We start from the raw sequence: 72,089 nt of genomic DNA, 5'->3' as shown, positions 1-72,089 counted from the left end.
ATCCCCTCCGATTCGGTATATCCTTGAGTTGGGGTCAAGTCATCATATGAAGGAGGGAGCATGAGCTTCAGTATTTGTTGGACAAAGGCTAATTGAGAGGGACCAACTACACGAGCCGCCCACATCATCGATTGAGTCGTAGTAGATGACCCAACTAGATCATGTTGTCTCGTTCTTCCCATCATAGGATCAATGGGACCCTCGCTAATGGTATGAAGAAGTAGGGACAAGGCTGTCCATGTGGGGGCACTAGGGTCTACGTGTCAAGGTAGGGACCCTATCTCTATTGGTTTGGATTGTCGATTTGTGTCGTTCCTAACCCACTCAAGGTGAGTAAACTAGACTCGATTGGGGTCAGTCATGTCACCCTGATCAGGGTCACTTAGACCAAACCGATCAAGATCGAGTCAATTGGTAGGATGATCCCCTTGGGTTCAGATAAGCTGACCAGGTTAGGGCTGGTCTGGTCAACCCGATCTAGGTTGGGCGGTTGGTCCGATCGAGATCGATCAGGTAGTTCCAACCACGGTTAGTCGTGCCATCCCCTTTTTTTGGCAAAAAACACGGTGCCCGTAGACCGATCCAACCGTGCCCTGGACGCCACCTAGGGGGATTTCATTTATAAAGTGAAGTGTTTATCAGTGTTTATGGGCGTGGAGCGAGTATAAATATCCCAATTACACTCGGATCCCACTCGTCTACGCCCATGTGCAGGAAAGGAAACGATACATAACTGATACCTTGTAGGTGCTCGGAGAAGTGCTCCCGTCGACGCCTCGCACGAGCCCCACGTATGATGATGGTGGAGAGATAGTGGAGCTGTTCCCGCCTTTAGCAAGTGCATTAATGAAGTGAGTGGCGAGGACCTCATCCGAGGTGGGCGCAGTCTACCTCGTTGTCGTGATCGTCGAATCAGGCGTGAGAGCTCCCACCTCGAGTGCTCCACGCGATCCGCCACTCTTGCGGGGCCTCCTTCAAAAATGTGCGGTGCGTGCGGAAGTTCAGCAAGCCGAGATGTTCGACGCGATAGCATCCCCTAGCGGTCGGAAGGAGTGCCTGCCAAGAAAGGAAAAGGGAGGAAGGGAGTCGTGTGTGTACTGCGTGGTTGGCAAGGGCATCTGTTGTCTGGTTGCTGTCTCGCAGCTGATGACAAACGCTAGTTATGCAAGGGCAGCATCGCATGATGTCCTACCATACATTGTGTACTCACCATTGGGAGCATGTACCTGCATGAAGCATGTCGACTAACACCTGTGAGTCAGATTATACGACGATATTATGAAGGTTTCATTCCTCGCAAAGGAGTAAACCATCACGTATCACCATAGCTTCGACTACAGTGTTAGTTTGTACGCCATAGAAAGAGGATAAAGCAAAGACAATACTCCTTGTATGATCTCGAAGGATACCACCTCCCCCTGCTGGCCCCGGGTTCCCTTTGGACGCACCATCCGCATTCAGTTTGAGGCTACCAATTGGCGGTGGGTGCCAATGGATGACCTGTAGCTGAATGTGGATAGGGGCATGGGTCATCAGAATGCCCCAGGCACTAAGGAGATTGCCTCCGAGTGCTGAGCTTTAGTCGCGAGTGGGGATGAGATGGTGGATGCGTCGCATTCATAACTTGACGTGACGCATGATATCCACGGCACGCATGGGAGTCCCTGCAAAATGAGAAGAATTTTGCCCCTTCCATATCTCCCATAGTAAATAAGCTATGGTGATGTGTAGTATGGGGCTCCATTTAGAGCATATTAGCAAGAGAAATATCTTGCCAAAACACTCCAACGGGGTCAGTGGAATATGAAGGAGTGGGCGCCAAAGGCGCGTGATTTGGGGCCAACATTCTATGGCTATCGCACTATGGAAAAAAAGATGTTCCATAGTCTCAATATGTGAAAATGCGGGATAGTAGTTGCAACGTGAGGTGAGAGAGTGGCCTAGATGGATAACCCGATCATCAGTTGGGAGGCCACGGTGTAGGAGTCTCCAGAGGAAAAAGGAGACACGGGTAAGGATCGTCGGGTGACAGATGCGGCGACCCTAGTGCTAGATGAGGAATTTCCTACGGAAATCCCAAGAAGAACTGCATGAGTATGCGCCGTCGAGTGTGAGCGTCCAAATAGCACGGTCGGGAGTGGACCCGATTGAAGTATTCTAAACATGGGGTAACATGGCGGAGGTGAGGCCACATTGCTCCCATAGGTGTGATGTGTTGCCCATAAGCAGTTAAGCCATTGTGAGTTGCACTCGATGTGGTACAAAGCGGGGATGGTGGGCGAAAGGCTCGTCAGCGTGCCAAGTATCAAACCAGGCGTTAATTGTACCTCAGCCTATACGCCAAGATGTGACCTTGGCGATCTCAAGCCACTGTCGCTGCCACGTCTGCCATCTCCGATGGCCCCTGATATCCATCTCTCAACGTACTTGTCGTACTTGGCGGAAATAAAACTTCCCAATAGGGAGTGTGTGGTGTGCATGCGCCATACGAGTTTCTTTTGAAGCATGTCCTGAACGTTTGAGAGGCGTCTGATCTCTAAACCCCCCTCGGCGGTCGGCTGACATGCTTTCTCCCAAGAAACCCAATGATGGCGACGCTCGCCCTCGAGGTGACCATACCATAAGGAACGTGTGCATTGTCGTTCCACTAAGCAGAGGACTGTGAGAGATAGTGAGTGGATTGTAAGGGTATGCAGCGGGATACTCATGAGGACATGTCGAATAAGTTGGATGCGTCCTCTAGGAAAGAGAAAATGGAGTTTCCATCCCTCATGTTTCTTTCTCAATTTGGCCAGAAGGGCATCAAAGTAATGATGCCTAACGCGTCCGAGAAAGATAGGACATCCAAGATAGTCAAAAGGGAGGCATCCTCGTGATTAACGAGTAGAGTGTTGGATTATCTGAAAGTGCTTTGTAGTGGTGGAAGGACTAACTATAAATCTACTCTTTGAGGCATTGGCGAGCTGTCCCGAGGCTTGCTCATACGTAGTGAGGACGCTCATAAATTCCTTAATGGATTTTTTAGATCCATTAAGGAAAAGGATGGCATCATCTACAAAGAGTGAGTGCGAGAGGATCGGGCATCCCCTTTTCGTAAAATATGGTTGGATTAGGCCACAATCGATTGCACGTGCAAGCGATCGACTGAAGACCTCCTCCATCAATATAAAAAGGGTAGGTGAGATAAGATCACCTTGCCGTAGACCTCTCATGGCCATGAAGAAGCCATAGAAATTTCCATCCATCAAGAGAGAGAGATGATTCTCTCGAATGCAGGCATCGACTAGATCGATGAACGCATCGGTGAACCCAAAATGACATAACACTTGGGTAAGAAAATTCCACTCGACTCGATCAAAGGCCTTCTCCTTATCTAGTTTGATGATGACATTTGAGCCCCGAATATGAGTGTCTAGTGAGTGGACTAGCTCGTGAACTAGAATGATATTGTCATGGATTTGTCGACCCTTAACAAAACCACACTGTTCATGCGAGATAAGTCTATCGAGAAAGTGCCCTAGTCGATTTGTAATGATATTGGATGCAACTTTGTACCATACATTACAAAGACTAATGGGGCGAAAGTCTCGAAAGGAAATTGGAGCATCCACTTTTGGAATGAGCGCCAAAAAAGTCAATTTCTAACTTCACGGAAAGACTTTGCGCGTGAACATCTCCTTGATAGAAAGCACCAAGTCAGTGCCTACGATATCCCAACATGTAGTGTAGAATTATGTGGAAAATCCATCCGGTCTTAGGGCCTTGTTCCTACCCAAGGAAAAAATGACCTCCTTAAATGATTGGGTAGGAAAGGCTGCAAGAAGTGCACTATCTTGGTCGGTCACCAAGTGAGGGATAGAGGCAAGGATGTCCTCACTCACAACAATTAGTTGTGAGGAGAGGAGCGAGTGATAATACTCCACTCTTGCAGCTGCTAGTTGGGCGGGGTCCTGACTATACATCTCTAATAATGTCGTATAATTAGGACGCGCTCTATGACGAATCGAAGTGTGAAAGAAACGTGTGTTTCTATCACCTTCTCATAGCCATTGGACACACGACTTCTAGAGATATAAAATCTCTTGGCGCCGCATAGCGTCCTCAAGCTGCTCTCTAAGGTAAAGCTGGCGCTCTCCCACGTTGTCCGTCCAACCATCTTGCAACTGTCATTCGATAGCAGCTAGTTCCCGCTTGAGTGTTTCGACCGGTGCGTGTATGTCTCCAAAGACATGTCAATTCCACCATCTAAGGTGGAACTTGAGATTCCTGAGTTTGAAACTGAAGTTCTCCATAGGTGATGTAGAGATCGTTCCATGCCAATGGCTTTGTACATAACGATGGAAGTCAGTGTGCTCTAACCACATGGCTTGGAATCGTAATGGAGGGCGGCGGACTCGGTTGTTGGAGTCTGGGAGAAGGAGGATCGACAAGTGGTCCGAGTAATATCGTGGTAGGATCTCAATCGTGATGGTGGATTGCATTAGTGTGGTACTATTGGTAAAACAAAGGTCGAGCCGTTCGTACATACGCGCATGTGCTTGACGTTCATTACACCAGGTCCACTGCTCACCTATGATAGGCGGCTCCACTAGTGATGCCTGATGGATAAAGTCATTAAACGTTTGCATAGATCGTGACCGAGGTGGGCAGCCCCCCTGGTGCTCTCTAACTGCCCGTATGCAGTTGAAATCCCCAGCTATAAACCAAGGGAGATCAACAAGCCATGAGTGGGAATGGGCATGTAAGGCGAGTTCCTCCCAGACGGCCTCCTGCTCTAGTTGGCTATTCGGGGCATAATTGATAGTAAGCGAGTAAGGCTTCGGGGAGTACGGTACGTCAAAAGTGGTGTACCGAGTCACTTCAGCCAGTAGCACCAGCAAATAATCTCACTTCCAAAGAAGCCAGAGCTTATTCGAGGAATGACAATAAACATGATCCATTCCGAGTTTACTCGCTATGGAGTGGGAATGATCTGATGTTGTCATCAGTTCGATAAGCCCAACTATCCCTAAGTTTTGCTTTTTTATTAGTGAGAGGAGATGTGACTGTGTTAGAGGGTTACCAATCCCTCGACAATCCCAAACAAGACTTGGAATCATGAAACTACCAGCTCATGTGACGCACCCTTGATCGGGTGTTGTATATGCGGCATGTAATGGGAGGCATCCGAGGGCCATCCCTATTTTGGTTAGTCATTATGTCCTGATCGAGGTCAGGTAGGCCGACCCAACCAGGGTTGGTCTCGCTGACCCAATTTGGAGTTATGCGGGCCGACCCGATGGGGGTTGTGCGGACCAACCTGATGGGGGTTGTGCGAGCTGACCCGATCGAGGTCGGTTGGAGCTGACCCGTTCGAGGTCATTCTTGCTGATCCTATCGGGGTCATCCTATCCCAATAATGTAGCACTTTTCAATGGACATGATTAGATCTAAGTTTTCATATGGATCAATCATGGCCGACAAATCGGGCGAGTCCTATGCATAAGAGCCGAGGGTAAAAGACATAGTTATTGCGCTATTTTTCATCATTTTTGAATTATGGGAGCCGTCCATCTCAGCTAACATGGACGTATCAACAGTTCGAATTTATCCACGTTGTCGGTTGACTAGTTAGCGTTCAAGACTGGCAGCTGGACGAGTGCAAATATCGAGATGGGTTCCACTAGCCCCATATATGGACCATTGAGATGCCGACACATGGCGTCAGCAACGGTCGGGATATGGGTTTGTATTTTTTCCTTTTTTATTTTTTGTGGATTTTTTAGTGCCATCGGATGCATCTTTTTGGCTGACATGGAGGATACATGCCTTTTGACATGTCTGCCATGTTGAAAGGTGGTTCCTTGGCATATCTTGAGCAGCGGGCCTCTTTGAGTGTCATGGTGACATTTTGACACATTAGGAGGGCGGTCTCGGGCTCTGACTGACTCAATAACCCACATTGGATTGCAGGATGCTTGTTACTTTCGGTGAAGATGAGTATAGATCATCAAGAATATGATAAAATATCAAAAATTATGGGATAAAAATTATACGTGGAGATCCGCCACACCAAGACAATCAATTTAAGCCCAACTTTGAGGGGTATATACCTTTAGATGTGGGACATATGAAGAGATTAAAAATCGTGAAAAAAGTTAGCTCATAACTTGAATCCCTTCGAATAAGAGTTATAGTGCTCCATTTGAGACAATTTTTGAGTCGTGTCCAATGGATTTTGGCGTTCCAAATCCAACGAAACCAATTGAGCATGTTCTGAGGTTGGATGGAGAAGTTATGAGAAAATTGCCCCTTGTAGAGGAGAGAGAGGCACTAGGATTGATTGCACTGCCTTGAATATCACATCACTATTATTAATTATTACCTATGAATAGATATAATCCTAAATTCTCTATTACCTTAACTAAACTATAGACCTATATCTAAAGTCCAGTAGAGATGACCTCACTCCCATTATACATGTTTGAGTGATTTTTTATAAGTATACATTTTATTTTATTTGGAAAAATCAAATCACAATGACATAAAAAATACACGGGTAGTTTGCCACCATCACCAACCAAAGGGACGACTGGTTTCACATGATCCTTCTTCATCATATCTCTTGGGTTTTCCCGCAACTTTTGATAGAAGTTGTTGCTTTTCTCCCCAAGCTTGCCAATCTCAGAGCTTTTCTTGATAGATTTTTAGATAACCAGTCACCTACTCAAGGGTCATTGAATCCATGTTTCCAAATTGTTCAATGGCTGAGGTGGTGGTATCACATGTTTCAGGGGTGCTCGGAGAAGTTTGGCAACAAAACGCCATTGTCAACTTTCTCTTCGAGGCTTCTTAACTGAGTATTGAATAGATAGTTATCCTACAAAGTCAACCATCGCTTCTTCTTCTTCATGACAATAGTCTCAAATTAGCATAGAAGGGCTTGGACTCTAGCCTTGACGACACGAGCATCTCTCACATACCTTGTCTTCAAAACTCCAAGTTTCCTTGGCTGTCTTTTGAGATATTCACATGTGACATGATGTCTTTTGACAATGCCCCAAGTATTGTTCTCAACGCTTCTTCCTCATTACTGTGTCAGACTTGATCGCCTCCCACAAACCATATGCCTCAAGATGCACTTGCATCTGCATAACCCAGACCAGGTAGCTGGTCTTGGACAATACTTGAAAAGAACTCACAGAAATTGGATCACCCAACCCCCTACTTGAACGGTACAGGTAGAAGCCAACTCATTATCAAAGGAAGCTCCACCAAACTCGGAAGATGTCTCTCCTTTTTTTTGCATGATGCTTATCTTGGATCAGACTCATTCTGATATAAATGTAGAATGAAGGAGGCTCTAGCAAGTCAATGACTGAAACACATCTTGATCAAGGCAAGTAGCACAATGAAACTAAGGAGAAGATCTTGATTCCAAAAGTTAAGTTTGAATGAGTGTCAAGGTGTGCTTATAAAGGCATTATATGACATCTGTAGATTAAGCTAGAGAGTTCAAAGAATGCCTTTTGAGTTTTCTATTGGGTTATCTAGAAATTTCTGGAGTAGTCGCATCATGTCTTGATGCTCTCACCTTCATTGTATCTATTTGTTCCCCTCGCACACACAAATCATCAAGTGAAGCTTCATCATCAATGATACACTTAGCTGAAGAGCTATGAGTTGTGCACCTATGTTCACATTTTATTTTTGTCTAAATTGAGGCCTCCTTAGTAGAGGTGGTGCAAGAGCTCTGTTAATGGTCGACTAAAGAAGGTTGTGAAAATATTATAATTATTGAAATACCCTTGTTGTTATTTAAAATTTTTTTATCATTAGTTGAAGAACATTAAAGTGATTTTCAAAAAAAATAATCTTAATCAGATTCCCCGAATGATAGTCAAGAAAATAATAAATTATTTGTTAGAGAATCATAATATTATCCAAACTTAGGGCTATTATCATTAATAATTTAAGAACATTAGGTTTAATGTGGGCGTACAAAATTTATAAAAAAATTATAAGTCAGTAATTAAATTCAGAATATTGGATTCCGCCATTACCTAGATAATAATTAAATCTCAGTCAAACATACGGGCATTAAAATAAATATTCTAGGAGCATTAGGTCAAACATGGGCATGAAGTATTAAATATTTATGTGTAAAAGTTAAATACACAATTGAAATGAATGTCAAAATATATCATTACAAAAATAATGATGAATTATCTTTCAACATCACCCATATACATAAAACATTCTTTAAAATCTTCAATATGCTGAAGCAAAAAAAAGAATCACCCTAATCAACACTTAGGTCTTCGTTGCTATCTTCCTCATCTTTCTTAGTATCATTTTTGATAATGTTAGTCAATGTCATGAGTAGCTCGATGATCTTCACTCTCAACCTGGATCTCTTGTAGTTGATGCCAACACAACCGGTAGAGAAAAAGCACATTGAGGGTGCATTTGTCGCCTAGAGTAACAAGAACTCCTTTGCAACCACTGCTAACCTTAGATACAAGTCTTCCACATAGACCTTCCACTAAGCAATGGTTCCTTCTCCTTGATAGGAGGTGTGCTAATATAGACATCTAGCTTGTGCACATGATCAGTGTGGGTGTATGCACATTAACTGGAAACAACTTTTTAAGTCGTGTGGTTCACTTAAAAACGTTGTTGTCCTTCCCAAACAAAAACATACAAAAGAAAGTGAATGAATATGCTCTGATCAATATTGGCTCCATGTATAGTTAATAAATTCTACACATAAGATATGAGTTCGTTCTTGTAGTCACTAATTGTAGTTTCATGGATGGCTAAATGAGTGCATCAATGTTGAAGGCATGAATGCAAGTGAGGATAGTTTTATCTTCATCGCTCGATAAATGTTGTAGATAGATGTTTGTGGTCATGTCGATTTGATAATGTTTACTTGAAACATGGTCGCATATTTGATACCGCACATGACACTATTGAGATATCTCATTATAGCTCTGATGATCACAACTGCTTCATTTGTTGGTGGCAACCTTGATTGGAAAATGAGGGTGTTTGCCATCATAAGAACTGCAATATACATGAAAAATCTTCGATCGTCTGCCACTTATTATCAACCAACACAGGTTTCTTCAACAAATTCATTACCATGATGTCAAGAGTGTCCCTCTTCTCGACACTAGCAACCAACATCACATACATTACATTCCACCTGGTTGGGCAGTATAAGGGAACCTTTCTTTGGTGATATAGGCCAAAATGGTTGTAAAAAGATGTATAGAGTTTTGGGTTATGTGCCTTGGTTAAATCATGGAAAACATGTTTTTCCATGAATGCGGAAGCGATTTAAATTTTAAATCGATCCTTAATTGAATACATCTTTTTATACCTTTTGAGGAAATTGTTCCACCCTTGACTTGCTCACTCTATGATCGTTCTGAAGCCGTTCCTGTGCTCGGCAACTGGAAGTATTCACACTAGGGATTGCCCAACCGATATCCGTCCGTCATCTGGTATCAGACAACCGATATCCGATATCCGGGAAAAAATGGGACGGTGTCGGATATCGGATATCGGTCGATATCCATCTAGAAGGGGTTAGACAGATATCGGTATCGGACATCAGGGGGGTGAGGACGAATAGGGTATCGGATACCGGATATGGATTTTCCGATATCCAGATTTCGGAGACGGATACCGGATGCCGGATATCGGTTTTCGATATCCGGATATCGGAACCGGTATCCGGATATCGGAACCGATATCGGCCGATAAAAATAAACTATATTTCACATTCTACCTGTTAGTTTTAAACGCATTGTATGGTTTTTGATTTATGATCAATGCCCATTAATATATAATGTGCATTTTTTTTTCTTCCATATGGGATAACAGGATTCAAAGTTAATGTAAACTCTGAATCCCGTTATCCCACATGGAAGATATTAGAAAATTTTCTCTGTATAAATTAAATGAGGCTGATAAATTATTTAATATTAAAATAATATTTATATCTATTATCGCTATATTTTAAGAGCGTTATATATATAAATTATTTAATTAATGAGTACACCGTCCAATAAATAGAAACAAAAATTTCTATATCTTTCCATATGGGATAAAGGGATTCCGAGTTTAACACAAAACCCGAATCCTTCTATCCCATATGGAAAAAATTAAAAATCCGCTACTATATGTAATAGTTGCAATGTATGACCAAATAGAAAGCTCTTCCGGTTCACGCGTGCCCACGTTATCTATGTGAAATGGGGGATATCTAATAAATAAAATTATTTTTATTATAATTCGATGCGGATATCGGTTATCGATATCCGCATCCGATATCCGATATCGTCATCTGCGCCATTGAGACGGAGACGGATGCCGACATCGAGACGGATATCGGTATCGGATATCGGCACTGTAGCAACTGATATCCGATACCGATATCTGGTATCCGGATATCAAAAAAAATGGATATCGGAAAATGCCTTTCCTATATCCGATACAGCATCCATCCCGATACCGACATCCGGTAACAGTATCGGGACGAGCGAACCCTAATTCACACGATCATGTTGCTCTTGGATCTCCACTTTTTCTTCTTCAACTCTCCTAAAATCTTGAAAATTCTCTCACCATAAAGTCACTTTCCTTGGTTGAGTGGAGAAGAGATTAGAGTAGAGAAAGGGGGGCTCCCAATTTTGGCTGGACTAGGTGGCTGGACTGGGTGCTTGAAATGAGTGCCCCTTCTCATATTAATATTTTACTTCAAGTTTTTCTCAAAAACCCATTTAGTAGAAAATATTCACCAATGCCCCAATAATCTTATGTGTATGACCCTCTAGGCCCATGTATCATTTTAATTAATAACTTTAGTGGCTCAATAATAATTATTGGCCAACCTTATTAATTAACTACATCAACATAAATATAATAACTAAGGATTTATTTAACCCAATCGATAGGATAGATTTCCAGCTCATGGGGTGGCAAGCTACATCTCATGCTCTAGAAGATACCAAGTAGTGTTTGAAGTCTCTTATGGAACCTTTACTGTCATTGATTATCGTATATGTACAATCCATCATCTGCGTGAGACTCTCCAACGACTTAGGGTGTGGTTGATCATCAAACCCTAATCTATCATTCGATTACTACTGATGTACACTGGAATATATAATGAACATAATATTTTATTCAATAAAATTAAATAAAATATGGTGGTGTGATTTGGCTTGATGGCCACATAATATCCATTATAGAGATCTCATGTTGTGCATGTATTATAATGACTATGTCCTTGAGTAGAAGTACAACATCACCCATTGTAGATGAACAAAAGTCATCATATGTGGTGAGTTTTTTAGTGGCATTCGCCCAAGGATATCGTTAGCGTCTATTATGTCCTGCTCTCATGGCGCCTCTATCAAACATTGGGAGCTCAGCATGGCCTAGACTACAAGTTTTATGATGTGCGTCATACATAATATATGTCTACTTGCACTAAAAAAGAGGGCTTAACAAATTTAATTCATGCTCAAGAATGCCAACTAATTTCGTGTTATTTGATGCATTTTTGGTAGTCACAACACGCCTGCACAGAATTACTTCATAATGATAAAATGATTCGAGAATAAATATATTAATCATAATAATGTGATGTATACCTTCACTTTCAACTCATACTCTGCCAAAATTTGGAGCATGCTGGCGCTCATGTTTTACCAACGTGGGGGCCTTTCATTTGACGTGTGCCAAGCACACACGCACACAATTTAAACTCCATACATACCCTATGCACAATCACCCCTAAGAATGCCATGTTATTCTCTAAAGTTCACACGTCAAATGTTAGTGATACACGGTGGAATTCAACGTGCATGCACTTTTTCTTTGATATTCTTGTTTTCATATCCTTGTAAGATTTTTTCATATTCTTGTAAAGTGCATGTGCTTTTTTATTTGATGGCCTGAAATGATGGGTGATATATATATCTTTGTCTGGAATAGAGGAGAGAAGTCTTATGAAGTTCATCTTTGTAACAATTCCCATGGTGAATTTGAAAGACATATCAAGCACACCAGTTATCGTTTCTATTTGCTATATACAGCCATTATAATATTGTTTCGTACTACTTGTTGTGTCAAAGTAGTCAGCTAAGGACCTCTGTCGGGAAATCTTCTCCTCTTGTCCTTCAAGGTAGCATACACTTTATGATTAAACATATTTATTGTTGAGTGTATACCTACTGCAGTCTACAATGACTTAGGGTATGGTTTATCATCAAACCCTAATCCATCATTCGATTAGTACTGATGCATAACAGGGATTATTTGAGAACTCCTTCTCCAGTTTCCTCACTACCCTGGCCAGGTATTTTTTGCATTGTCTTCCTTGAGTCAGTCTCCTCTTATACCGAGGGCAGATGACCCTATCTTGACCACTCAATCATCTCTGCGAGCTTCTTCTTACTACATCCGAACTATGACTTGTTTGAATCCCATGATTTGAGGCTCGTAAGTCATATTCAAAATGCAGTTGTCCATTCACGAGGTGTCCTTGGTGTCTCAGGTCAGTGCATACAAGCGTGACATGAATCAACCTGATTGACGTTTAGGTATAATACCATTCAGGGATTTGTACAGATCAATTCAGGTAACTCTTTCTCCAAAGGGCACCCACTATCTGTCCTTAGTGTCGCCACACTAATAGCCACAAGATCAACTATACATATCGTATAAGTATGATCAGCTAGTGTTATTCTCTCCGAATACTTCGATGTTCACCTTGACTATCCATCGAATAGGAATATTTAGAATACATGTTTATTGACTAGTGATTATTATATTATGATCTCATCATAATTCACTATTTCATTGTATGTATTCATGGACTCCACTATAAACATCACATTAGAATAATAATGAACATGGTAGTGCGATTGACTTGACGACCACATAATATCCATCAAGTACAAAATAGGGCATCATGATGTGATGAATCCAAAGTGTTAAAATGGTGATAGTTATTATACTAAAATGATGATATGAATAATAATATGAGTAGGTAGGGGGGCATGGATAGATCAAATAGAAATGAGAGAGTGGCGTAGATGAAGATGTGAATTGATGACGGATGTGGAAGATAAATAAGAAGATAGGATGATGAAATGAGTGAATGGATGTGAACAGATGTGAATGGATGATGGTGGAATAGAATGATGATAATTATCTAACCAATGGATATGATGGAAGAATGGATAGGTGGTTATGAGATGGAGAACATGATGATGGACTAGATGATTTAGGTTTTTTTATGGTTGTGATAGGGTTAAACCACTGTAAGACAAGAGACTAACTGTGGATCCCTGTGTTCCACGGGAATCACTTCTCTATTGATCTTCTCCAATCACTAAAAATACCAAAAACACCTTGATGAACCTTCAAAACCCTCCTCTCTTTCAGTCAGCCTCTCTAAGAGGAAGTGAGTTTAAAGATAGTTTTTTTTTTAATCCATGGCTCCATTTACAGATCCAACCATGTGTATGAAAAGAGAGGGGGAAAAAGAAAGTTCACTTAAAATTTCAGCAAGGAAATCCTTCAGGATCGTTAGATATTACAATTTGAAATTGGATCATCCACAGCCCTCTGATTTTCTCTCTATTTCAATTTTCTTTCTCTGATTTCAGAAAATTCAAACAGCAATAGAAACGGTCCAATTTGAATTATTTGGCCGGACATAAAAACACCTCACAAGTAATTCACACTTCACATTGCACAATGCCTTGTGCAGTAAAAATTTGCTAATTAGTCTGAATACTAAAATTTGATAAAAGAAAGTAACAAGTTGGGTGTTCAAACACCAAAATCTGGCATGTCTTCTTCAGTTATTCACTCCGAATCAGTTCTTCAATGTCTGAAATTTCAATTCTTTAAAAGTGTTGGGTGTTCATAAAGGGTTTTCGACGACGGACGCCCAAAATTGGGAAGTGTGGTTCATCAATTAGTACAAGAATGGTAATCTTGTTTGAATTTTGGCACTTTATTCCCCTATTACTAGGCATGTTGGATTCACTCATTTGACTTTTGGCATTTGATTCCCCTCTTAATGTCATGCTTCTCTAACCATAAGTATGTAGTGACTATAAAAATTTAAGACACAATGGGTTACAAGTTATTTAAAAAACCAAAGGAGCTGATCAAAATCAATGGCTCAGAAGTTGTATGATCTGATTTCTGATTGTACTTTATCATTGATCTGAAGCAAGGAGGTCAATCATCTTATGATCATTCTAGTTTCAACCATTATTAAATTGTGTTTAGGATGCAATAAGATTGTAATCAGAATCAGACATATGAGTATGACCTACATTTTTTCTGAAATGTGATCAGATTCTGATGAGTAATTAAATTATTAAGATCAGGTCAACCAATCCAAATCTGATTTGATTCTGATCTGATTGTATTTATGGTCAATGATATTTTTAGTTTTGTCTTTTTATAATGATATTTTCAAAGAGAGAGATAGGGAGAGAGAGAGAGAGATAGGGAGAGAGAGAGAGAGAGAGGGAGAGAGAGAGAGAGAGAGAGAGAGAGAGAGAGGAGAGAGAGAGAGAGAGGAAGAGCAAGAGAGATGTGCCCCAACATAAGCATGTCTTGTAGTGCAGCTCGAAGAGCTTTGTGCCTAAACACAAGGATGTTAAAGAATACAAGGACATGTCAGTGTTGCTTATTGCATAAGGATATCATAACAAAAGTTGTCGATAATTTTTCTATTTTACCTTTCTTATACTTATATTTTTAAGCACGATAGATAGCATGCATTGTATAAGCTTACAAGAGTTATATGCTTGAACATGATATTTTTAAGCAACAATGAGGATTCTGTAGAAAACATGGATATCTCATTGTAGATTATTATATAGGGATATCACAACTAAAGTGTTGATAATATTTTTACTTTTTCTTTTTATACTGATTACAATAGTTTTCTTATCAGGGAGGTCATATTACACATGGTAGAAGTCTGAATATTTGGCAATAATATTGGTTGATTGAAATGAGTGTTTTTGAAGATAGAAAGATGATATATTATGACGACAAAAAGATAAGAATTGAGAAAGAGGGATGTATTGGAATCTAACCTTTGGGAAATCCTTAAGCCTGAGAAATATTGAATTGAGTAAACATGTAATAGAGTGGTTCCTATTAATTTTTCCTAATTATCTAACTTTCGCCAAATTAATTAAGTTGAGAAAACCCAAATTTTCATGTACATAACTAGCATTAATAGATGGAAACCTTCATTTGTGTTATTGCCAGGCTTCTTGCAGGTTCACTCCATTAGAGACCTTCATTGAAATTGGCTCACAAAGTTATTCAGTTAATGCTCCCGCATTAAAAAATTCAAACACATGAGACAATCAATGCAATCACTCCAGACAGAAAGCAAGGATATAGAAATTATGTTTCACTTGGTTGAGATTATACTTGAGTAATCTTCATGAATGAAGAGAGAGTATGCATGATGACATAAGAAACTGAGATAAAAAATGATTCTGATAAGATTAGAATCTGATCGGATACTGATCAGGTTGTATTTAGTACCCATTTTTCTTCCTACAAATCACACTAAGGAATCCATGATACTACTGTGCTTTTTAAAATGTTTTCTTTCATTGAGAAAATTTTGCTCTATAACTATTTTGAAGGCTAACCAGGACTACATTTAGTGATGTACTAGTGTTCAAAATAGCTGATGCTTGTCAGTCTGACTTGACAGCTTCAAAAATAGGCTGATGTTGTCCTTGTCTTGGGAAAGCATAATAAAGTTGGAGCGTTTGTGTGCCAAATTTTTTTTTATATTTGTGCCCAACTTCATTTCTTTATGTAGAAGAGGCATCCTAATTTTCAAAAAATAATTTTTTGTTTTCATTTCTCTTGGGCGGAACAGCTATAGCATGTAAAATATTGGATTCAATAAAATATAAATTGGAGATGTGCTTTCTTCTCAAGTGAGCCCACTTTTTATATGAATCATATGTGCCAATTTTTGCAGAGTAAAATCAAAATACGGGAGGTGCACCCTCAATTGAGGCCATTCTTCTATGAATTATGTGTCATTTTTATTTCTCCTAAATCATAATTTATGTTCCATCATGCATCTACATTAATTTCATAAACTAAAATTGGATAAGATAGAACATGATATGTCTCCACATGGGTTGGATTTATTAGTCATGTATGTAAAATATGAATCTAATGATAGCAGTGCAAACATCAAATAAAAAAGAACTTTCGTTAGCACTTATGATGCATAAATCTACAAAAAGAAGTTCAAGTGAAACTTATGTGGTGTCATTGTAGACTGTAGTAGGTATCAACTCAACACTAAATATGTTTAATCATAAAGTGTATGCTACCTTGAAGGACAAGAGGAGAAGATTTCCCGACAGAGGTCCTTAGCTGACTACTTTGACACAGCAAGTAGTACGAAACAATATTATAATGGCTGTATATAGCAAATAGAAACGATAACTGGTGTGCTTGATATGTCTTTCAAATTCACCGTGGGAATTGTTACAAAGATGAACTTCATAAGACTTCTCTCCTCTATTCCAGACAAAGATATATATATCACCCATCATTTCAGGCCATCAAATAAAAAAGCACATGCATTTTACAAGAATATGAAAAAAATATTACAAGGATATGAAAACAAGAATATCAAAGAAAAAGTGCATGCACGTTGAATTTCACCGTGTATCACTAACATTTGACGTGTGAACTTTAGAGAATAACATGGCATTCTTAGGGGTGATTGTACATAGGGTAATTATGGAGTTTAAATTGTGTGCGTGTGTGCTTGGCACACGTCAAATGAAAGGCCCCCACGTTGGGAAAACATGAGCGCCAGCATGCTCCAAATTTTGGCAGAGTTTGAGTTGAAAGTGAAGGTATACATCACATTATTATGATTAATATATTTATTCTCGAATCATTTTATCATTATGAAGTAATTCTGTGCAGGCGTGTTGTGACTACCAAAAATGCATCAAATAACACGAAATTAGTTGGCATTCTTGAGCATGAATTAAATTTGTTAAACCCTCTTTTTTAGTGCAAGTAGACATATATTATGTATGACACACATCATAAAACTTGTAGTCTAGGCCATGCTGAGCTCCCAATGTGTGATAGAGGCGCCATGAGAGCAGGACATAATAGATGCTAACGATATCCTTGGGCGAATGCCACTAAAAAACTCACCACATATGATGACTTTTGTTCATCTACAATGGGTGATGTTGTACTTCTACTCAAGGACATAGTCATTATAATACATGCACAACATGAGATCTCTATAATGGATATTATGTGGCCATCAAGCCAAATCACACCACCATATTTTATTTAATTTTATTGAATAAAATATTATGTTCATTATATATTCCAGTGTGATATTTATAATGAAGTCCATGAATACGTACAATGATCTAGTGAATTATGATGAGATCATAATACAATAATCACTAGTCTTTGAACATGTATTCCAAATATTTATATTCAATGGATAGTCGAGATGGACATCAAGTTATCCGGATAGAGTAGCACCAATTGTTCCTAATTGTGTGATAAGTATAGTTGATCATGTGGCTATTAGTGTGGCGACACTAAGGACAGATAGTGGGTTATCTTTGGAGAAAAAGTTCACTGAATTGATCCAAAGAATCTATGAATGATATTATACCTTACGTCAATCAGGTTGATTCATGTCACGCTTGTATAAGTGATCCATTGATATGAGACACCAAGGATACCGCATGGATGGATGACTAGATTTTGACTATGACTTACGAGGCTCTAATCATGAGATTCAAACATGGATTTTGACTATAATTTAGCATGGGTCTAAATAACTAAGGACCCCTCCCAAAATAAAGACAAAAACACACAAAGCAATGGACAAAATGATGGATGCGTCGCGACTCGATGAAAGCAACTCGACAAGTCCAAAAAACACAAAACGCGACTAACAAAGAGGATGAAAGAAATCAAAACACAAAAAGATACAAGCGATATTTCCACCTAGGATGTTCGAAGCCGGGTGTCTCCATTGGCACCTTGGCGTGCTGGTCGGGTGGAATGCTAACCGGCGGGCCGTCGATGACAAGAAGGGCGGCGCTGAAGTCATCTCTTAGGGAGCGAGCCGGCATGCTCCATCAATAACACGTTAAATCTTGGGGTAAACTCATTTATGGCACTCAAGTCCCTTCTTTTTCTTAAACTCATTTTTGCTTTGATCAATGCTCCAAAATTAACTTCATAGAGAAATATAAAATCAAAAGTGGATCTTAAAACAGAAAACACTAATGATCATGTCGCTTATCATGGAATAACTTCCTCAATCACTTGGTTTCCCTTCTGAGTTTCTTCAAGCCATTCAAATGTCGAACATGTAGATGCACACAATCTTCAGAGTTTTGGGTCTCCTCTTTGTTCCTAAAAATTGAGGTGCCAAAACTAAAAGAAATCTCGAGAAGAAAATGGGGCTCACTCAATAATTATTTGCATGCATATCAAAGTACAGAGCACCTACTCCATAAAATCTCTAGGGATTTTTCAAAAAAGACCATATCCTTGGAATATTTCGTAAACATTACCCAACACTGGAGTACTTGCACCAAAGTCTAGGCCCATGTATTAGTCTAATACTTTAAAGGGTCCCAAAATTTTTTATTGGCCAACCTTATTATCTATATCAACATAAAGATAAATGATTCAATAATCGATTTACTCCAATCAATTGGTTAGGTTACCGATCTTAGGGGTGCCAAACTACACCTGTGTCATGGAACCTTGCCATCATCAATTATAGTGTATCTCATGGAACCTTGACACTCCTTGGAAGATTTTTATCAAACCCTAATCAATCTTCATAGTTAGTATTTGCAAAACTGGGAAATCATTAAATAACTACTTTTACAATATTCCATTGCCTTGGAAAATGACTTCATTGTATCATATTCCCTGAGCTGTCTCCTCTTATACCAAGGGCATATGATTCCATCTTAACCATTCAATTATCTTCACAAGCTTCTTCCTACATATGAGATTAGACAGTTGAGGGACTTGTAGATCATAGTCAAAATATAACTCTAATCCACAATTGTCTTTGATATTTTGGTCTACAAACCACTTACACAATTGAGACCTGAATTAGCAAGGTTTATGCATAATAACATCCAAGGACCAGGGATTCATATGGATTAACTTAGTGAACTCTTTTTCCTAAAGAGAACTCACTTCTTATCCTTAGTGACTCAACACTAATGGCTATGGGATTAGTCATATTCATCATACAAGTATGGCTTACCAGTGCTATTCTATTCAGATATTTTGATACTCCTCTTGAGTGTTTAAATGCATGATCTTTCTTTTATGATGTCATCATAAATGTTTAAAGAAGATTATTGCATGTTGTCAAGGACTTTAGTATAAACATCATAGATGCATTATATGTATATAAACAATATATGTCTATCAAAGAATATTGAACAAGATATGGAATGTGTGATTGGGTTGTCCACAACATATATTTCCATTTCTTTGGCACCCCATGGGTGAGCAACACAACCTATAATTTGGGTTAAATTGATCCTTTTTAGTAAGACCTATATGTAGATATAGTAAATTAATAACTTTGGATAATAAAGATTATTCTCCAATTAGAATGATTAACTTGATTGACATATGGGATTAGAGGATCACGCATGTAGGTCCTGGAGAAAAATTCATAAAACTCCTTGAATTTAGAGTATATCCATTGAAGTTCAAATTGCATGTTATCTTTGTGTAAATGTGGTGTTTTGGTTTTATCTATACTTTTAAAATGTTGAGATAAGTATTTGATCCGGTATTATGCTAAGCAATAGAATTGAGATCAAGTCAATCAAGGCCATGGATTCCCAACATGAACAAACTCTACATTGTTCTATATGTTCCAGGTGTATAAGGGATTATAACTACACTACAACATATGGCAAAAATATTTCCATTTACTAGTTTATGATCCTCTTTTACCTTCTAGAGCATGATGTAATGCTTAGAACCTCACGTGTTAAAACTGAACCTATTGATTGGATTAAATATGACGTAGGATGACAAAGGAAAAGGGCGACTAAGGAGATGGATGGGTTGACGATGGGAAATGGGTCTGTAGGGAGGGATAAAACAATCCACAGAAATTCACACGGTCGGATTCAGACTTTAAAACCGATGAAGATCTGGTGGTGCAGCTCCGACCCTTATCGAGGGCGAGAGTACTGTCTTCCCCCACCGTGATGATGCCTAAGCACCGAAATCAATACCCGAATTCATGTCACGAAGAAACACTCGGGAAAGAGAGAGAGAAGAGGTGGAAATCCAAACCAAAACTAATTCTGACGGCGGTGGAAACTTCTCGAGAAAACACTGGACGGAGAACACTTTCAACACCAAAGAGTTCAGGCATACCTCGGCACCGTAGTGCGTGAAGAGGATGCAGGAAATTCTGATCGTGACGAGGCTGCACGAATCTGGGCGTTGAGCGGCCCACTGGACGAGGACGATGCTGGGCGTTCCGGGCGTTGAACGGACCTGGTTGAGTGCAGATGTTGTGGTCGTAGAGTCAAGCGTAGGCGAACACCCGCGCGCGCGAAGCGCGCGTAGGGTGCGCGGAGCGCACGGAGCGTGCAGAGCAGCGCGCGTGGGCACTGAGCGCGCGGAGTGCGGTGGAGTGCACCCGGAGCGCGCGTAGCGCACGCGGCTTGGAGCGTCGAACGGCATCGACGATGACCGATGGCCTGGGACGCTCTGGGTGGCGGTCTAGGATGTGGCTTGGGCGGCCTTGGCGAGGACAGCCTAGGTGTCCTGGCGAGGCTGCCTGGGCGGCCTTGGCTGGGGCGACCTGGGCGTCCCTGGCGGGAGGTCTGGGCGGCCTTGGCTGGGGCGGCCTGGGCGTCCCTGGCGGGAGGTCTAGGCAGCCCTGGCTGGGGTGGCCTGGGCGTCCTGGGTGGCCTCGGTTGGGGTGTTCTGGGCGGTCTAGGCGGGGCTATCTGGGCGGCCTTGGCTGGGGCGGCCTGGGCATCCTGGCGGGGCAGCCTGGGCGGCCTGGGCGGGGCCGGCCGGGGCGTCCCTGGCGGGAGGTCTGGGCGGCCTTGGCTGGGGCGGCCTGGGCGTCCTATCGGGGCAGCCTGGGTGGCCTCGACTGGGGCATTATGGGCGGCCTGGCTGGGGCAGCCTGGGCGTCCTAGCGGAACGGCCTGGGCGTCCTAGCGGGACGGCCTGGGCGGCCTCGGCTGGGGCGGCCTAGGCGGCTTGGCTGGGCGGCCTGGGCGAGAGAGAGAGAGGGTGGGAGAGAGAGGGGAAAGAAAGAGAATACGAGAGGGAGAGAGGATGGTGAAAGAGGAAGGAGAGGGGACGGGAGGCCGACGTCGCGAGGCGGCGGCGGCGGTGGCGGCGGCGGTGGCGGCGGCGGTGGCGGCGGCGGTGGCGGCAGCGTGGCGGCGATGGCGGCGGTGGCGGCGGCGTGGCGGCGGCGGCGGCGGCGGCGGTGACGGCTAGGGTTCAGAGGGGTAGGGAGGTTGGGCAGTCTTCCAAGAAGAGTTAAACAAAACTCAATTCTTGAAATTATAATTTCCTAAGAGTTTCTTGAAAACAATGGCCTTTATATAGGCCTTAGAGGAAAGAGAAATTGACGAGAAAGTAAAGACGTGCGCCGTGTCATGCCAAAGGGCAGTTGTGGATCTGCCTTTGGCGTCGTGTCATGACGCACGTAGAGACGTGCGCGGGTGGAGATGTGCTAGTTGGCCGTAGTGGCGTGTTGACTTTAGTGTTGACTCCGGTTGACCGTGGCGGGTTGACTTTGGTTGACTCTGGTTGACCATGGTCCATAGCAGGCGTGTTGACTCCGGTTGACCGTGGTGACGCGTTCGTTGATGATATGTTGGCGTCCTCGCCATCAAAATAAGTCAATAATAAATGAATCTAAATGTTGGATATGTATACTCAATTACATTAACTAAACTAATGAATACTTATTAAGTTTGTGGAGTTATTAACTAGAACTGTAAATGGGTCTTGAAGATCACATGGAAGGTTAATTAGACAATATATGATATACTAAAAGTATATATTTTTATGAAAAAATATGTTAAGTATAAAGAAAAGAATCATGATGTGTCATGGAAGGTACGATGGAAAGTGATGTGCGGAGTAGTTGGTGCAATAGGTACATGTTGGAATGGGGGATATTGTGGTGTGGCAAGTAATGTGGAAAGTGATGTGTGGAGTGGTTGGTGCAGTATAGCGAGTAGGGGAAATGGAGGTGCACTCATTATAGGGGAGTGTGATGTGGGCAAGAAGGCATGGTACGACAGTGCTTAATACAATCCATAATCAATTCCAAATTGTAAGTTTTTGGAAAAACTCAATTCACATTCACCAAGAAAGAACATACAATTTTCCTATGTTATTGTAGAATCCTCTAATTGTAAAAAATTTAAATTGAGAATTAGAATATATATAAATTAGTGAAGCCCTGATCCTTCATCTTGGGCTAGCAATAATGGTGTAGTAAGATTTTATTGTAAGTGCTTCATCCAATGGGAAAGGTTTGGGGGATTACGGCTTCGACCTCATTACATATAGGCTTAAAAGCCACTAATCATATATAAAATATCTAGTAACATAGTTATTAATATCTATGGTTTCTTATTTTTTATTCTAATTTTTTGTTTCTTTTTCCTTCCGGAATATTTAGCAAAGAAAAAAAATAACATGCAAGAATCCTTTAACTCTTCTAAAGAATTTATTAGAGGCTCCAAAACAGACCATGTGAAATTCTATTGTATGATGTAGCATAGTAATCTGATATTTCAGATAAATATCTAAACATAATCCAAATATAAATTCTTGACACGTTTATATGTTTCTACATGTGTGTCGATTGTAATCAGAGTATGACAATTTAAATATTTGTTGATATTAATCTAAGTTTGACTGTGATATGAACCCTAAAATATTTTTGAGATATTTTTATAACTCATTATGACTTATGAAAGTAAGTTCAGATTAAGTGTTGAGAAAGTCTAACTCATTATCTGCATGCTTAGTTTATTATCATGGTTTAATTATTTAAATATCTTTGTCAAGATATTTCGAATAGTTATTGCTCTAGCTTGAATTTTCCTTTGAGGTGATACAATAGTAAATAAATGTCATTAAGACTGACCTGCAGATGAATATCAAGAACAAAAATCACTACGAAATAGAGACACAACAAGATACCATAATTCGATACTCTTTAGCTACTTCTGAAAATGCGGCACAATATTGTCATCTAGTCAATAAAGTCTATCATGGGTGAGGAAATATAAGATGATGGTCTTATTTTCACTATGAAGACTTGAGTGGCAAAGGAGGAGTTGTAAAATGTGAAGAGAGGAGTCAATGTCAGAATGACAGGTGAGAATATATGTGTGCCTGTTATGAGACATATGGAGTTCATCAGTTGAGCTGGGGGGCCCTGAGATGGGGGAATGGCCATTTTGTTCAACCTTGGTAATATACTAAGGGTGTGTGTAAAAATCCAAGTCTATTAGGTTGAGGTACTAGATTGTAAGTTAGGTGGTCAGTGAGAGAGGATCTCCGAAGAAAATACCATGATAAAATGTACTAAAGTTGAGTCCCTTCCTAATTTTGAATAAAAAAAAATTGTTACATCTTTCCCCCTACCTTATCTTAAGTCATACCTATGTTACATAAACCAATATCAATAACCCTGAAGTATCTAGTCGGCATTTATAACAAGGAACTAAACCCTTCTTTATATCACCAAGGAGATTGTGTCATCACATTACATAAGTAGTTATACAATGTGCTTGATGTAGGCTTTCTTTATCCCTTTAAATATATTAAATTTCTTAGTCCTTGAAAATAAGTGCACAATAAACATCGGTTCCTTGTTAAGAATAAAATGAGGAAGAAATTTGAACCAGGCCAACTACTAGGAGAAGATTTTTTATATATTATAAAATATAACACTGAGATATTAATAAATATCGTTCTCATTTTGATTTTTGATTAAATTGGATACATTATTATGAAAATATATTTTGGTTCATTGATGGCTATCCTGGCTAACGAGAATGTAATTGATCTTAACCAAGCTAAGACAACTTTTACCTCCTCTTTTGGAAAGATGAAATAATAAGAATAAGGTTTGAGATAGGAAATTTACCTTACATGGATGGACTTGATGTGATTCTTCATGGATAGACTGCATAGTTGGTAGATATTTGAATAATTTCTGATGAAATATGAAAAAACAACAACGAAGCCTATGTAAAATCATTTATTTCTTAGACAAGAATACATACATTTTAATGTCATAGACAAGAAACTGTTTAATTGAAGCGGTTAATGTCATATTTGTGTTGAAAAAACCTATCACATTCATCTTGGCTCTTAGATCATTGTCCTCACTAACTATTCATCCATCCATTATACTTTGAATTTAATATTTCATGATCTAGTGCTTCAAATATGGATATATTTAATTAAATATTAATCAATCAAGTGTAATAAATGATTTCAGAATGGAAGCTGGCCATTTTTCCAGTTGAAATTATGTAGGGACACATGTACAGACAGTCAAAGATACTTTTACTGGAAACAAAATTATGTCAATTCCTCAAAGTAATACATCATATCATGTAAATGTGACCTTATGTTCAGGTCTTCCACATCATCCACATCATCCAAATTATGTCAATTACTCATGTTGAAACTAATAGCGATTTAAATAAAATTTTCTATTTCCATGTGACCTCTCTCCTATATATGGAGGCCTCCCCTATTTTATCAGAAATCATCGATATCATCATTTTCCGTGGAATCAGAGAAAAGTTACACATTGAGATCCATGCTAACCTAGGGTTCCCTACCGCCTCAAGTACTATGTCACCACGCCACCACGCCAACTTGGGATCCATAAAAACAATAACATCTCACTTTCCCCAAATAACTAGACCATGGTTGAGCTACATAACAAATAAATGAAATTAATTAAGTCCATTAAATCCTTTTATGTCATGGTACATAACACCAAAACCCCATAATAATTCTAGGATTTTAGTCATCTATTAAAAGGGGCCTCTTAGGTAGAGGATGTATATCAAATGACCGCCATTCCCTAACAACTCACCAAGTTCTATGCGAGGAGTCTGACATATATATAATCTCTCATCCCTCATGTAAAATGCAATTTTATTTATGATGAGTAGATAAAGATAAAACAGATAAAATTAGATTTCCAAGTGACAACATGCAAAATAACTTTGAAAAATCATGCATATTACATGGATATCTGCGTCCTAATGTCTATATTTTCACTTTATCATGATTTAAATTGACTAAAATTACATTTACTGTAATTTCATGATTTTTCCAAATTTTAAGGTATTTTTACATAATTTTTTGGCTTTTTTCATTAAGAAATAAAATTTACAAGTCAGAAAATATTTTTTAGAAGTAATAAAGGCATATACTATTTTTTCTGGATTGTCCCGTATTATTTTTATAAATTTCTGACTTGTATTTTTTTAGGAAAACATTTTCTTGAAGGCCGACAGTATATTCTGTATTTGTTAAACGCATCAAGAAGTATTTTTTGGGGTTTAAATCTCTCTCGCCACGTGTCATGCATAACTTTGCCAATTCTTCAGCCAATGATTGGTGCTGCCAATTATTGGCAAAAGAAAAACTATGGCATAGAAATTTGCAATGCCATAATTATTCAATCAATTTTTAGCTTTTTGTAGACGTAGCATGTCGCACGAGATCCACTTTTTTATTAAATGCAATAATTACGGTAACATGGCCCAATGAAAAAATACTTTTCTTTTTTGCACAATGATGAAAAAATTGATGAAAAAATTGAATAGAAATTTTGGAATTCCCTTTTTGCATTAATGACGCGCCAATGTCAGATGCATATTGTGATACATGCTATGGTCTTAGCCATCAAGTATATTCATTTAGTAAATAATTGATTTATGATTGCTTTTCTCAAGCACTCTAGACAGGTGGCGACATGTGGTTCACTAGCAGAGAAAACAAGGAAAAGCTGCTGAAGAATTAGAAAACCAATTTTTATCTGGCTGTCGCTGGGCTGGAGGAGAGAGAAGATGCATCCAATGGTGGAGATTAAGCCATTTTAAAATCTCAATATCTGGAGATCTAACCGGTAGACTGGCCCCAAATTTTGAGGGCAGGTTCATCTTTTCAACCTCTTTCCATCCGTATGGTTGGATTATAAAACAAATATTGGGAAGAGGGAGAAAAATACTGAGGAAGCTATTGCCAACCTAGTTGGCCAAGGACACACATCTGCTTCTGGGGTGGAAAATTCTTGATTCTTGGGTTGATCTTGTAATTTTCTTCTTCATTTTTTAATTATTTCTCTAATGCTTCCAAAACATAAAGGCTTGGACGAAATATACATCCCGTGGAGGGTTTTGAATGCTGAAGAGCATTGCAATTTCATTCCAGTTCAAGATAAAAATACAAAAAAATCATCCTATCCAATTTCTCATCTCATCTACTGTCTTATATTCACATATCCAGTTCAAACTCTATTTAAACCTCATTTTCCCCCAATTTTCTCTACTTTATCTCTCTTGGTCACTCTCTCCACTCTCTCTCTATAGATTTGGAATTTAATTGTTTTAAAATTTGATTCTATATCTACTCTATCTTTCCATAAATTAAAATTTCTCTGACCAATTTTTTTTTTAAGTTTCAGTCCTGAATTTTGTTGATTTAGATTTCTAGGGATAACCTAAGAGGGAAGGGGTAAATTAGGTTGTCCTTCCTAGTTCCGTAATTTTTCTTCATTTTTAATCTCTTTAAATGATTAGTTATGAAGCTATAAACCTTAGACACTAGTTTAGTTTGATGAGTAGGAGAATAATAACATTCGATATTTTATACAGGTTAGGGATATTTCCTTACCTCTCCTGAGATATCCAGCCAGAATTTTTTAATCAATCCCTAACCAAGTCTTTAGCCCCCCAAGCTAAATCAGCCTGGTAATAGGGATACACGGATATCACCTATCGATAGATAGAAATAGTGAGCTATCTAAGGCCCCCAAGCCTTAGCAAGTTCACACATGTTCTTGACTCCTTCTTGGTCAAACCACCCAGGTCGTCTCGAATGGCTCAATTTGCCTTCACCTGAGATACATGAATCTCCAAGCCTGAACTGATCTAAATAGTGTGTTAGACTAATGAACTGAACACTCTCACAAGAGGTTAGACAATAATGTTATCTGTAATAAATCAACAACTCTTAGATAGATACTTTCAAATGACACGATCACTGATTATAAATGATCAGTTACGAACAGTACCTTTTAATTTAAAATAGGCAATCTAAAGTTTTCTTGGATGCTCTAACCCAACTATTTCAATGCTTCAAGATTTCACTTTAGTTACTAGTAAAGTCGACAGAGCTTTGTCTGTATTATGGTAAAATCCTCCTTCCGAAGCTAAATCGAAACTGGAATGATAGACAGTAAAACAAAAAATTACCAATGCAAACCTGGGAGGATTCTGACAGGTCCTTCAGTTGTTTTGTTCCTTCTCCCTATGCTTACTCAAGTTCTGCTTCCCTGCACCGTTGATTTGACACCAATACACAAAGAAAGATTTCTCCAAGTACTTGAAAGTATTAGTCCTTTGGTTTAAATCACGATTTGCAAAGTTCCACTCAAAATATTCTTGGTTAATTTTTTCAAAAACAGATCGATAACTCTTCAATTGATCAGATCTGTAGGTTCATTTACAAGTTTGATAATCTAGATGGAAATTTTAAAGTGTTAGCTTCTATTTCTGAAACTGTGTGAGAATTCCCTGGTTCAATATAGATAACCAATATTTGTATGAGTATAGGTCATCGATTTAGTACAAAGACAATCTACCTTATTATCTTTCTAATGACACTCAGATATTTAAAGCACAAATATTCAATACTTCAAAATTTTTGTCAAACCTCAGACTTAAGCTCTTTGAAGATCTCGCAAGCTCCCAGCAATTCGCCTATAGCTTCCTCTGCTGAACCTGCAAGGCAGAGAATGCAAATAACAGCACACAAACAACCAAATAGCCTTACAAATTTCTCTTCCAGAAGATCTCGATCACATAGTTGATCGTGATGGATTCAGCTTGGGGATTCTTCTGACAAACTTCACTTGCACTGAGATTAACTACAAAGAGAGATCGTCTCTAGCACAACTTTTTGTAGCACTTCAATCAGCTTCAATCTCACTCTAGATCGAGACCCTTTTTCACCCTTCACATTGCAATGTGCTTTTCTATCTCTGTTTTTCTTCACATACACCCGTGTTCCCTCTTTTTTCGTCTTATTTCAAATACTGTGGTCTTATGATGAGAATGTGCCTGCCTTTCCTGAGGTAACGGCTACTTCCTTTGAGGGTAAGAAAGAAATGGTACTTGCATAATGTACATTTATCAGTTTTTACAAGGCATGCTACAATGTTCTCCTTTCAGACATTTATGTATGTTGTTGGAATCTCATCATAGAATGATAGAGAGGGTTAATATGTTATTTATGTATATTATTTCTCTAGAGTTATTATTCTTATCAGATACCTTAGAAACACTGATTTTAGCCAAATCCAACTCATTGTTGTAAATTCATCAAAATTCCAAATTCAAGATTCATGATTGACCATCAACTTTCTTTGACCGAAAATTCAAATTCCAAAATTATATATTCCTAATATATTTTAAAAAGCATAAAAAGAAATAAGATATAAGTAATTCTCTGCTTGCTTCAATTTCAATCAAGATATAAATTCATAGTTTTTTAGATAGTCACCTCCCTGTGGATAGATCCATTTCTCATCCTATTATTTATATATTTTGATAAAATGAAAAGTCTAACCCTAACGATAAAGCAAGTTTTATTGCATAATTCTAACCCTAAAGACATGATTACTTGGGATTTAATCACACCATTTTTTAGGCTTATCATCACCGAGTATTATCATGTTTTCTTAGAAACTTTTGATTTTATTTCACCGCAAAGCACAAGGAGACGCTTGAGATCATGTATGACCTAAGATTTTGTACTTTTATAAGCCAACTAACTATTAGAATAAATTAAAGACGGATGGTATTAGGCAAGGTAAGCATGCAAAAAACCTACTGAATCCTTTAGTGATGCATATAACTAAATCATGCCCAAGGTGATCTAATCCAAATCTTGGGGCTTTTACCTATCAGATCGTGTATATATATTATAAGTATCACTCCAAGGATTATCCTCATTTTCTTCCATTATTTTTTTAAATTTTTTTTTGCCTCCCATTAATGTTTTGAGATAAGGATAGTGCTTTTTGGTTTGCATGTGTAATTTAATATAAATATTGTTAAGAAATATAATTCTGTTTCGACATCCACCTGACATGTTAAGAAATATAACTTCCATTATTTTCAGCTTGGGAATACAAAAAAAAATTAAATTAGGAGAATAAATGTAAATTCAGTGTTTACATACTATAAATATATATTTTTCAAATAATTTCTAATTTTTCAAGAAAATTATTTAATAATTAATTCAATTTTATAATTTTTCTGAAATATAATGAAAATAATTTAAATGCATCAGAAAATTATGTCATAACTACTTTTCCAAATTATTTTATTTCTATAATCATTCAGACCATAGTGATATACCATGATTCGAGGTGATATAAAGAAATTAATGTGAAATAAAAGATAACATATAATGATATGGTCATGAAGACTCTTTTTCGATATACAACACACCAAGTAATATATAATATTACAAATGAAAATTCGTAATATATATACCATATTTATAAAAAAAATCAACATTTTTAACATGCCATCCCATATTTTTGACTTTCTGAATCTCTTTTCAACACAATACAACACACCAAGTAATATATAATATTACAAGTAGGTCCATAACAAGTAGGTCCATATTTTTGACTTTCTGAATCTCTTTTCAACACAATACAACACACCAAATAATATATAATATCACGGTGAAGTCCTTCTCTCTCATTGTTCCCTCTTCAACCTCAATCCTCACTCACTCTGAGTCTCTCTCTCTCTCTCTCTCTCTCTCTCTCTCTCTCCTCCTCCTCCTCCTCCTCCTCCTCTCCTCCCTGGCAATTCAATCGCTTTTCCCTATCTCAAACCTACATGTTTCATTTTTTGCTTTTGATACTCCCTATGAATGAGGAGCTCATGCGTTTCACACTTTATTTTGGAATAGATTACATGGATGTTACCAGATTCATAATTTTCTTAGTTAATTTCCATAAACATGAGTGGAAATATGAAATTATATCTTTATTCATAAATCATATAAAATGCTGAAATCAAATGATGGCATGCACTATTTCTATAAAATCAATGCATTAAATGATCCTAAAGATTATATACGTGTATAAGAATATGCCTGATACCGGTAAGTCCATCTGATCTTCATCATCCATCTCTTCATAAACGAAAATTATGTTACAATTAGAAACAAGTAGGCACATGTACTGCTCCCCTATCTCCTTTTCTTATTTATTCTTTATTTTAAGTGTCTACAATCTAGTCATCAATTTTATATTTATATCTCTAATGTCTCAAACGACATTAAGTGATTAATTATGTGACACATAAATACTTTTCATCAAGTTAATCTAGTTCATCTGCAGCAGGATGACCAAAACCAATTCCATCGTCGTCTACAAAACATCAGTTGAGAAAGACCAAAAATTTTAGTTATCACTTCTATATTGATATCTCGATCATTTCAATACAAATTAATATCTCTCCATTCGTCTCATATGCCTAAGTTATTGCATTATTTAGTGAAATATCAATATCTTTGATCAAATCAATCTAGGTTGTATGTTGCTAGATGACAAAAACAAGTTCTGCCATCATCTGCAAACTTTCAAGTTATCACTTCTATCTTTGTATCTCTAACATCTCAATATAAATTGAAATCACCTCCATTCATCCAATCTGCATAAGTTAGTGCATCATTAAGTAAAATATACATGTCTTTGATCGAGTTAATCTATTTAATCTAGGGCAGGATGACGAAAATGAGTTCTGTCATTGTCCTCAACGCGTGGCCCTACATAAAGCAAACCGTCAGTCGAGAGAGACCAAACATTTGAGTTAATATTTATATCCCTAACATCTCACCTCAATATTTATGGAAATTAAAATCACTTCCATTCATCCAATATGCCTAAGTTAGTGCATCATCAAGAGAAATATACATAGTTTTGATTGAGTTAATCTATTTAATCTAGAGTAGGAAGGATGACGAAACAAGTCCCGTCATCGTCCCCAAGGCGCGGCATCGTCCCCTACATAAACCAAACTGTCAGCCGAGAGAGACCAAACAATTGAGTAATTCTTTCTACATTTATACCCCTAAAATCTCACTTCAATATTTATGGAAATCAATATCACCTCCATTCATCCAATCAAGTGAAATATACATATCTTTGATTGAGTTAATCTATTTAATCGAGAGCAGGACGGATGACAAAACAAATCCCTTGATTGTCCGCATGGTGCGGCCCCTATAGAAACCAAACCATAAGCCGAGAGAGACCAAAGAATTGAGTAATTCTTTCCACATTTATATCCCCAAAATCTTACACTTCAATATATGTGGAAATTAATGTCACCTCCATTCATCCAATCAAGTGAATTATACATACCTCTGACTGAGTTAATCTATTTAATCTATAGAGCAAGAAGGATGACGAAACGAGTTCCGTCATCGTCCTCAAGGCCGGGCCCCTATATAAACCAAGCCGTCAGTCGGGAGAGACCAAACTCAGAGCTCCAAGCGGCGGCGTTCATGGCGGTTCTCGGCTGAGCTCCGCCTTCAACCATGGCGCCGGGGACGAGATCCGGCCGCTTCGCTCCTCCCTCTCCGCGAAGCTCCCTCTCTCCGCACCGGATCTTCCTCTCGGCGATCATCTCCCTGCTGTTCTTCGCCGCTCTCTGCGCCCTAATCGCTTCCAGCACCTTCGATCACGGCATCAATGGCGCCGATCGCGGCTCGCTCTCGCTTCAATCCGATCCCCTCCGCACTCGCCTCGATCTGATCAACCGCCAGGCCGCCGATCACGTCGCTCTGATCAACGCCTACGCCGCCTTCGCCCGCCGCGCCAAGATCGACAGCTCTCGCGTGCTCCGCACCTTCGAAGACCTCGTCGGATGCTTCACCTCGCTCTTGACGCGGATCCCCCGCGCCGACGACGCCGCGGCGATCGAAGACGAGGCGCTGAAGGCGCTGGAGAAGGAGCTCAAGGACCGGCTCAAGCTCGCTCGCCAGCTCGTCGCCGAGTCGAAGGAAAGCTTCGACACGCAGATCAAGATCCAGAAGCTCCGCGACACTGTCTTCGCCGTCGGCGAGCAGCTCGATCGGGAGAGAAAGCTCGGCGATCTTTCGAACAAGATCGCCGCCGGATCTACGCCGAAGACGCTCCATTGCATCGGCATGCGGCTCATGGAAGATCGGATTTTGCATCCGGAAGCGTTCAAAGAGGACAAGATCGCCGCTCATCATCCCGATCTGGAAAATTCGGAGCTCTTCCACTACGCGATCTTCTCCGACAACGTCGTGGCGGCCTCCGTGGTGATCAATTCCGCGGTCCGCTGCGCCGCGGAGCCGAGTAAGCATGTTTTCCACATTGTCACGGACGCGATGCATCTGGCCGCGTTTCAGGTCTGGTTTAGGCGCCGGCCTCCGGCCGGAGGCGCTCTCGTGGAGGTCAAATCCGACGCGGAGTTCGGATTCTTGAACGGGTCCAGCTCGCTGGACCATCTTAAGTTCTACCTCCCCGAGATGTTCCCGCGGCTGAAGAAGGTTGTGCTGCTGGAGGACGACGTGGTGGTTCAGAGAGATCTTGCTGGGTTGTGGTCTTTGGACTTGGGCGGGAAGGTGAACGGTGCTGTGGAGATGTGCTTTGGGCCCTTTCAGAGGTACTCGAGATATATCAACTTCTCTCATCCTGCGGTGAAGGAGAAGGTCAGCCCTCGAGCTTGTGCTTGGGCTTTTGGAGTTAACCTTTTTGATCTCGAGGCTTGGAGAAGGGAGAAGTGCACGGAGCAGTACCATTATTATCAGAATCTGGTATGTTTTTAGCGACATTGAACATTTTTTTTCAGTAGAGTTTTCTCCTACTTGGCATCAATCGAATGTTTTCTCATCCTGGTCTTTTGAAAACTGTTTTTTTAGAGGATAATCTCTTCGTTTAAAGGATGTATCTTACAGACAAATGATATAAACTCTATATCTATAGAAATTCTCTAAATTTCTTGAAAAATCATTCATTGATTGTTTTAATCGCTCAATTGATACATCTTCCAGAAACCTGTCTAAGCTTCAGATCTCTAGATCTCTATAAAGTCTGGAAATCTGTAGAGCTTTTTTCTATTCATTGTTTCATTCAATTAGTTGATACATCTTCCAGATAGCGGAACAAAACTCTAAATCTCTTGCAATTTATCCACTCATGGTGTCGTTCATTCAACTGATTCATCTTCCGGACAACCCGTCGAAGCGCTTCAGATCTGTAGATCTCTATTAAGTCTGGAAATCTGCAGAGCTTTTATCTAATCATTGTTTCATTCATTTAGTTGATACATCTTCCAGATAGCGGAACAAAACTCTAAATCTCTTGAAATTTATCCACTCATGGTGTCGTTCATTCAACTGATTCATCTCCAGACAACCAGTCGAAATTCTAAATCTCTCGATCTCTATGAATTCTCTATATCTCTTTAAATTTCATCCATTCACGATTTCATTCATTCTGTTGATACATCGTACTGGAAGCAAATCGAAATTCTAAATCTCTTGATCTTGTTCACTTCTCTGTATCTATTGAAAGTTAATTCATTCATGGTTTCAATCATTCTATTCATACATCATCCGGACACCTGATTGAAACTCTAACTTTTTAAATCTCTATGAATTCTCTAAACCTCTTGAAATTGTATTCAGTCACTGGGGAATTCCCTGTTTGTAGAAAAGGTATGGGAATCTTAAGGAAAATAAAACTACAAAAAACACCCCTACATCGAACTGTCCGGATTAAGTGGCACAGGAGTAAGTTTATTTTTAAAATCCAATAAATTAAGACTTTTTCTTGAATCGCTTCTCATGGGTAACCTTATTCCAAATTTTTTTTTTTGAGGAAAATAGAGAGAGCCCCAGAATAGGGACCCCCCGTTGCCATTGATATAATGACATAGAAAATCAAGTCATGCATTACAAGGGGAACGAAATCAGGGGGCCACAGCCACCTCTCTTCCAAAAATTTGCCAATCCCCTAGCGTCGTGCAGAATAGCATCGACGGAGGGAGGCCTCCCCTTGAAGATGACTTCATTTCGGTGTAGCCATATCGCCCAAAGGTGGGCGAAGATCCGTTGCCACTCCGGCTCCCGGCGGAACAGCCCACCACTGATGGAGTTCAAAAAGTCCTCTTCAGTAGCGGGGTCAACGCTACCCACCCCGGCCGCCTGCCACACAGCCTGGGCCGTCGGGCATCGGAAGAACAGGTGGCCACAGTCTTCCACCGCCCCGGAGCATAGGACACATTCGGCAGTATTCCCCGGGTACCAGCGTTGACGGAACTGTCGCGTCACCAGTCTACGCCGCAAGAGAAGCCAGCCGAAGATTTTCACCTTCAGTGGGATTCGCCGCCCCCACAGTATTCGACTTCGGGGTATGAGGGAGCGGTCTGCTGGACTCCCCTGTCCCCGCAGAATGCGGTATGCAGTTTTGGCCGAAAAACTGGCTCCTCGCCACTCCCAGGTGTCCCGCGCCCCTTCTTGCGGCTGCAAAGAGGCAATCAATCGCTGTAACTGGAGGAAGTCTTCCATTCGTTGCTCGGAAAGATGGGCAGGTAATGTTGGGCACCACGCATTGTCCCGCATCCCCCGAACCGGGGCACTGGGGGCGGGCGAGAGACCATGTAATCTGGGGAATAGGTCTCGCAGGGGCCCAAGACCGGTCCAATCGTCCAACCAGAATCGAAGGCTGGTTCCATCCCCTAGCTTCGGCCGAAAGAGAGGCTGAGCCTTGGCGAAGACCCCCCTCAGCCCCCTGATGAAAGCGGAGTCCCCTCGGAGGGGTGTAGCCCATTGCTCCCAGTCCATTCCCCTTCCGTAGCTGTCGTGCAGGACCGCCGTGACCTGATCTGATGGAGGCTGCATCAGTCGACGTACCCATTTGATCAGCAGAGCCATGTTGGTGTGCTGAATGTGCCTGACACCGAGGCCTCCCTGTGACGTGGGGAGAGATACAGTGTCCCAGCTGACGAGGGCCATGCCCCTCGATTCCCCTTAACTGGGCCCGCTCCACAAAAATCGCCGCATGCAGCTTTCAAGCCTTCTACGAACGCTCACCGGCATCCTGAAGACTGACATGAAGTGTAGAGGAATCGCGGCTAGCACAGCCTTCACCAAGACCAGTCGCCCTCCTCGAGACAAGAGACGACCTCGCCAGCCTCCCAGCCGCTGTTCAACCCTCTCCACCACCGGTTGCCATTCCCGTGCTCCAACTCGGCCATCAGTGAGAGGCAGGCCCAAATACCGAATGGGCAGGGAGCCAATCGGCGTATATAGAAGTTGGGAGCACTGACACAAATCTTCTGGAGATAGCCCGATACCGACGAGTGTAGACTTGGCCCTATTCAGTTTGAGTCCAGAGAAATCGGAGAAGATGTCCAGCAAGATCGAGAGGTTCTCAGCCTCCTCCACCGATCCCTCGATGAAAAAAGTAGTGTCGTCTGCATACTGAAGGAGTGGGATCCCGCTAGGCCAGCCAGGGGTGTGAAATCCTCTGAGCAGCCCCCTTGCACACAACCGTTCCGAGCACCGCGTCAAGGTATCTGCCGCCAATATAAATAAAAGCGGGGCCAGTGGACATCCTTGCCGGATACCCCTTTGGGGGTGGATCCAGCCCCCTTGAGGTCGGCCATTGACTAGGACTGCAAAAGTGCTGGTCGCTACGCAGAGCTTCATCCATCGCACCCAAACCTCCGGGAAACCACGCTTGCGCAATACATTCCAGAGATATCGCTAGTCAAGCGTATCATATGCCTTGGCGAAGTCCACCTTCCACATAAATCCGGAGGTGCCTGTTCGCCTCCAGGCCGCAAAAATTTCCTCTGCCACAACCACACTCTCCACCACGTGTCTACCCGGGACAAAAGCAGATTGAAGAGGGCTCACTAAGTAGCCGATTACCTCGCGGAGTCTGTTGGCAAGTACCTTGGCGATGATCAGGTATATCGAATTGGAGTCAGCGATGGGCCTGAACTCTCCCACTTGTTCAGCTCCCTGACATTTTGGGATAAGCACGATATAAGCTTTGTTCAGCTGGTCCATCTCGCAGGTACCATTCCGGAATTCCTCCAAAGTCGCCATGACCTCCGGACCCACCATATCCCAGCACTCCTTGTAGAAGAAAATTGGCACGCCGTCCGGTCCCGGAGCCCCTTCAGCATTCAACCCACGAATGGCCAGCTGAGCCTCTTCAGTTGAGAAAGGCTCGATTAGCTTAGTTCGTTGCTCTTCCGAGATCCTGGGTGCGTCGGCTCCAGACCACTTCCATTTGTTACGCGGTCCCCGACGGTAGAAAGCCCGAAAGTGGTTAGCTAGGGCACGTCCAACCTCCGTCTGGCCGCTGACCACTGTCCCCTCCACCCGTAAATGGTTGATCTTGTTCATTCTTCGTCTCCCACTTGCTGCTTGATGGAAGAAGTGGGTATTTGCATCCCCTGCCGCCAGCCAAAGCTGCCGCGATCGCTGTCGCCAGTCCATTTCAGTCTTTAAATCCTCCTCAGCCACTACGTCCCGATGGGCTTGACGTGTCGCCAACTCCTCCGCTGATAAAGGCCGGCTATCCTCCTCTGTGTCCCATCGTTGTATCTCCGCAAGAGCAGCGTCCCTGGTTTGGTTCCGGTCCTCGCGAATCTTCCGGCGGAAGTCGATGAGGTGTCGGCGGAGCCCTGTCAGCTTAGTAGCCAGCCGTGCCGACGCTGATCCGATAGCAGGAACGGTACCCCACCACTTGGCAACTCGCCTCTTGAAGCCCTCCTCTCGTAACCAGGAACGATCTAGCTTGAAATAGGGGGGCTTTGCAGTTCCTGTTTGTGCCTGCCAGGAAATAGGAGTATGATCAGAAATAGGGCGGGGTCGGGACGTGACCTCTGCGAGCGGAAACATCTCCAGCAGCGCGATGGAGCATAGGAATCGATCGAGCCGAGAGCGCGCCAGAGGGCCTGCTGCGCTTCGCCAGGTGAATCGTCGGTCCGAGGGCCCCATTTCTTTAAATCCACAGTTGGCCAGTAGGTTCCTGAACTCCGCCAAACCTGGGTCCATCCCCCCCAAGCCATTCGGCCTGTCCTCGGCCGCCACAGTCACATTGAAATCACCACCAATGAGAATCGGGAGCTCCTGGAATTTGTGGGCAAAGGCGTAAATATCTTCCCACAGTTCCCCTCTTCGCAAGGCCGGTGGTCCGTAGGCCGAGGCCACCACCCATGTCCGCCCGTCCTCACGGTTGGACAAACGGGCCGCAACCACATGCCGCCCTTTCCACTCCTCCAGCTTATCAAAGTCCTCCGCCCTCCAAGCCACTGCAATACCCCCTGATCGGCCAATTGCATCACCGGTTACGTGTGCTCCATCACCCCCCCGGCCGAGGGCGCCCCACACTTGGGGTAGATCCTGCTCTAACATAGTCTCTTGGATGCACACCACCTTTGCCCCCCATTCATTGATATATCTTCCCACTACTCCTTCGCTCGTCACGGAGGCCTCGCACGTTCCATGAGAGGCAATTCATGGGGAGGCTACCGTGGCGCCCTCTACTGTCGAAGCCATCATAGCTCCTGCTGCCTCCGCAATCATTCTCGTCTTGGGATGTTCAACACGTTCTGGCGCTGTCCCCTGGGAGCTGGGCTCAGCCGCGATAGGGGCAGCTGGGGAGGTGGCCCCTTCGTCTGCCATGACACCTTCCCTTGTTGCTTGAGTCCATGCTTCTCTCCCCTCCGATGAGTCATTCTTGGCTGCTTGCTCAGGAGCTGCATCGCGCGTTGTCGGAGGATTGCGCCCCAAAGTTTGAATGAGCGAAGAAACGCTCTCGGAGCCAATCGTGGAAAGCGCAGCAGACTTTTGCCTCCACTCTGTTCGGCCTGCCTGAGGCCCTGAGGTTCCCCTGGTGGACCGTCCGTCCCCTTCGATGCCTGTGGGGGGGGTTCCCGACCATCACAAAGTTGGCCGATCGAGGAAGAGGAGGAGGCGGTGGGACCACCAAGAGCTGGACAACCGGGGCCCCTGGGGCCGCCTTGCATAAAACTGATCGAGGGAGCATGCCGATGTTGTGGGGTTCCACTTCAAGCACTGTGATTAGAGGGTCTCCGCTCTCCAGCCCGGTGGATATAATCCGGCGAAGGCGAGCAAATTTTCGCACCATATGGGCTGCGTGTTCCACTGAGCGATATCCGAACGGAATGCCATGAGCCTCCACCAAGATCGTACCGTTCTTTATCTTGCATCCCCTGTCTGTCTTTTTGACTCCCCGCCATTTGACTGTTCCTTGCGCCGGCATCTGCTGGTGCCATCCACAGATGTTTTCTCTTGCTGCCCGAGGCAATCTTCTTAGTAGGAATTGTTTCTTGTCCAGCATTTGGAGTTCCGCCTGAAAAAGCGGGGCATAGTGTTCCGCCAAACCTGCTTGAACTGCCTCCAATGTCGGAGCGCCTCCTTGAACCTCCCCGATGAGAGAGGTGACTCTGAACTCCGCGAAACTTCTCGAGTCAGCACGGCCTCCCAGCTTTAGGTTCATTGGGCACTCGGATCGGCGGTGACCTGTGCGTCGGCATCGGCGGCAGATTACTGGATCTCTGCAGTCTTTTGCGACATGTCCGCGTCCCAGGCAACGGAAGCAACAGTGCTCGTTGATTCGTTCAAGCCGTCGCTTCTGTTGTGTGGAATGCTCTTCTCGCTGGGCAAATCGGGCTGTCAAAGGGTGCGGACCAGAGCCAGCCCCACGAGGAGCTTCTCGGAGTATGTCTGCTTATTCCAAATTTTACTTGGGTCTTATGATGAATCTTCACTGATTAGTTTTCCAATTTTTGCAAAAGCTTGTTTGCATTGAGGCTAAAACTTTGTGTAACAGATGAAATTATTGTGATTTTTGTAATATTTTTGTCAAACAATTAAAAATAAAACGATATGAGATTGGTTTCTTTTCCCCTTACAGAATGAAGACGGCAGCCTCTGGAACCCGGGGTCGACGTTGCCCGTTGGGCTGTTGACGTTCTACTCGCTGACTAAGCCTCTGGATAAGACTTGGCACGTGATGGGTCTGGGCTACAATCCGAGCATCAGCCCGGATCAGATCGACGGGGCCGCCGTCATCCATTTTAACGGGAATATGAAGCCGTGGCTCGACATTGCCATGAACCAGTACAAGCAACTCTGGATGAAGCATGTGGACACAGACATGGAGTTTCTCCAACTCTGCAACTTCGGACTCTGAAACCACTCGCATCCAACGGAGTAATCTCTTCTTCCCTTTCTTTCTCTCCATCTCTCTCTCTCTCTCTCTCCATATTTCTTTCTCTCTCACCCCGCTCTCCATTTCTCTCTCTTCATCTTTCTGTTTCTCTCTTCCCACTCTGACTCTCTCTCTTCATCTTTTCTTTTCTTTCTCTTCTCTCCGTCTCTCTTTCTCCATCTTTCTTTTTCTCTTTTTCCTCTCTATCTCTTTCAATCTTTTATGTCTCTCTCTATCCATAGTTCTGTCTCACGCCACATTTCACTCTTTCTCTTCTCTCTGTTTCTCTCTCTATCCATAGTTCTGTCTCACACCACATTTCTCTCTTATGTCTCTCTCTCTCCATAGTTCACTCCATCTATCTCTGTCTCTCTCACTGGCCACTCCGTTTCTCTCTCATCCTTTGATTTGGCTGGATCACAAAGTGAACCTGAATATAGAGTCAAATGCGTCATCAAGGATCAATTGGGTAAGATTTTTTATTAATATTGTGGATGGTGAACATATACCCTGTGCGATATGCTGTTATCTAATATATTTTTTAATAAGAACGCGTGACTTAGCTTCAGTTCCATGCATTGTTCACTGTTCATATTGCTTCTTTGTTTTCTAATTATCAATTTTTATCTACCTCCATTTTTTACTTTCGTTTGCATTTGAGACTTTCTGTTGCAGATATATCTTTATTTCTACTCTTGTATATTTTTTCTAAGAGATTTTGTAAAAGATTGGAGAGAGATAAGAGAGTGAGGATATGGTATTCTATAAAGATGGCTCTATTTATGTGAGGTTATACACCGAATTCTTACTATAATTAAATGTTATTATAATTGTCATGTCTAAGTTATTTTGGCAAAGGTTGGTTCAAAATTTTTTTTTATAAAATTCTACATTATTGTCATAGATTAGTGACGTAGTTTCTCCATGAGGCTAAAAAGCTGGAGTTTCAATCACCTTAAAAGACATTAAGAGTACAAAATGTGTTTCAGCAATGTAAAAATATGGTGGATCAGCAATGTATTTCAGCATTCTTATATGTGGTTAATTTTTTTCAATAATTCATGGTTCTCTTATCTTATGCATGATGTACATTTTACATTGTGTCTCATCAGATGTCTCAATGTGTAAGCTGATTGTTTTGATTAGCTACTATAAATTTTCATGAGGCATATTATAAGTGTGAGATGAACAAAGATTCAACACAAAATAATGCACCTAAACATATAGTATAAATTTATATATCTTATTGTAAATTCAACAGACCGATATCAAAGATATATTTTTTAATATTTCCAAATAGAGGTATTAAGTAGTGTAACATGCAGAAATCTAGTAGTATCGTGTTAGAAGTTGCGTCAGAATCCCTAGAATGTTATTAAACTTACATGTGACAAAGCCATGGCTGTAATACAGATGCATCACATTTAATACATTGGCATTTAGATAAATAATAACCAAATTTTCATGCGGAGAAGCTATCATTAACAGTTGGTATTCATTTCCACATTTTAGATTATTATTTAATCTTCCAAATTAGTTTAACATCCCAAAAGGTGTCTGCTCATTCTGTAACTCCAAATTATCATGCTAGAAAAAATATCTACTTAAAGCACTATGATGAGTTGACATTACCATATTGTCTTCCTAAGATGATCAAAACTTTTAGTATTGGTAAGATCAAATTTGATAACATCTTTTTCATATGTCACGAAAAATAAATTATCATCCTAATACATAATAAGACCTTACAAGCCATGTGTTATATATATATATTAATTTGGTGATTACGGTTTGTATCCACGCGTGCGTGAACTAAAGCTCTAAAATATACATTTGTTGTACAAATTGAGTTATTGTTCAAATGATTTGGATTATTTGGAACTTTTTAGTTCATCCAGATATGTTTTGCAAGATAAAAAGGCGTCAAAATTATATTTTCAGACTTTTCTTTGATAAAATGATTCAATCATAAAAACAACCAGGACCATAAAGGTAAACAGACAAGTAAGAAGGCCAGGTTAGCCAATAAAGGGGCACCAAAGCAGAACCCATGAGATGAATGACACACTAATAATCCCAAGCTGGGATTCTCCGGTCCAACCTTTGACTTGCATGTCAGAATCCAAAGGCATTTTGCTAGCCAACTAAGAAAGAGTACATAAATAGGTATTTTTATGCAAAAGCTATATGGCTTGTTTAGATAATTTGCAATTTTCAAATTCCTAATATAGAATTTAATCTCTCAATCTCTCTTTTTGAATGAATGAGTCCACCAAGTGGTGGTTCCCACTTAGCCCCAAATCAAAGGGAATAAAATTCCATGCCCATATTCCCTAGCATTTGGCGTCACCTTCTCACCACATATATGAAACCCACACTACACCATTACATTTGTGTGTATGGAACAGCTCAGAGTCCCCTCTTGTTCCATGACCACGGTGGGGCAGGATTTCAAAACTTGAGTTTGGGTGTCAATCAGTTTGATCAGACTCACTAATTTATTCAGATGGGTAGAAGATTTTTCTCTGAAAAATTATCTTAATGTGGTGTTAAAGTTCATGATACATAAAAAATAATTTTTATCTCTAAAGTTCACACTTGTATAATAATCACTTCAGATTCTTACTTAAAAGATGTGGAGTTCATCACAATGAAATCATCCCTCGCCATCATCAAGCCTATGACTAACTAGAAGTGATAAGTTTCTCAACAAGATCATTAGTTCATATGGGAAATATTAGTCAACTTGATTGAAAGATGCTTTGTTGGCATATAGGACTGCCACACCTCTCTCTCTCTCTCCCTCTCTCTCTCCCTCCCTCTCTCTCCCTCTCCCTCTCTCTCCCTCTCTCTCTCTCTCTCTCTCTCTCTCTCTCTCCCTCTCTCCCTCTCTCTCTCTCCCTCTCTCTCTCTCCCCCTCTCTCTCTCTCCCTCCCTCTCTCTCTCTCTCTCCCCTCTCCCTCTCTCTCTCTCTCCCGCCCCCAAATTTACTTAAAGAAATTAATTCTCTCCAAATTCACCTCTAAACTCATTTCTCCCATTTCTAGGCTTAGAATTTTCAAATTTCATTAATGCTTCCCTATGTACCGAATCCATACTTAAGCTATATTAGTTATAAATTATTGAAGAGGAAAATTGTTATAAATCTTGTTGCATAAGTCTAAATTAAAATAGAAACATAAGACCCATCAATTTGGACTTATCAAAAGTAATTCTAACAAATATCTGCAGCATTTATAGAAAAAACTGATCTACTTGACAGTTTATTGCCCATACTGTTAATGTAGTCAGAGTTCTCAACCAGTTCATGCAGGAACTTCATCATTTCCATTGGGAAGGGGCACTATGAGTGCTTGCATACATCAAGCAAGGGACTCATCCATGGTTAAGACTTCTTGTGAGATGGTTTGGTTGAGTTCCTCATTAGGAAAGTTGGGCCTTGTCTCACTCATGTCAAGTTTATGCATTAAAACGACCAGGTGACTAACTCCCTTTATTGTAGGCAAATCTACTTTTCACGAGTGTACAAAGCACATCAAAATCCATTGTTCATGAGAATATGTAATAATGTTTCATATTTATCACAAATGTAGATTATTCTGACCAGCTGGCAGACGTTTTTACAAAGAGCCTCTACGGAGTATCCTATTATGTCCTTATTGACAAGCTGGGCATGTTCAACTTATGTGCTTCAGCTTGGGGGGGGGTGTTATACTTACCCATTGGGTCAGTATAAGCCCCATGTAATCCCTCATTTGTTGTTGCTTAAGTATTTCACCCATTGGTTCACAGAATTCATGAGAATTCACGAATTTATAAGACACTGTGTAAATATTTTCAAGAAAAGAATTTAAAGAGTATTATGGGAAGTCAAAATTTTGGCTTTACATTCTTGGATTAAATTTACTTCCACAAAGCTACATGCTACATGGCATGGCTTTTCACTATGCTGAAAAGATTAAATGAAACTAAATTGTGTAAGAGCTGGTAGAATTTTATTTGCCAATCCTAAAACAAGAAAATAATCAAGGTGAATGGTCAAAAGTTGAAACATTGCAGAGGAAAACCCTTCTAATTTACCTACCTCTGTTGACTAGCAAAATCCACCATGAGAATTAATAAAATGCATCAAAAACCTAGTAGCTACTTGCAACAAATTCATTTTTGTCACAAAATTTATCTTGATTTTTTTTCAAGTGATTAGTTATAATCACATCACTTGACTTTCTCTTCATTTAATAAAATAAGCCATCGATGTCTGAATAATGAGGAATGTAACGAACCAGACTTCTGTCATAATTGGGTTTGTTACAAGTCAAAGTCAAATTGGTACATGGAATTCAGAAACGTCAGTTCTGTATATTTTTGTTCTTTCCTATTTTGAGAAGAATTGGACATGCCTAACTTGGTTTGGGAGGGCTTATGGGATTAATATTTTAGGAGCACCTAACATTACTGACTCGGGGTTATGCTATGTAACTCTATTTCTCCATTGAACACCTCATATAATTCACATTCATCGAATAAACTATCATTTCTTCAAAATATTACATAGCTTCAAATGCATGCCAGATATGCAAGGGGTGATTACCATTTACCATTTACTCTATGCATTTCCTGATTCCATATATTAGGATAAAGTTTCATCAAGCAATAACAAATTATGCGCCACTCAAATCATGCAAAACCATGAAAAAAAAAGGTTCTGAGTTATTACAGCATTATTATATGATCTAACTTAGATACTGTCCAACTTTTCATTCAAATTCTGAACGCCTAAGGACCATGGTACTCGTCTAGGAGTGAAACTATACATCATTTCAAAGAAGGTTATCATGGGAAAGTTAAAATAAAAAATATGGAGGTATTATTTGAAATTAAGACAAGGTGGTAACCAATCTCTTCAACATTCAAACATACATTTAATATATTCTTTTTCTACACAATTTAGATGTTACTCAATTAGGGGAGGATGTTCATAAAATTCCTCACCGATTCATATAAAGCATGAACATAAACTAATGATAATGTCTCCAAAGAATTTGACTATTATCTAAAATCAGGTTCACTCGTCTCTTATGTACACATAAAGGAACAATGACTCGAAAGAAAAACAGAGGATAAAGAAAACATAAACTTTAGCCAACATAAATTGGGATATAAATGTAGGAAATCAATGTACAGGTTCCTCATCTAGAATAGCATGTCAGTCTCTGTAGCCTCCAATTCCTTGTGGGAGCCCTTTGGTCTTGTCCCCGGCTTGAATAGGTTGCCTACAATGTACCTAGATTAAAAATAAATACAGTGGGTCAGCCATTTACGAAGCTTCCAATGCGTAAAGAGGTCATCTCATAATAAAGATAAGCTCACATCTCCTTCAGGAATGCGTGTCTGTAAAATTTCTCTGGGATTCTGCCAGTGAATGAATTGTGATCCAGATACCTGCCATCAAAATAAAATTTAATGTATGCCCAACATGATTGCAGCGAGATAGATGGCACGATGAACAAACTCTCACAAGTAAGTCAGTCTGGGGATGTCTGCAATCCTCGCAGGGATTGTGCCACCCATCTTATTATAAGATAGATACCTGAAGAGAAGAAATAGAGTTGAAAACGATAGGTATGGCACCTGAATTTATTTCTTATCTTAGACTAAAATGATACTCACAGAATTTCCAAATTGGTCAGGTTGGACAGCTGTTCAGGAATTCCTCCTCCCAGTTGGTTATTGTTCAAGTACCTACAAACGGATCAGCAAATTAATTTTCTATAATGCATAAAATTACAATTGTCAGAAGCTGAAGAATTTGTCATGAACTCTGTCATCCATAAGTGGAATCGACAGTGACAGTGAAGAAATTGCCATTAATGATTAATTGACAGGGTGATGGAGATGACGATTCTCGGAAATTGGATGATGATGATGCCGGTGGAAAAATATCACCATTAACAAGATGCCAACGACACATTCATCATCATCCATGTTTGAGCTCGACTGAATGATCGCTTTCTTTGAAGGGCTTGGCTTAATGATAATGAAGATGTTGTAGAATCCTGGAAATCAGACGAGAATGCCCAAAATAAATGTCATTATCGTCGGATGGATAATGATGAATTCTTCGAAGTCATCATCATCTGATCTCGAAGATCCTCCATAATCATTGTCATTCGTCTATGCCAAAAGATAAGTCATGATGACAATTACAATTCCTCAGCGTCATAATCATGACTGAACCCTAATAGGAATTATTTATGTATGTGTTGGAAGGAAGGAAAAAGGCAGGTTACATGTTCCTGAGGGAAGGGAAGCAGTCCCCTGTGTTCCGGATTAAATCCCTTATAGTGCCGGTCAACCGATTATTACTCACATCCCTGAGGAAAAGAAAAAGGTAAGAAAGTCGTTAAAAATAGAGAATAATTTAAAGTTTGATAAAATAAAATCTATGCCGTACAGGTGGCGAAGAAATGGTAGACTCCCCAGTTCAGGTGGGATTTTCCCGGTTAAGTGATTTTCGTGGAGATAGAGATATCGAAGCTCAGGAAGATTTGCCAGCTCCCTCGGAATTTCTCCTTTGAAATTATTGAAGCTTAGATGCCTGCAGAGGCAATAATTAATAAACATATATTAAATCTTAATTTTTAGAGTTTAAATACAGGACAGAAGAATGACTCACAGGTGAGTCAGCTTCTTCAGTTCGCCTATTTCAGGGGGAATGACATCCTGAAGCTTATTCCACCTGAGATTCCTGAAAGTTGAAAGAAAAAGAAAATTTTAATCAAATTCATCTTCTGTGTCACTTGATTAAAACAAAAGGAGTTTTTTTTTTTGAAACAATAAAACAAAAGGAGTTGGCTATGGGGAAACACAAGTGGTCATTGAGATCTATGAACTAGTGATAGTGTTTGCAGACAATGATAAAATCATCAGCGCCATTTTTGCTGCAGACGAATGATGATGAAGATCATCATTTTTTGGTCATATCTCATCATCCGAGTGAGGTTAACACGGGGAGAAGGACGGTCTCAAATTAAAAGGTTAATCATCTATCGTTAATTGTCATATTCTTAATTCTTGTTCGTCTCTGAACCTTCGAAGCAAAAACAAGAGACAAAACCGTCTTCATCATTGTCATCCAACCAGAGGAAGAGAGGAAATGACGATGACTATTTCATCATTGTCATCTTCATCCTGGCAAGGACGAATGACAAAGACGATGATTATTTGTTAAAGTCCTCTCGATATCATTATAAGTGACTGCAAACATCAACTGGTAGACAGGATAGAGAGCCATACAAAATTTTAAGATGCTTCAGCCGCCCAATCTGAGGAGGAATGGGCCCGGTCAACTTGTTATTATGAAGATCCCTGCCGTTAAAAATGTCAATGATGATACATTACCCTTGTTTTTAGTAATTAAATTTAAACAAGGCATACTGATGACTCAGACAGTCCGCACTTTTTAGAAACAAATCTGCTTTTTTATTTATTCCCAAAAAAAGAACAAAAATACTTACAGTCTAGTCAGGTCAATAAGATTTGTAACAGCAGTAGGAAAAGGGCCAACAATGGAAACCCCATAAACTTCCCTGCAATTAAGTAAGGAAAAATTCAGAAAAAAACTGACATAATGAAGAGAAATGTTGCCCCAACCGACATAACCTCAAATACCCATAACACAACGTAAGAGGATTTTTCAATGATCTTCGTAAGACAAAAGCTGAAATTTTATTCCTTTATATTTTATTAAGAAGTTTAAGTTAATTTTGAGAGAGCCCCATGAAACCATATTTCTTAACCCAGAGTCCCAAACAGAAGAAATTCTTAGTCCAGGATTTCCCAGAAATCAGGTGGTTGAATACAAAAGCTAGTTTGGCGAACATGAACCTAAAAGATCGCCCCACAATAACTTGGCTGCAGCGGAAATCATAATAGTCAAAATAGGAAGTATTTAATTATCTCAGTCGACTAGTTGACCCTCAACAGCAATATCTAAGATGATGATAAAAGGCAGAAAAGAAAATAGACTTTATGACAAAGAGATCATCATTATTTAACCTACAGTTCTGTAACAACTCTATAATCTCCTTGCTGAGAACATGTAACGCCAGTCCAAGGAGGCAGTTCACCATCTCCACATGGATCATCTCCCACCCATGCATAAACCACCCTCCATCCAAGTGACGCCTTTATTTCGTTCAACGCCTTCACTGAAAATAAATGTTGCCCGATAATCGTAGTTAATTCAAAATTGAAGCCACGAATATTAGCTGCAATTTTTTTTAAAAAAAAATATACTACTTAGTAAGATTTGATATTTGATTCTACTCTTTGCACTGAAGAAATTACTCTAGCTCTCCTATTTGTTAGAAATATGTTCGTGCGAGAAATATTTTATTGTTTTTTTTTCTTCTTTAATAGGTTGATGCAAGAGTAATAAAAAATCTTAGTATACCACCAAGAGAGAATTCATCCATCTCGACCAAAAAAAGTTGAAGAGAAGAGAAGATAAAATTGGCTACTTTCTCGATTATATTCCACCATGAGTTTTTCATACAAACTTGGGTTGATTTTAAGGAAAAACAAACCCAACAAAATTAAGAAAGAATGGATAGAGCTAAACCTCTTTCACTGGCCTACGATAATATGAGAAATACCTGTCCAATCTCTCTAACTTATTAGAAGACGGAAACACTATCCCGATACACCAAATTCAAAAGTTAATCTCGTGAAGAACTCACCCACGGATACCCCCAAAGATGCTAGATTAATTTTCCCCTAATTTTATCTTCAAGATGTTCATGCAAGGTTCCTCTATTAGTATACCTCTAAGAGAGCAATATTGCATGAACATCTGAAAGAGAAAATGTATACTATATCGATTAAGTTCCGAAGCAAAAGCTCTCACACAAAACGGATTGATTAAAACGAAAATAAAAAATCCAAAAAAATAGAATAAAAATTCTATTTTTCCGAAAAAAATAGTAGATCCAACTAGATCTCCAGCACTTGCCCCCGATAAAGATCAGTTCAATCTCCCCACCAGACTAGCTGACAGAAAACCCATTCCCAAAAGCCTAAAATACTCGAAATTTTCAAAAATCGACGCAGAATGGTATCCCAATCAACACAAGATTAAGGGATTAGTTACCATCTCTCTTCACTGTCTTGGAGGTGACCAGACCCACAAAGAAAAGAAGGCAGCACAAGCGAGCCAACATCGCCGGAGCTGGAAGCGACAGAAACCGCGTAGGAGGGGAAGCCAATTCCGATCTTTGCTTGATTCGTAGTAGATCAAATTCGAGCGCGGCGGATCTCTTCCTTGGGAAAGACAGAGATCACCGACAAGCCCAATTCTACAATTTCTCCTCAATTCCAGTAGAGAAGGAAATTAAGTTCTTCTAATAAGGTTTGGGGGATGGATGACGGATGACTGTTTAGGACGAACGGAACGGGACTCGGTGGGCCTTCCGTTCAGTCATCCGTCTTGTTGCTCGTCATTGGGTTGGATGGAACGGATGACGGAATCTACAACGAGATGATTGTAAATGGAGTACTCGGGCTAATTTTGATGTAGGGTAGGTTGTGCAGTCCGGACTGATTTTTTCGGTCGATGTGCAATTTTTTCGATCACACAAAAGAGATCGATGTGCGGTCCAAATTTGTGCGATGAAATCAGACCGTACATTTGAATGTAAAGGGATGGCGCACAATAATAATGAAAAAAATGAGGGTCAACTAGTCGACTGAGAGTGAAGAGGGAATCCGAACTTCAGTCTTCAGCCGGAGGCCCGGAGCAACGGTCAGAAACTCAGAATGAGAGTGAGAGAGTGGAGACCCGACGGAGGAAGAGAGTGAGAGAGAGTGGAGACCCGACGGAGACTGACCGAGTGAATGCCAGACCGATGGAGACTGACGAAGCGAGTCATAGTATTCAGTCCGAGACCCGAATGCAGGAGTGTCTGACGGTCGCCGCAGCCCGCAGACCCTTATTCAAAACTTAAGAAAAAGACGGGCCAAAATTGCACATTCGCACCGCACACGACTGTGGCCGATGTGCGGTTTGATATAACTCTGTCCGATGTGCGGTCAGAAACATCGAACCTGACCAAACATCGGCCTAAAATCGCACCGGTCACACCAACAGACCAACCCTACTTTGAAGATTGTACCGGGCGCAATGTAACGAGATCTGGTAAGGGATTTCATTATATTTCTGTTAGGAGGAAGGGATTAACATGTCTGGATGAGAATGAGGTGTGGCGCTGACATAGACGAATGATGATGTAATCACGACAATGGTGTCATCATCAACGGGCATCAATGTTGAGGTCGCCCGTCTGTACAGTCCCTAAAATTCATCATTGTTCGTGTCTATGTGGACATCTGTCGTAGCAGAAAAAGGAACGCCCACAACTCCCAAAGTTTCCCTTTCCTCATTCGTCATCGTCGGTCGTGACTCATAACTCATGATCCAGTGTTGGCAGAGTTAGCAAAGAAAATCTCAAGTTGCAATCCTCTGTCGTCAGTTCCTCACTAAAAAAAGCCAATTGCAGCTTACCAAACAACCTAACCCGCCGCCACACACCTAAAAGCTCGTTGACTAATGATGACAACGACCTTATCATTGTCTATCCACGATATTCCACTGTCATATTTTCATCGTTGACAAAGATGGCATACTTCATTGACATCACGGGATTCATATTATTCTTCTAAAAAGATAGTATAGAAAAAGTACACGAAGATGATTCAGTGGTCAACATGGGATCATCCACCCTCGGTATAACTCAAAGAAGAAGATGCATTAAATTACTAGCTAATGTAGGAAGATATTGGAGAAGATGTATCCAATGATGTTGTTACACATCAGTGCTAAATGTAATCTTAGATTAAAGTCACATGGTTAGCCATGCCCCAAGTTATTTGGGAGTCTTTGATGGATGAAGTACACGAAGATGATTATACATAGATGGTTGCTGATGTAGTAATGCTTCGATGTGAGAGATCATTGAGTATTATCTATCTTCTAGAGCACCAGATGTAGCATTGCAACCCATGGGCTGGAACTTAACCTATCGATTGGGCTAAAATTAGTCCTGATAAATTAGTTTATAATTGATTAGTAATATTTTCTATATAATGGGCTATTAAAGTAGTTTATTAGATTGATACTTGGCCAAAAGGTGTTAATTTTATGTCATTGTGATTTTAATTTGTTTAAATCAGATATTGAATATCTGTTAATATCACTTGGAGGTATCTAGTGATAAGTAAGGTCATTTCCACTAGGACTGCTACTTAGAGATAGATTTATGTTTTTGTATTTAAAAATAGAGAGAATAAGATGATACTATGATGGTAGGGATAATAAGAGGTGATAGTGTTTATAGAATAAACGAGAGAGTAATAATAAAGATGATAGTGTTATGAGAATAATTTTAGAGTAATTGGGTAAAGGTATGGATAAAGATGATATCATAAAAAAGGACAAAAACTGGAGTAAGGGTAGAAGGGAACTAATAGAAATAATAGTATGTAAAGAGGAACTGTTTATGATTTTTAAGATAGGGAAAGATGGTAAGAGTGGAGAGAAGAATTAATTATAGGAATATAAGAAATACACAAAATTAGATAATGGTAGAAAAGTTATTTTTATTTGTTAATAAGATAGAGGAGACATTAAATATAGAGGAATGGGTTTAATAATGAGGAATAATAAGAAGGGATTAAGACTTATTTACATGTATCAATAGATGATAAAGGGGGATAGATTGGATAATATGATAGTGAATATAAATGTATTTGTGGACTTAATTTATTATTTATTGTATTATTTAATATACAATCAGTCAGAAAATAAGGGGAAAGTGGCGCATAAAAGAAAAGAATCTTGCTTAGGGTACTTGATATCACCATCCAATAAGTCTGGTTGGGATCATAACGCACATCTTAAAAGTGGGTTTCGACCCCGGCTTTGGGTTGAATTCGCTCAAAGCTCGATCATTATTGGTGTCTTTTATTCTCTATGGCCACATCCCAACAGGCCCAAATTCTATATCTTTATCTTCATCTGTCCAACCTACTCTAGGACTAAGAAAACACATCGGTTAATCTCATATTACAAAACAAAAGAATCATGGTCGCTTTAAATACTCAATCGGATGTCTTTTGAATTAATAAAATGAACCTCTCATGTGAGATTGGGCTCCATGGCCGATGCATTGGATTCTTTGGGAGATCCTATTGGGCCCTTCTGATGGATATTATGTGGCCATCAAGCCAATCACACTACCATGTTTATTTAAGTCCATTGAATAAAATTATTTACATTCATTATTATTCCATGTGATGTTTATAATGAAGTCCATGAATACGTGCAATGTCTTAGTAAATTATGATGAGATCATAATACAATGATCACTAGTCTTTAAACATGAATTCTAAATATTCATATTCAATGGATAGTCGAGACGGACATCGAATTATTCGGACAAAATAACACTAGTTGATCCTACTTATTTCATAAGTATAGCTGATCCTGTGGCTATTAGTGTGGCGACACTAAGGACAGATAGTGGGCGCTCTTTGGAGAAAGAGTTCACTAAATTGATCCGTATGAATCCCTGAATGGTATGATACGTAAACGTCAATCAGGTTGATTCAAGTCACGGTTGTATAAGTGATCCACTGACCTGAGACACCAAGGACATCTCGTGAGTGGACGACTACATTTTGACTATGACTTACGAGCCTCTAATCACGGGATTCAAATAAGTTATAGATCAGATGTAGTAAGAAGCTTAAGGAGATGATTGAGCGATCAAGATGGGATCATCCGCCCTCGGTATAAGAGGAGATCGACTCGAGGAAGACGATGCAGAAAAATCCCTGGCCAGGGTAGTGAGGATATTGGAGAAGGCGTTCTCCAATGATCCCTGTTATGCATCAGTACTAATCGAATGATGGATTAGGGTTTTACGATAAACCATACTCTAAGTCATTTGAGGGTCTTGCGCGGATGATGCATTATACATATACGGTAGCCGATGACGGTAAATGTTCCATGAGAGAGTTCGAGACTACTCAGTATCTTCTAGAGCACGAGGTGTAGCTTGGCACCCCATGTGCTGGAAACTTAACCTATCGATTGGGTGAAATCAATCCTTATTTAATTAATCTATATGTTGATACAGTTAATTAATAAGGTTGGTCAATAAATGTCATTGGGCCATTAAAGTTATTAACTAGAACGATACATGGGCCAAGAGGGTCACACGTACAAGGTCATAAGGGCATTGGTGGATATATTTTACTTTGGGGGTTTTTTGAGAAAAACCTTGAGTGAATTATAAAGAGGGAAAGGGGTCTCATTTTGGAGTACCCATGCAAGCCCCATTTGAGAGCCTCCCCCCTCTCCACTCTCTTCTCCACTCATCCAAGGAAGAATGTCTTCATGGTGAGGAGATCTTCTAGATTTCCAAGAAGAGTTGAAGAAGAAGACGTGGAGATCCAAGCGCCGAGTGATCGCGTGGACACTTCTAGAGGCTGGACGCGTGAACGGCTTTAGACTGATCTCTGAGCGGCAAAGTCAAGGGTGGAACAAGTTCCCCAAAAGGTACTACAAATGTTTTGTTTTATAGATCAATTGAGAATCGATCAACCACGCTTTCGCATCCATGGAACATGTTTTTCCATGGACAAACCAAAGCATAGAACCCAACACCTTCTTGTGCCCTGCCACCTTGGTGTTGTGCCTGCTAGAGCATCCACACTCCCTAGCCACTACGGCATAAGTTGCAACCATGACTAGCTTGAGTGTTGATGTGCTCGCTAGCCATTGGCTGCCAAGAAGTCGCCTCCCCCCTTTTACTCTTGCTTCTTTCTTCTCACGGTGATGTGGATGGTAAAGTCATACTGTAGAAAATGTTAAATGTATACAATGAACCAATCAATGCATGAAATGTACTTATAAACTAAAAAGAAATTAATATGAACTATAATTTTCCACAAAAACTCTTAAAATTTGTATGATTGCATGTATAATAGTTGATCTGCCATTTCTTCATCCTTTCCATGAGTATTTGTACCATATTAGCTGATAAAGCGCATTTTAGTAGGATAACATCACTATATTTACATGTTTATTTGCATTAAATTGATTATATATGTGTGTCATCAAACCTAAAATGATTTAATTTAATTTTAGAATGATATTTTGAATTTTATGAATTTTTAAGTATTTTTAATGACTTCTGTGAGTCAAATTCTTAAAGAACATAATTTTTTGAGTTGGAATATAATTTTTCCTGATTTTTTTGTCATTGTATTCGAAGAGATATCACTTTTTAAATTCAAACAATATATTTATAACATTTTTATGAATTAATATTTGTTTCTTTGGAATTCTTTAATGTCTTTTTGACTTTTTCGAAATCGTAGGAGAGATAAAATCAGAAGGCTGAGAGTGATAAAAATTTAAATTTTGAATATGTGACAATATCTGACGATCCAAAAGGAGTTTCGAGCTGAAATTTTGCATGGAACTTCCTTTTTTCCTGCCCCTTTCCATCCATATGCTTGGATCTACAAATAGAGCCTCTGATTTATGCAAAAACTATCTTTGAACTCACTTCCTCATAGAGAAGCTGATTGAAAGAGAGGGAGGGTTTTGAAGTTCCATAAAGGTTTTCCTGGTGTTGATTGATTGGAGAAGATCAACAGAGAAGTGGAGATGATGATTTGCATCAGAACTTGATCCCAGCAGAACATGGGGATCTAATGCTAGTCTCTTGCCTTACATTCACATCTCTTTAGTTAGATCTACAAACGTATTTTGCTCATCATCTCATTCTCATTCCCATCTTCCATCATCTCACCCTAACACATCTATCTCTGATCTCAATCTCATCACCTTCATCTCATATAAAAACCCTAAATCATCTAGTCGATCATCATCTTCTCCATCTCACTACCACCTATCCATTCTTACATCACATCCATTGGTTAAATAATTATCATTTCTTCTTCCACCATTCTATTTCACCATCATCCATCCACATCCATTCACCCATCTCATCGCCTTATCTGCTTATTCATCTTCTACTTTTATCATCACTTCATGCCTTCATCTTTCGTATTATATCATTACCATTTTATCTGTCCACTTCCTCCTGCCTATTCCTCATATTATTATTCATATCATCCTTATCAAATAGTTATTATCACCCTCTAACCGCCTCGTATTCATCACATTACAATCCTCTATTTCATATGTATCTCCTTTCATCCCTTTTGAATCATCATTCAAAGAGTATTTACACCCTAATATTCATTCCCTTTGGAGACAACCCTTGCTCATAACTAACTAGTCAAATTAATTTTTGAGTAAATTTCTATAAATATTTATTGATTAACTCAAATACCAACAAAAAATTAACACCCTAAATTTGAGTTCATCATTAGCCCCTTTTGCTTCACCCTATTTCCGAATCATCCCTTCTACAACAGTATCCCATCCTATCATATCATCCTTCCTTACCACATCACCTTCCATGACATATTATTTTTTAAGTGTCCCATTCCTTTTCCATATCACCTTCCTTGATACATCATAAGTCCATCCTACCTACCTAGCCAAATTATTATTCCCTAGCTCTTGAAAATTCAATCATAAATCACTCCTATAATGTCACCCTTCCCCTCTTCATCTTCCATGTGCCAAATCATTCTCCTACCACCGCATGCCACATCAGTGTGCCTTGCCACAGTACCTACCAACCCCCCCCCCCATCTCAGTAAAAAAATACTAGCAAATTTTTAGGTAGATAGATTCAAACCTATATTTGTCCCTCCAATGCAAAAGCACCTTTGCTATTTGAACCAATAACCTATTTGAGTCATACAGCCTTGAGCATTTAATTTATCCCTCAACATACCTGCATATGCACCTCTAGTGCGCTTGTTAGTACACCTGCCAACATGCCCTCCTAAAACTTGATAAAACTGAAATTAGGGTTAATATAATATTTTAATTTTTTAATTAATAGAAAGACATAATAACTCACTTACAAATAATGAAGTGATTAAGGGTCAAATTCAAGAGAGTATGTATTAAAAACTGAATTTTCTATAAAATATATTTTTAGATTTTTAGTTTATGATTAATTAATTTCAGTGAAAAAAACTATTTTATAGATCATTGAAAAATATTAATTTTATTTTTAAATAAGATATTTGACCTTCTGGGAATGATTGAGAATTTTCTAAGAGCGAAGAAACTTTTATAATATATTATGTTCCAGTTCTGATTGCTTTGGGTCGAATCAGTTTTCTTTGGTTTGGTGACTTAGTCGACTTAACTTGGGAACCATAAACTTAACCTGAATTTGAAATCTGTGAATGACAATTGGAGGAGATGGCTCACTGCGAACATCAAAATTGGTTTGCAGCATGAGGTGTACAAAAAATGTTGTACCTTTTGCTGGATGGGAGTTTTTGGACAGGGTATTGAAAAATGATGGATCCATGCTATCCACCTGAACAATAACCTCACAAAAATAAATGAATAATCTGAGTGAAAAGGTGCAAGACCATGCAAATCTATGTAGAGGGGGTCCCTTTATGAACTTTGGCGCTTCTCATCCAGATCTCCTCCTCCAAGATTCATACCACTTAAACCTTCACTTTAGATATATCAAAAATGGATTCCAATTAGATTATAAAGAGGTTTTTCACTCTGATAATTGAAATTGGGAAAATTTGAAGGGTGAAACAATTGGGGGTGTGTGTGTGTGTGGTGGAGTTTAAATAAAATATTCAAAGACCTAGTTCATATATAAATCCCAGGACTTGGGAGTGGTCGTCATAGCTTCATATCCATATTTTCAGCCTCTTTGGAAATGTCAGTTGCATCATGGAATTATACATCAAAAAACCTGCCCGTTTATGTCTGAATAAAAAACATTGCAAACATTAGCAACATCACCTTATTAGTATGACTTACAGTCTTCTTATCGCGATGAAAGTTGTCATTCATCTTTGGTTTGATGCCCAAGTGACTACTACCTACCTCATGATCTACCTACCATCTTACCATCTTCCCCATTTATTTATTTTTCCTCTGCCTTTATTCCTCATTATATTCCACCTATTTTCCAAACTTTCACCCTGTTCTCCTAAATTCATGGTTTTTGGTTAACTGATAATAAAAAATAACATGATATGTTTAGTAGAAATTTCAAGTATTTTACATGTTTACTTTCATAAATGATCATAAATTCATGTTATTTATTCTTAAAATAAATATTAATTTTATAATGAATTCTTAATTTTGCTGTTTTTTGGTATTTTATAGAAATTTCTGATATTAAATTCATAAATTGAATAATTTTATAAGTCAGAATATATAAATATTTAAATGTAATTTATTTTCTTTAATATGTTCAATAACGCGTTGAAAACACAAAAATTGATTAAAGGAAAAATATGATATTCATGCGCCAAAATTCATTTTTATTATTATTTTCATTTACATGCGATATTCAGTGAAACATTTTAAAACATGGAATTGGATGCAAATGATCGGCACTTTATGCAAAAATCAAGGGCATATATCAAAATTTTGAATAGATCATATACTTGGATCTGGATTTTGACACATGATCTTCATAAAATTTGAGGATTCTGCGACACACTCGAGACATTTGATGCAGAGGTGCAAAAATTACCAAATACGAGTGCAAAAACCTCAAATTGCGATATCTAAGGATCTAGAAGGAGTTTTGGGCTCAAATTTTAAGGGTAATTCATTATTTTCCTCTCTTACCCATCATGTCTCTGATCTATAAATAGACCCTCCCTATCTTTATCAAGAAGGAATCCTTGATTGTTTCCATAATTACTATTAGTGGAGTGGGCTGCTCTTTTAAAATCATGTTAGGGTCATTTTTTTTAGTTTGATGAGAAAAGGATTGAAGGAGAGATCTCATCAAGACTCCAGGAGGAGAAAGCACCACTCAGCATGTTGGGCACATGAAAATGAGGTTAGTGTAATATTGATCTTTTAAAATATCATTTCTTGATCCTTTTTCCTTAGTTTATTCTCATGAAGAATAGCTTAGTTTTTCGCCATCTCACACAATGACTCTGCCATTCACTGGCATGTATCCGCCGCTATCTCTCTTGCCACCAGTCACAATATACATGCATCACTTGTCTATCTACCACTCTCTTGCACAAATACGCTGCCATCTCTGTCATAATTCATGAAGATCAAATCACTTTTCTCCACTCACAAAATGGCACACCCTCACCATGACTCCTGTGTCATCCAGGACTATATGAACTGCTAGTTAACGTGATTTAATTAGAATCAGTTATTATTTCTTGCTAAAAATCTTGGTAAAATCCTTAACCTTATTCTCTAAAATCAGGATAAATTAGGCTAAATAGTATTAAAATTTTATCATCATTTTAGATTCATTTTGAATTTTTTTCACTAGTTTTATTTTATTAATTTATATTGAATTTTAAATTATTATAACCTAAAAATAGAGATAAAACTTAAAATTTTCTTATAAAATACTAGTATCCTATGGATTATACCCTTATTATCTTCATGCTTATAAGGAAAACTAAAAGTATTTTGTTATAAGTCAAATGCCTTAAATGACATAATTAATCCAAATTTCTGGAGTAATCTAAAAAAAAAAGGTATACCGTTCTGTCAAATATTCCATCTATCTTCCCAATAAACTATTTCTACATCATATTTATCAGTGGAATTTTCCTTGATACTTCATTATTTACTATGATTCATGTACCATAAGTTGCCTCCACCTCCCCACCCTCTAGCTTTTCATAAGTATCAATTTCTACACCACCTTCTCTACATATTATCCTCCTTGATGACGGTAATTCGCAGCTTCCATTGTCATCAGTAGCAGTAGTGTCATCCTCTGACACATGCCCCTCTATCTCCTCTTCAACATTTGAAGACTTTTATTATTACCTCACATAAAGGTATGCACTATTGTACTCCTTACCTTATCTCCAACGGTGTTGCTTACGACCATGTAGGCCCCACATTTTGTGCCTTTGCCATGTATGTACCTCTGAGTCAGTGCCTTGATGTGCCTTGAAGCCTTATAGATATTTGGGTTGAGGTATGCAAGTATATGGATTTATTAGAATGTGGTGCTGATAATTTCAATTTTAGGGTTTTAACTCATCATTAATAATTGAGATTATGCAATAAATATATACCAGTACTTACCAATGAATATTTAGTTAGTGGTGACTACGGATCATCTCCACAGTGAACGATGATTAGGGATTCAATTAAGAATAGATCAACATGAGAATTCACTAGGCGAGATGGTGATATAGAGTAAAAAGTTATAAATAGCTATCATCCAAAATTACACTTAGCAAAGAAAAGAGGAAATGAACATAGAAGTACAAGAACTGATACGTGAATGAGGTATAGAATGTGATGGATGCGATAGTGATCGAGTGCCTGAACAATGTGATGTTAGAGAGAGACGAGATTATGGGGATGCAATTAGGTGATATGATTGTGAAAAGGTGACAGTAAACCCTAATTAAGCTAACAACAATGTCGAGAAATAGCAACATAAGCTGAAGACGCTTACCTTAGATCCTTACGTTACTCCAGAATTATGGCGATTTTCTAAGTGCCGGTAAGCTCCCCCTCTTCTCCAATACTTCATCCCACACACGCAAGACAACAAGAACACACTTGATGGATTTCAAAACTCATTATCTTTATATCAGCCCACACAAGTAGGAAGCAAGTTAAAGATGAATTTCATAGTGATCCAAGCTCTATTTATAGATCAGAGGGTATGTATGGAAAGAGGAGAAGGAGATGAAGCAGTGCTGAAAATTTCAGCTCAATCCGACATGTAGATTATCAGATATGGGAGTTTTAATTTGGACCAATCCTAGCCCTTGATTTCTTTCTCTCTCCTTGTCAGCGTCGTTGACGCTTCCTCTTTTTTCATTTCCATTGAAATATCAAGTCGTTAAAATTCTGAATCTTTTTGTCTTACGCGCTCGTGTTGAAGACACTTTTTCGTCTCCAGGGGTCGCTATTTCCATTGAAATGTCAAGATGCTTCCTCTTTTTTTGGAGTCACCATGTGTACCTACCAGAAAAAAAGACAAAAGAGAATAATACATATATTATTTAAATATATATTGACTTTAACATTCTTGCAACTAACGTGACATCCATCAGCGCCCCCCATGTCAGAAACTTGCCCCTTTGTGCCTAATAAAAAATCAACATGTGTGCACCATGTGTACACGCCTGTCCCACATATACACATCACCATGTCATGTTACCATGTCGGCCCAGCTGTCATTGTTGACTATTCCTACGAGAGAGAGAGAGAGAGAGAGGAAAAAGTTTTTTTTTTGTCTTTTCCTTGGTCCATGTAAGAATTTATTGTAAAAAATGACTTCTTTCTAATTGGCCCACATGGCCCTATCCAAAAAAAGGTAAAAAAAGAATGTCATCAGTATTAAATGCCATTATGGCATCGCTAATCGCAATACCATAAAAGCTTCATTGAATGATTGGTTGACGTCAATCATTAATTGGGCTTAATGATTGGTTGTCACAAATCATTATACTCAATCCTGATTCATCGCTGTTCGACGAATTGAACAGCGACACGTCGCGTCGAAAAAAAAAAATATATATATATATATATATATTAAAAAATTCCTATTTAATAAAATAAAATGCAAATAAAAGTATTTTTTGACTTAGAAAATCCATATCTATACAAATTTAATGTCGGGAAATTCCACAAAAAATCATATTATGACTAAAAAATTATATTCTTTCCGAATTTGATGCCAGAAAAATTCCCAAAAATACATAAAATTCATAAATTTCATAATATGATTCTAAAAATAGATTTAAACATTTAAAATTTGATAACATGCATATATAATTAATTTAATGCAAATAATCATGTAAATATGGTCCAGTTAAGGTACTCAAAATGCATGCTATCTGGTACTTAGGAGCTTATGTCTCATTGGACATTATTAGACCCCGAAAGTTGATAACACATGAATTATTGGGTTATTTCTATGTAATTTATATTTTTATGTATTAAAATAATTATTAGTGTGCTATCAAGCTTAAAAAGGTGAAATCTATTTTTAAAGTGAGGTTCTGATTTTTTTGTGGATTAATTGGTATTTTAAAGGATTTTTTGGCATCCTATTCGTAAATAAATTAATTATGTGATCTGTACTATATATTTTATGATTTTTTGGAAGTGTATTCATTGAAATTAATTTCTATGTCAAAATGTATATTTATTCTATTTTTATGAATTAGGATTTATTTTACAAGGATTAATTAATATATTTTTGCCCTACCACATGTTAGCATTCAAGTCAATTGAGTGGTGTCCAATCAAGAGTTTTGGCAATGATTATCACAACTATTCATTGTGAAAAATTGACTTAGTGGCTAATCATTGAGTAAAATTTATTATTTTTTATTCATAGGGACGAAGTGGACCAATTGGAAAAAGAATGGATTTAAATTATAGTAAACACAATGTGAAGATCAAGAGGAGAACTAATAAAATATAATTATTTAAACCTTAAAAATTCAAAATTTCTAGCTGTACATGTGGTGTGCATTTGTAACACCACAATTCGTTAAAGGCTAGACTGATGCTGGCTTGCATAAACATGTCACCACATCACACCATCATTGGGCATCTATTGTATCTTCTAATGTGAATGACGTGTCAACACATCATTTATTTAATAAAATAAAAAACAGAAAGTTTGTTGACATAGCACACAGTAACACACTGCCACATCACGTAACGATTAATTAATGATATTCTCAAAAAATTTCCGGTGCAATTCATGTTGAGCTCTCATGGCAGCTGATAATATCAATTTAGATCAATAAAATATGCATTTATACTTCTTTTTGACTATTATTTTTAGATTTGAACTTGAAAAATGCATCATTTATGGATAAAATGAGAAATTTATGATTTATTTTCCTAAGCTGTATTTTAATGTATTTTATTGATTTTTGAGACTAGCCCGACTTGACTCCTCAGAGTCGAAGTAGATTTCTCAAACCTTCTTGGAGTTTTATATTAAATACACAACCTAGGTAAGTAAAATGGTGAATTTGGAATGCAAATGGTAGGAAAGGGGAAACCCAGGCCATCGTCTAGATAATAATAAGAGTCCCAATACACAAAAAGGCCACTCTAGAGCCCATTAAAACCTCTTCAAGAACCAAGTCAATTAGAGGCAAAAACTGCGGAACTAACCGACAATTTGAATTTGAAAGGCCTATTTTCAAATCAGGGAAGGATGTAACATGAATACAGTCAGGAAATCAATTAAACCTACCCCTCAAAACCCTTAGAATTAAATCCAAAACCTAGGATAGTTACAACATTTCTATTTAGTCTCTTCTCCCCTCTCTTTGTATCTCATCTTGGATTTCTGCTCCCAACTTGTTGTTGGGAGCCTAGGGAAATCATATTTCTTTGATCCATTATTGTTCTACAAGAGTGTGGGAGAGAGATTTCAAGGGTGATCAATATTCTTTGAGAAAGAGCAACACTTGGCCCTTGGGAGAAGTGACATCAAGGTTTGTGGAATCTCCTGATTGTTTAATTTGGATTTCATCACCTTTTTCTCAAAGTAAACATTCCAGAAGAGAGCCTAGACTTCAAGCTTTCAATGCATCGAAAAAAACTCAAAAATTCTTCTTGTAACAAACGTTACAACATTTTTCATCCACTACTCATTTCTGCCCAATTCTGCTGCCTGACGGCACACCACCGCCTGCAAATTTTGCCATGAAAAAAGGCAACTTACGGTTCTATTTATCCTTAAAATTTATGTATTCCCCTAAAAAATAGAATTTTTTTTAAAATCATAATAAAGTATAAGAAACAACATAAATATTTATTTTATTTATTTAAAATAGTTTTGACTTGTTTTCCTTCATTTCATTTATTTGCTCTTTAGAATATAGTTTAAAATCTAGAAAAAATATAAAATCATCTAAATAATTTTATTTTAAAATATATTCAAATTTTAATTTACTCCTTGTGGATTCAAACCTTACCCTATTCTAGGTAAGGAAATTTTTATAACTATTGTTGCATAAATCAGAGCCTGAAGATGACTAATTGAATCCAAATTATGATTTATCAGAAACCAATGGCAGAAGACAAGGTGATTGTGTCAATCATTAAAATAGGATTATTTTTTATTTTTAACCACCAACTGAAAAATGAGGAAGTGATAGTCCCACTGATGAGGAGAGAGAAAAATGGACGTCTAAGATTTGTACAACTTGAGAGCTTGCTAAATAACAACCGAGAAGACCAATTGAGATCAAATTTGAGATTAGATGCATCCTCCTCTAATCAGTACACTCTGATCTATAAATTGAGTCGTGGATCGTTGTATGAATTATCCTTAAATCATCCTCATATTTTTGGATTTTGAGCTTTTATTTTAACGTGGTGATTATACAACAATAGTGCCTTGATTGAGGAAAATGGCTTCACCGTCATTATTTTCCACATATTTAAATGTTTTAATCAATAATGTTATTTTAAGGTATGCATTGTTGTTAGGCCCCTAACTAGGCGGCATTCCTTGCCCAGAGGCCTGCGTGCTTATTGGGAGGGCGTGTCCGTGTATTTTGGCTCACGACATTAAAGGACTGAGTCATTATGGGTAGCGATGCCCAAATACCTGATCTTTCAGGCCATTGCCCCTGTACGTGGTGATACACTGCAGACGGTGCACATGCCCGTCCACGCCCAAGGCGGGACAGATCAGGTACGGTCCACGCGTGCTGGGTGTGCAAGCTGATCGGTGTGTGTGCGCGCGTGCCAACACCAAGCGCCACGCGCGGGCACCAATGCTACGCGCCAGCGCCGAGCACTGCGCGCGGGAGCGGGAAGTGCTGCGCGCGGGAGCGGGAAGTGCTGCGCGCGGGTGCGGGATGCGCAGGCTGGGCGGCTTGCCGCGGTTGCAGCGCGCGGAGTTGTGCGGGGTGCCGCGCAGCGGCCGCGCGGGCAGCGCGCGCATTGCGTGTGCAGGGCGCGGGGCCGGGAGACATCCCGCTAGGAGACTAAGGCACGTGGTGCACAGAGAGAGCCGAGACGGCACAGCGGGCGCGTAGCGCTCCTGTAGGTAGTGCTGGGTGTGTTGCGCCCAACTCGGGGGCGTTGAATGCAGCGGCGTCGCGCAGACTGCGCGCGAGGGTGTAGACACGGGTGCTAGTGGCGTCTGCGATCGTCAAGGCAGGGGTGGCGTGTGTGATCGCCACGCTCGCGGGCGCGCAACGCCTGGCCCGGCGCACTTGTGTAGCAGCAGAGCGGGTATGCGTGCGAGGAGCGGCGGCCTTGAGGCAGTGTGGCAACATTACCTCGGTGCAAAGTGCCTCATCTCGTTCCTTGTATCACCCCTCGTCTTCCCCCATGTAATGATCCCAACGATGATGTATTGTTCCACGATATAAATGCAATGACCCTATTCCCTGACGGGGCTGCATCCCCACCATCTTCTCTAACCCCTTCTATGCGATCTTAAGCATCTACAAAGCTTCCGCTGCAAGAGATCAAGGCTGCTCAGTGTTTTGCCCTGAACATTGAGGCTGGCACACGCCAAATTCAAGCAAGAGACCTAGCTCGGGATTTGACCGTGTGACAATTATCCTTAGGTGGCTTTAAGTCATTCCCGACATCATCAGTCCTAGTCATCTTGCATCAGGACTGCTACACATGGAGGAAAAAAATTATTTTCATATTTTTCCAAATCTTGGAAATGAAACAAATGATGATAGAATTGAAAACACATTTTTAGGAATTTTATTGAGTTACATAATTCTTAGGATTTACTTTGGATCCGGATGGAAGAAAATTACTAAAATGATATGTATATTTTTCCCCATTTAATTTAATACCAAAAATGAGAAATATGTAATTTAAGATTTATATATATGTGTGTGTGGAATTAATTTGAAATAAAATTACTAGAAATCATAAATACTGTTTTAGAGATTTTGTATAATTTATTTAAATTTTAAAATGAATAGAAATGAATACTATTATTTAAAAGGTTTTTTTTCTATATTTAACATTTTTAAATGCAGAAAATACCCTATATTATTTCTTCATCAGCCAATTACAATAGTAATGGAAACAAGTGACTTATGCACTATCACTAACATCTTGGTCAGCTGGCCCAATACAGCCTGTTTAGACCAATATAGCAGGCTCACAGGTGAACCCCGCATGGGCCAGAGGGCATGGGACTGATCCCTCATTGTTCTATTACCTATACATCAAGGAGGAAGCCTAGTTTTTAAGAGGAATATTTCTGATTTTTTGGACACATAAACTGGAGATGTATAGGGAAGTATAGATAGAAAAAGTAAAGGATTGTAGAGAGATAAAGTGATCAAAACAAAGATATAGAGAGACAAGCAAAAAATAATGAAAGTGATGATGGAGATGGAATTTAAAACTGCAGCTGGTTGAATTTTGTTTTGAAATTTTATGAGAATAAATAGAGATACATAATAAGCTTTATATAGATAAATAAGGGATTCTATTGAGAAAAAGAGATCAAAATGAATAGATAGACATAGAAAGTGAAGAAATAGTTGGAGATGACAGTAGTGGAAGCTGAAGCTGAAAATGGTTGTATTTTGATTAAACTTTCAGGTAATTTCAAGCAAATAGCAGGGATGTGGTTGCAATGCTTAGAAGTGCAGTCACAGCATACAACAGTGTAGTATCTATGGTGGGGCATCAGTAGCAGAGCTAGAAGCTACTTATTGCATCTTCTTAATGCCTGAATAAATACACAAATATATATACTTTTTATTCTATACTTACCTATTCTTTTTACATCCGTTAGCCTTAATCTCTCTATATTATTCTTATTTTCTAGACCTAAGTTCTATTTATCTCCAAAATGATAGTCCTTGTGTGGACCTCACTCTCTACTATACAACTTTAGTGAGATTAAATATATTGTATTTAATCAGAATGAAATCAAATAAAGTAATTAAATAAATATTCTTCTGTTTTTCTCTATTAACAGGCAAAGCTAGCATGTGGTGGTGGGCACGTGAGAGTAAGTGGGTATAAGTAGGTGAAAACTGGTGTGCTGAAATAATAATAAAAAATTATTAGTTTTCCACTCTGTTTAAGAAGGTCTTCTTAGTCATCTCTCAAGGATGCCACAAGGATAAGCATGAGATCTTGGAAATGAATCGACCAAAAGTCACATATGTATTCCATTGGGTTATTATATTGATGACTATAATACACAATGATGTGCCAAGGTGATAATGTGACAAGGCAATCATATGTCACAAAACCCTAGGCTGGTGCAAATCCTCAAGTGGGGTGGAGCAGGAGCACAAAGGCAGAATCACATACCTTGATGTCTAGTAACACATAAATGAAAATAAACATGCGCGTCCAATTTTCCTCTGACTTGAGTAATTTAATTGAAGATTCATCGTGGTTTAGCTTGCATTCTTATATGGGGAATAATTTATCGAATTAATATTTATACTTTACTTCAGTTTCCAAATTTTATCCATACTTTTCCCTTAAATTTTCCTTCTATGGCCACTGATGTACACTCCCAAACCTATAATTTATTTCCCTCTAGTTTGAGAAGATATTATTGTTTGCTATTGTTTCCATATAATTATGGAAATTAAGGCTTTAATTTTGGAAAAAAGTGGAAATTATGAATTACCTCCAGTGGATTTCTATATGTGTCCCCATTTATACTTATTCATTAAATTTTCCTAATCAAATATTCATATCCTTATTATATTCTATCATCCCTTCAATATTACCATTATTATTGCATATTAAGTATCATTTTAATATATGTCCCCATTTATACTCATTCATTAAATTTTCCTAGTCAAATATTTGTGTCATTATTATCTTCTAATATCCCTTCACTAGTAATATTCTAATCACATATTAGATATATATTTTTAATTACTTTATCTTAGTATATTATTAACTTTTTATCATCATATTATATCTTTAATTATTTGGATAATTTGGAAATGTGGCCTTGACTCTCATTTTTTTAGAATTTTTGTTGAGATAGACTGATATTATTATAATTTTATGGAGGTTTGTGCAAAAATTAGCATTTTATATAAACGAACTTTAGTAGAACATCATACTGGTCAGGCAAGTCTTGAAGAACCAACACATTTATAAGAATAGCTTTCGCCAAAATGTATTCCAGAAGGTCTTATGCAGTTTTGAAATATTTTTGTAAGTGGTTATTTTCTTCTGCTTTCAGAACCAACACATTCAAATGAATATCTTTCTAAATAATGTATTTCAGAAGGTTATATCCACATGTTGATATGTTATTAAAGCGTTTATTTTCTCCTGGTTTCAGAACCAGCATATTTGTATGGATATATTTCAACATAATGTATGTCAGAAGGTTCTATGCACTTGTTGATATGTTATTGAAGTGTCTATTTTGCTATGTTTTAGGAACTTGCATATTTGCATGAATATCTTTCAACATAATGTATTTCAGATTGTTCTATGCTCTTATTGATATGTTTTTGATGTGTTTTATTTGTTTCTGCTTTAAGAAGGTGTTGACAACATGTTAAAGTGAATGAGGATATCAACATCCAGAGTAATCAATTAGTTGAAAAATACCATGCATGGATGGTTGCTGCGGACCCATAATGACAAAAAATTAGTATCCTAACTCCATTATCTTTCACAACTTTATTCAATGCAGACTTTTGGATGATCTGAGGAGAGACAGGAACCTATTGCCCTGGGAACTTAAAAATAAACCCTAGAATTGGCTTACTTTCATTAACAATCAATGTGCCTTCAATAGGCAGATACGCTATTGCACTTTTTTAGCTAAAGTAGGGAATGACTGCTATATGCGGCTGTCTGACACTGACCAACTTCTTCATTTCTCCTTGTATTTACTTGAGGAAAGCTTTCTTCCTGGCACCAGCAGCATGCCTACAACCCATCAGACTGCAGGAAACCTTGCACTTTTTTCAATGGGAAAGCATGATTATATACACAAGTTATCCTGGCAGGAAGATTTCTTGAGGACTTCATCTTGAGCTGTCTGCAGAATCTGATAGAGGGAGGGAGTTCATCTTTTCTTGTGAGGGGAAGATGTACTTATCCTGAATCTTCAGCCTGTTTTCAGCCCACCATCTCTCTGCTTGCTCCTCTCTGAATTTCTTCCGGCTGTCAATTTCAATTGAATGAAATCAGTAAATCAAAGAAAGGAAAAAAGAAAGGCTAAATTAGTACATTTTTCTGGCGTGCAGATCATTGATAATATAGTTGTGGTTTAGTTAGAAAAATCAAAAGAATAAAATAAAGGTGTATTTTCTTTAATTGAAAAAAAATGAGCTTTGATCTAGGATCACTGCGAATATGGAATAAACCGACTTCTCACAAAACCATGAAATGATTCATATAGCAGCTGACGATCTCTAGTCACAAAAATTCAAGAATAGTTAAATAAATTTCTCAATTTTCAACAAACCCATGATCAGAGTTACAACTCCTCATTTTGACACATTAAGGGCTAGAAATTCTACAAATTCGTTTTCTGCTTGAGTTAGAAAAAATTAAAGAAGAAAATGATGATACTTCGTTCAACTGGAGTAAAGCTGTGGTTTCATCCAACATCATTGCAAATATAGGATACAACCATGTAACTGAAAGAGTTGATATGGTAGCTTCGTCCTATCACCGACCAATATAAGAGCCAGAAATTTTTAAATAATAGTTTCGTGATTAAGTTTAAGAAATTTAAAGAAGAGATAGGTGATATTTCCTTCAACTGGAAAAAAATCCGCATCACTGAAAATGGGATAAATTGTCTTATGTTACAACTATGTGATGGATACAGTAAGGATGACAGCTAAAAGTTCTGCCTGCCCTTCTCAAGTCTTGAAAAAATTCAAGAATATTTAATCATATTTATTCAATTTCAACAAAAACCACTTTTGGAGGTACAACCTAGTGCTATCATTTTGAACAATTAAGCGCCAGAAAATTTACCTAATCGTTTTTTAGTAAAATAAAAATAAAAATTTTTCAAAAAATTAAGAAGAAAATGATGGTATTCCATTCAACGAAAACCATGAGTTTTCATCCAACATCACATCATATATAGGGTAAATCATTTTATTTTACAGTCACTCCCAAGTCATGAAATTGCCACCTCTTCCAATTCAGAACATTTAATTTAAATTTCCCCAATCTCTACGAAGCCTTTGCTGTACTATTTTGAAAAACTAAGAACAATGATTAGAGAGAAAATAGATTGCTGATACTTGGAATTAAAAAGGGCAGAAATTAATTCAGGTATTCACAAAGAAAATACCTGAAGCGAACCCGCTTTAGATATTTGCCCCCACTGGGGTGGGCAGAGACGGTGATGTATACGCCAGGCTCTGCCTGCTCAACCCACTCTGATTCATCTTTACATGCCATGTTTCCATTACAAGAAGGTGACCCATCGGATCGGGCGGCCAGTTCTGATGACTGAACAACTGGTGAAGTATTGATCTTGGGGGGCAAGCGAGGAACACTACTAACACTCTGTGAAGAGTCTGACTGCTGGGCTTCTCCCACGTCCTTCAACTGATGTTTCTGGTCAAAAACAAAGTTCAGTGCCGGAGTTCAAGACTTTGAATGATATGAGGGAAATGAAAATAAAAAGACGTTAGAATGGGTTTCTGCAATGTAATGAAATTAACAACCAAAGGATAAAGGCACAAGTTTTCGGATAATTGAATGGCAGCCCCTTTTGTAGGTATCAAAACTCTCAAAATGCCACTTAAATTTTGATATACGTATATATATTTTACACCCTTATCTTACTATATTTTCATCATGGCATGTCATCCATACCAAAAGTAAGTAATTTCTGATACAGCCACGTTGACTGCCAACGAGAAGAACTTTTTGTGTAATGTAAATTCTCAAGTTTAAATATATTTAATCGATTTTAGCACGAGTAATAAAAACAACCACAGGATAAAATTCAAGTTTTTTGGATCAATGAATGGCAACTAATGGATTTTTACCTGAGTGGTTAAAGATCTGATTACTTCCTTTGCGGCCTTGCACCTTGCGCTTTCTTCTCTGGCGGTTGATGTTGCCTCATGCAGCTGTTTTGTGACCTTCTCGAGTTCGTTCTCCAGAAACTCAGATTTTCGTGTGAGTTCTTCTACCTGAGAAACATTCCTGGTTTTAAAATACTCGAAATAACACACACATTAATAAAATGTAAATTCATTCAACAAAAGATAGTTCAGTACAAGACGCATCACAAAGAACATAATCACCTGCAGTTTCAGCGCTAAAACTTCTCGGTTTTCATTTTCCTGAGTCATCTTTGACTTTTCAAATGAATCAAAGGGAGAGGTCACACCATCAAAAACTTCTGCCACAGGAGGTGGACTCGGTTTCCTTGAGATAGGAGAAGAGGCCCTGGATGCAATCCTCGAGCTAGGAACAGAAGCAGAGAATACCTTCACAGAAGACCCAAATATAAAACTCGAAGGAGTTCTCGAGGAATTCAAGTTTCCCCAAAGAAAATTCCCATTGCTCGGAGAATTCGCAAAAGCATTTGCATCTCCTTTGTTCTTGGAGACCCTGCTGTCAGAAGATTTGAAGGATTCGATTGAAGAGAGTCTAGACAAATGTCCCTGCGACTTAGACGGGACCATAGCCTTCAAAAATCGCGACCCAGGTCCCACTTCAACATGCTTCTTTAGCTTGGTAAAGCAATCATCGCACACACGATAAGGCTTCCCAATACTCGGGGCCAGAGAAGCCTTAAAAGACTTTCTACTACTGCAGGCTTTGCAAAACACCAGCCCACAGTTGTAACAGTTATGGCGCTTTCTCCTGAAACCAAAAGGCAGATGGCACCCAGAGCAAACAGAGTGATCTGCGCCGGACACCCACTTGTGAAGAAAGATGGCTGCTGTAAAGTTCGACCCGCAAACAACACTTCTAACTTGCTTATCCTTCAGAGCTTCCACTAATGTTGGAGAGTTGCGGTTTCCACAGTCTCCATGGCCCAAGCAGCCACTACTTCCTTTCCCCCAAGTGTATACTTCAGTTCTAGATGTCAGAACAGCTACATGATGCGACCCACAAGCTATTTCTTCGACGAAAAGGTCTGTAAGCTTCCCCCCAACGCAACCCGGAAACCTTCCATCAGCATCAGGAGAACCCAATTGCCCATACAAAGAACTTCCCATGGTATAGACCCGCCCACTTGCCTCCAGAGCAACAGTCATGTCATTCCCGCAAGCCACTTGGCAAAAGCTCAAGTCAATTACTGATGCTACACGTTCAGGGACAAGCCTTGGTTTTCTGTCTCCATGTCCGAGCCGATTCCTATCTCCATCTCCCCAAGTGAACAGCTTCCCAGAAGATGAAACACAGCGCCTGGATAAGTCTGTAGAGATATCAACAATGGCAGCCATATGCCACGCTCCGCAAGCAGCCTTCACAGTCCATAGCCCCTTCAAACCCTCCACCTCTCTTGGAGAATTCAAGCTTTCACGATCTCCATGCCCAAGACAGCCGAAGGTCCCATCACCAACGGTAAACAGCCGGCCAGATGATGTCACCATTGCGGTGTTCCAAGGTCCACAGGAGACTGATGACACGTGGAGGCCTTCTAATGGCCCACCCACCTTTCTGGGAACCCAGTGGCTGACCGAATTTCCAGTGCTCTGAACTCCATCTCCCCATGTGTAGAGATCCCCAGACATAGTCAACACACATGTGTGATGCTCCCCACATGCTACAACCCCAACATTAAGCCCACTGAGTGAGCTGATAAACTTGGGACGTGACAAGTCAGCGTCGACGCCGTGCCCAAGTCTCCCTCCGGCCTCCTCACCCCAGCTGAAGACTTCACCTTGTTTAGTGACAAGAACTGCATGCCCACCGCCACAAGCCATGCTTTGAACGTCGAGAACCACTGCTGTATCAAGCGGCTTAGGCAAGTAGGCATCAATCTTCCTGGTAGCTGTGTTCTCCATTTTCTCGCGGGCGCCACCGCCTAGAATTCCTTCGGCGGCCCCTTCACCCCATATTAGAACAACCCCCATGGCATCAAAATCGTCATGACATGATCCATTCGAGGAGCTTATTGCACTAGAGAGACTTACTCTGAACCCCTCAGCAGTGGAGCCTCTCCCATTCATGTTATCTGAAACCGAGCTGTAAGAATGATTAGCAGAATCTGACACTAGACTGCTCATCCCAGGCATTGTGTACAAGATA

At 39.4% G+C, this 72,089-nt stretch overlaps 3 protein-coding genes across 4 annotated transcripts in view; 1 reads left to right on the top strand and 2 right to left on the bottom strand.

Moving 5' to 3' along the window:
* The first annotated feature begins 31,919 nt into the window (after positions 1 to 31,919).
* On the top strand, positions 31,920 to 40,251 carry LOC144701742 (putative galacturonosyltransferase 9). The gene is made up of 2 exons (XM_078573488.1): positions 31,920 to 33,237; positions 39,383 to 40,251. Exons 1-2 carry the CDS (start codon positions 31,990 to 31,992, stop codon positions 39,659 to 39,661), a joined length of 1,527 nt encoding a protein of 508 aa, XP_078429614.1. The 5' UTR covers positions 31,920 to 31,989; the 3' UTR covers positions 39,662 to 40,251.
* Positions 40,252 to 44,698: 4,447 nt separating this feature from the next.
* LOC144701741 (Leucine-rich repeat (LRR) family protein) lies at positions 44,699 to 49,050 on the bottom strand. Its single transcript, XM_078573486.1, has 11 exons — positions 48,831 to 49,050; positions 47,742 to 47,889; positions 47,197 to 47,268; positions 46,976 to 47,047; positions 46,356 to 46,427; positions 46,134 to 46,277; positions 45,970 to 46,053; positions 45,350 to 45,421; positions 45,198 to 45,269; positions 45,050 to 45,121; positions 44,699 to 44,963 (listed from the first exon to the last, which is right to left on the bottom strand). Exons 1-11 carry the CDS (start codon positions 48,898 to 48,900, stop codon positions 44,873 to 44,875), a joined length of 969 nt encoding a protein of 322 aa, XP_078429612.1. The 5' UTR covers positions 48,901 to 49,050; the 3' UTR covers positions 44,699 to 44,872.
* An 18,533-nt stretch (positions 49,051 to 67,583) lies between these two features.
* Positions 67,584 to 72,089, bottom strand: part of LOC144701740 (PH, RCC1 and FYVE domains-containing protein 1-like) — a 6,541-nt gene continuing 2,035 nt past the window's right edge. For both annotated transcript variants that reach the window (XM_078573485.1, XM_078573484.1), the window contains exons 6-9: positions 70,130 to 72,089; positions 69,869 to 70,015; positions 69,163 to 69,431; positions 67,584 to 68,012 (exon numbers count right to left, since the gene is read on the bottom strand). The exon at positions 70,130 to 72,089 is cut by the window's right edge and continues 62 nt beyond it. In XM_078573485.1, coding sequence (XP_078429611.1) covers positions 67,874 to 68,012; positions 69,163 to 69,431; positions 69,869 to 70,015; positions 70,130 to 72,089 — 2,515 coding nt within the window. In that variant the 3' untranslated portion in view covers positions 67,584 to 67,873. The remainder of the gene's footprint in view (positions 68,013 to 69,162; positions 69,432 to 69,868; positions 70,016 to 70,129) is intronic.

Source organism: Wolffia australiana, chromosome 4 (genome assembly GCF_029677425.1).
Source record: "Wolffia australiana isolate 7733 chromosome 4, ASM2967742v1".
Classification (NCBI taxonomy): domain Eukaryota; kingdom Viridiplantae; phylum Streptophyta; class Magnoliopsida; order Alismatales; family Araceae; genus Wolffia; species Wolffia australiana.
Note: the sequence above shows the minus strand (reverse complement) of the source record. Positions and strands in the feature narration are given on the sequence as shown.

Bases quoted from the DNA above. Each gene is read 5' to 3' on its own strand.
- LOC144701742 (XM_078573488.1), top strand. From the start codon at position 31,990: ATGGCGCCGGGGACGAGATCCGGCCGCTTCGCTCCTCCCTCTCCGCGA. The intron at 33,238-39,382 runs GTATGTTTTTAG...TTCCCCTTACAG, and splicing joins ACCATTATTATCAGAATCTG to AATGAAGACGGCAGCCTCTG.
- LOC144701741 (XM_078573486.1), bottom strand. From the start codon at position 48,900: ATGTTGGCTCGCTTGTGCTGCCTTCTTTTCTTTGTGGGTCTGGTCACC. The intron at 47,269-47,741 runs GTAGGTTAAATA...ACTTAATTGCAG, and splicing joins TATAGAGTTGTTACAGAACT to GGAAGTTTATGGGGTTTCCA. The intron at 47,048-47,196 runs GTAAGTATTTTT...TTTTAACGGCAG, and splicing joins CTTATTGACCTGACTAGACT to GGATCTTCATAATAACAAGT.